Genomic DNA, 72,089 nt, shown 5'->3' on the forward strand with positions numbered 1-72,089 from the left:
TCCGTAGAAAAGTTCCCAGTGAGCCTGGCAAGGCCTCAGCATTAACCACCTGTCTGTGGATACCTTCTGGTACCGGGGATGTACAACTCCAAACTGGGGGACCATTTTCACCACCTCAGGTGCTTGGCCACAACCTCCTGATGCTCAGGACCCACAGAAGCAACCCCAGAGACTGATGCAAAGCCCAATCTGTCCCCTTAAGGAGACCAGAAGGATGTCTAAGCTCATGGGCTCTCAAAAAGGCAAGAACAGTGTCTGAGCACAGTGCCTGGGCTCACTAACCTCAAAGCAAGAAAGCCAGCGTCAGACTCCAGAACTCCAGGGTTTCCCTGTATTCCTGAGGAGTTGTCCCCATCTTCAAATATCTGAGGAGACCCACAGTCATTTCCCTGAGAGACAACCACCAGATTATTCGCACCACTCTGAGAATGAACATCCAACTTCCTGCCCAAGGCTCTTTGTGCACCTATCAGGCAACAGGATCTAACAGCCAACACCAGAGACAACCAAATGGCAAAAGGTCATCATAAAAACACAATCAACAAAAGCTAGTAAAATATGGCATCCTCAGAACCCAGTTATCCCAAGGCAAGCATCTCTGGATATCCTAACACTGAAATACAATAAAATGACTTTAAATCTATGCTTAGGAAGATGATAAATGAATAAAATTCATAAAGAAATATAGGAAGATATAGGCAAACAGATTGAGGCCTTTAGAGAGGAAATAATTAAATCACTGAAAGAAATATAGGAAAGCTCAAACAAACAGGTGAAGGAATTGAACAAATCATTTAATGAAAGGGAAGAAAATACAAACAAGCAAGTGAAGGCAATATGGTTCAAGATTGGAAGATGGAAATGGAAACATTAAAGAAAGCACAAACTGAAGAAATCCTGGAAAGGGAGAACATAGGGAAGGAAACAGGCACTACAGACGTAAGCATCACCAACAGAATACAGGAGGTACAGGAAAGACTCTCAGGTGTAGAAGACAATGGAAGAAATCAGTGAAAATGTTAAATTCAAAAAGTTCCCAACACAAAACATCCAAGAAATAAAAAACACCACGAAGAGAAGAAACCTAAGAATAATAGGAATGAAAGAAAGAAGAGATTCCTGGCTCCAAGGACCAGAAAATACTTTCAACAAAATCATTTTTGGGGAAAAAATTTCCCCATCTTAAGAAAGAGATGCTTACAAGCATATGAGAGGCTTACAAAACACGAAATAGATTAGATCAGAAAAGAAAATCCTATTGCCATGTAATCAAAACACCAAATGTACAGAACAAAGGGAAAAAAAAAACACTAAAATCTGCAAGTGATAAAGGCCAAGTAACATATAATGGCAAACCTATCAGAATCACACCTGACTTCTCAGCAGAAACCATAAAAGCTGGAAAGGCCTGGGTAGATGTCATGCAAACTCTAAGAGATCATAGATGACAGTCCAGATTACTATACCTAGCAAAATTTTCAATCACCATAGATGGAAAAAACAAGATATTCCACGACAGAACCAAATTTAAACAGTATCTATGCACAAACCAAGTCCTACAGAAGATACACTAGAAGGAAATCTCCCACCTGAGGAAGTTAACTACAACCAACCAAACCAACAAAAAAACCCCACAAGATATAACTAACTTCACACAGTAAAACCAAAAGTAGACAAGCATACAAATACACTACCATAACCAACATCAAAATAAAATGAACTAATAGTCACTGGTCATTAATATATCTCAACATCAGTGGACTCAACTCTTCAATAAAAAGACACAGATTAACAGAATGGATGTGTAAACAAGACCCATCATTCTGCTGATTACAGGAAACATACCTCAGCCACAATGATAGAGCTGGAGAAAGGTTTTCTAAGCAAATGGATCCAAGAAGCAAGCTGAAGCAGCCATTCTAATACTTAATAAAATAGACTTTTGTTTATCTTGAGGAATGGATACATTTTACCCTTGTTCATTCAAATGCTGATTTCTCCACCCCATTATCTGGTTTCAATCCAGACATTGCATCACCTTAAAGTAAGCATCACCTGTCTCAAGTTTGTGTAAACATGCCACCATTTCTTCTCTGTGTTGCTAATAAAAACAACCAGCCAATGCTAAGCAATGGAGCGAATGGGGTCAGGGGACATCCTGGTCTAGAGGGGAGGAGAAAAAAAAAGGAGTGGGAGAAGATATATGAGCGAAGAGGACCTGGAAACATCAGGAGAAATGAACATCAGGAGGACCTAAGATATGACTAAGAGGCAAGTATAATGTGGGAAATCTTAACGGGAGGAAGCTATGCAGGCTTGGAGATTAGGACAGATTAATTATTGCCCAGTATTGTGCTCAAGGTTAATGAAGTAAATGCTAGTCTCTGTGTGGTGATTTGGGTATGTAGCTGGCTTAGGAATAGCCATTGTTTAACTAAAAGATAAATCAATATTAAATATTAATCATTATTATTGGCATAATGTTCTTGTGGAATGTATATAATTTGCCCTTGTTCATTCAAATGCTAATTTCTCTACACCACTATCTGGTTTCAATCCGGACATTGCATTGTGATGCTTAAAGTAAGCATCATCTGTCTCAAGTTTGTGTAAACATGCCACCATTTTTTTCTTTATTTTTAATAAAACCACCAGTCAGTGCTGTGCAACGGAGAGAATAGAGTGGGACATTCTAGTGGGGTAGGGAGGGGGAAGGAGAAAGAAGCGAATGGGAGTGGTCAGAGAGGCAAGATTGGCAGGACAGGACTTGGAACCATGAGGAGAGATGAACTGGACCTAAGATATGACTAAAAGCAAGTATAATGGGTGAAATCTGAATGGTAGGAAATTATGTGGGCTTGGAGGTTTAGGATGGAGTAACTATTGCCCAGCGTTGTCACTACTTAACTAAATACATCCTAGTCTCTGTGTGGTGATTTGGGCATATAGCTGGTTTAGGAATAACCACCCTTTAACTAAAAGATAAATCAACAATAAACTTTAATAATCAACAACACATTATCAACAGACTTTCAACCAAAATTAATCAAAAGATATGAGAAAGGACACTTCATACTCATCAAAGAAAAATTTCACCATGACATATCAATTCTGGACATCTATGTCCCTAATACAATGGCTCTCAGATTTGTAAAAGAAACATTAATAAAGCTTAAGCCACACATTAATCCGTACACATTAATCCTGGGAGACTTCAACACCCTATTATCACAAAAGGACAGTCAAATAAACAGAAAATAAACAGATAACCAATGCCCTGACAGACATTATGAATGAAATGAAATTAACAGACATCTACAGAACTTTTCACTCAAGCACAAAAGATTATATCTTCTTCTTAGCACATCTCCAAAATAGACCATATAATCAGCAACAAAGCCAGCCTCAACAGATACAAGAAGTTTGTAATTATCCCTTGTATCATGTCAGACCACCATACAGTAAAGCTGGACCTCAACAACAACAGAAATAGTAAAAAGTCTACAAACTCATGTAAACTGAACAACTTTTTACTCAATGACAACTGGGTCAGGAAAGAAATGAAGAAAGAAATTAAAGACTTCCTAGAATTCAATGAAAATGAAGACACAAAATACCCAAACTTATGGGACACAATGAAAGTAGTGCTGAAAAGAAAGTTCATAGCACTAAATGCCTGCATAAAGAGATTGGAGACATCTCATACAAGTGACTTAATAGCATACCTGGAAGCCCTAGGAAAGAAGAAGCAGACACACCCAAGAGTAGTAGCTGGCTGGAAATAAACAAACTCAGGGCTGACAGGAGTCTTTTCTGAGACTGATACTCCAACCAAGCACCATGTATGGAGATAACCTAGAACCTCTGTACAGATGTAGCCCATGGCAGCTCAGTCTCCATGTGGCTCCCTTGTAAGGGGATCAATGGTTATCCCTGACATGGACTTGGTTGCCTGCTCCTTGGTCACTTCTCCCTGGCAGGGCGGCCTTGCCAGGCCACAGAGGAAGAAGATCAATGCAGTCCTGATGGGACTTGTTAGGCTATGGTCAGATGGTAGAGGAGGAGGTCTCCCCTTTTATGTGGATTAGGGGAGGAGAATGGGGAAAAGACAGATGGAGGGTAGTACTGGGAGGTGACAAGTGAGAGGGTGCAATTGGGATATAAATTGAATAAAGTATAAAAATTAAAAATAAATAAATCCTGGGTGGAACCTGGTTGGTATTATGGTTGCTTGGGAAACTGAGGCCAGTGCCATTGTTCTCTAAGTTGTGAACATGAGATTTTATTTTAATTACAAGAGGAAGCCAGTGAAGTCTGTGCAGGGATATGATATTAAGGTCTAAAGGCATCCTGACTGCTGGCTGGAGGATGTGCTATTGGGAAGAAGTAGAATCTCTTGTAACCCGCCAGTACTCCTGGCATTGTTTTTCAGTCTGATTATTAGAGGTGGGCCTTTGCACTTGTTCAATTTTGTATTTCTGCCCAAGCTCATTTTCTTGTCCACCTAGGGTTTGTATCAGTTCCTTGGCCCTTTTACATCACTTCGTATGCTTCTCTTAAATTCAGCTTTTTTTTCTTAGTTTCTCCACACATTTTTGGGAGGTTGACTCCTTTATGCTTTCCCAGTGGGTGCCGATATTACCTATAGAAATCCACCCACAAGCCTTCTTTAAATGGCCTTGCATCTCTTTTGGTATTGTCTCCAAGTTCTGCCTTGCTCAATTGCTCATTCAGGTCCAGAATTCTAAATGACTTCCATATCCTGTCCTCTGAACTCCATTCTCTATAGAAAGTAACTAACTAACTAACTAACTAGCTAAGTGACTAAAGACACACACACACACACACACACACACACACACACACACACAGAGTCATCATTTTCTCACCTAAACTTTTCAGTGGTTCCCTCTAACTCACAACAAAGAAGCCAGATTTCTAGGGTAGGGTTGCAGTTTAGTTGGAGTGCCTGCCCAACATGAACAAAGCCTTGAGCTGGATCCCCAGCAATGCAGAAACGTGGTAGTACCTGCAACCTCTGCACTCAGGAGTTGAAGGCAGGAGGATTAGAAACTCAAAACCATTTCCTCTTCCTGCAAATCTTTGACACTCTTTAATCTTACAGCTTTAAGTCATGTATCTCATAAGTTGCTCTTCAGTTTTTCCATACTCTCTCTTAATTCAGAAAACTTACTTACACAGCTTTTATTGGTTAATATGTTTTCTGGGGCCACCTTTGCTTCTCTGCGATCCATAACTACATGTTGCTAGTGTATGCCTGACCATTTTTACTTGCATTTCTTGAATGTGGTCTTGCCCTCCCTAAACTATGCAACTTCACTGATCATAAACTGGTCTGACTTCGCAGTGGTTTCTTTGGCTCTTTTCTGTTCTATTCTCAACCACTGTTCAATAAACGCTGATTCAGGGAAATACCACAAAATAACTTGATATCTTAGACTTGGCTTTCCCATCTTGAAAGAGATTTGGGGGACAATCCTGATGTTCTCAGAAGTGGGGCTTTATAGGTAAGGGGACACTCAGAATTAGGTTCTTCATCTAAAAATAAGTAGGTATAATAACAACCACATTCTCAATCTTGTCAAGGTTGAAGCAAGTGCTTCTGAGAGATCATTTACCCTCATCAAGCTCTGACTTCGAAAGTGGGTACCCTGAGCTGATATTTTACTGAGATGTAAAGTGAGGCTCCTGCCCTACCAATCCATCCTAGTGGAAAAAGGGAGAACCACACGCCTATCCCGGCCTTGTTTGGCTTCCGGTAGAAGCAGGAAGTGCGCCTCCTTGAAACTACAACTCCCAGTAGTCCTTGCATTGCGCCCTGATCGACTCTGGGGGGTGCGGCCGCCATTGTCCACAGCGGAGGTAAGGCCTTATTCCAGACAGAAGGGCTTCCAATGTCGCTGTTGCGGAGAGACTGGCAGGTCGTGGGAATGGTCAGTGAGAAGCGGCGCCTGCAGTCAGGGCTTGTTCAGTGCCGGGGTGCGTCGGGCTCCTTCTCTTTCCTTGTCGACTTGGTGCCCCCGTTGCCCTCGACCCTCCTGCACCCGGGTCTGGGTGCGCGGTTTCTTCATTCTCGGAAAGGCCGGCCGGACTGGGCCGAGTAGACCAGTGGAATCTTGTCTGTGTGCAGGACCGAAGCCAGACGCTCAGTGCAGCAGCCCCGAGCCAGCTAAGCCTGCCGCGCAGGGTCGGGGGGCTACGAGCCAGGTAGGGCGGGCAGCTTGCTGAAAGCAGCTCCTGGAGTGACCCGGAGGCTCTTACCCCTTCCGCATAGGGCCTTACTTGGGAAGGCCCAGGGTTCTTTAAACTTGAAGCGACAGGGAGGTGTGTGTGGTGTGCGTGTGAGTGTGCGTGGAGAGAGAGAGAGAGAGAGAGAGAGAGAGAGAGAGAGAGAGAGAGAGAGAGAGAGAGAGGAAGGGGGAGGAGGGTAGGGGAGAGGGAGTGAGAGGATTCTTGTAACTTGCTTGCCCTGTGTTTTGGTTCAAATCCTGGGGTGTCTGAGTCTCAGTGAGTGTGCCAATGCTTAGTACCCGACATCTCTCCATCACTCTGAGAAGTTACCGGTCTCACACAAAGACCTGGAATCCGTGCATTTGAGGGGTCTGACGGCACTTTTGCCTCTAGTGAGGCTGCAAGGAGGGGACCGATGGGCTTGATTCTGGAAGATCTTGCTGGTGGCTTCTGTTGTTGTTTGGCTTTAACATTTGTATAACGATCACATCTTTATCGTTCAATGTGGATTCAGTCGATTTGTTGTATAAACTGTGCAGCTGTACAACCCCCTCTACCAAGAATAACCAGGGAGTCTATTCAAATATGGAAATGCGCTTTGTAATTATTCACCAAGAACTGCATGACCAATGTTATGCTTGGCAAACATGAGTGCTGTATACTCATTTTGCTCCAGTTCTGTCATTTTTATTTTTCTTGTGCTATTTCTGTGTTGACTGTGAGGTTGGTGTTGGGTGTCTTCTTCAGTTGCTTTCCATCTTGCCTTTGAGACAAGGTCTCTTACTGAACCTGGACCCTCTAATTCCACTCTGTGGACTGGCCAGAAATTCCCAGGGATCCTCCTGTATATACATATGGGTATGTAACAGGTCCTCTTGCATGCTCATGTCCCTGATCCACTGTTTGTGTTTGAAATGTAAATGAGTTTTTTTTTTTTTTTTAAATCTTGCTTCTTAGTGGTCTTTTGTTATCTTTGTGGATGTGTTCTTTTTGTTCTCCCTGGATCTTTTGTGAGAAAGAACCAAGTATGTCTTTTTTTTTTCCACTTTGTCTCCAGGTTGGTAATTGCAGTGCTCCTGGGTAGGACCCTGGTCAACTAATCCTCAGGGATGGCAGCCATCAACGGATGGCCCTCCTGGGGTGAGTCCAAGTCTTGATTTTTCTGTACCTTCCCTACAGAAAACTTACTGTTACTGTAGGTTAGGGCTGAAAAGGTGCTACTGGCTTTGGGAGATAATAGGAGGTCTAGCTGTTTTGGTATAAAATTAGAACTAATTAGTGATTAAGGGGAATTTTATTCATAAAAGACAACATAAATCTTGTATATTTGATGGTCAGCTTCTGAAAAGGGCCTCTATGAGATACTCAAGTAATTTATACGACTCTTTAGAAGACAATCATACAGTACATACAATCAAAACATTTTTTTCTCCTGTGTTTTTCACTTTATTATTGTATAATACATAACGTTAATCTGTATTTTAAAAGCAGTGTTAATAATGATATGTTTTATCTTTAAGTTGTTATCACCATGGATATCAAAGCAGTAACCTACTTATATAAAAATAGGTGAGGTTGCACCTTATCAGACACTTATTCAAAGGGTTCTGTTTGTTTAGATTTTTGAGACAGGTTTTTCTGTGTTGCCTTGGCTGTCCTGGACTTGCTCTGTAGACTAGGCTGGCCTTGAAACTGCCTCTGCCTCTGGAGTGCCCCAATGCCAGCCTTCAGAGGGTTCTGTTTTTAGTTGCCTTGTTGTTAAATCATATTCTACAAGTGCATTTCCTATAGAGATCCTGGTTATGTTGGATTTTTTTTTTTTTATATGCCTTTGGACTCTGTATAGGGTCTCTGTCATGCTCCTTTTTTCTTGTGTTACCTGTAATCCCTGGGTTTGTGTCACAGTCATAATCTGTTGTTTCTCTGCAGGTCCCCTCATGGACCAGTCTTGGGAGATGGCAGCTGCTGGCCCCTCTGCCTCCTGGGGTGAGTGAAGAGCATGTACCATTAACTGTGTTGGCTGCCGTGGAATGTCCTCTTCCATTAGTCATCTGCCATAGTTGGGGTCAGAGCCGGTGAACAGTGGTTCTTTAAAAGAGGAGCTTGTAGTCCAACTGTCACCAGGGAGTTGGAATAAAAAGGGGTCAGAAAACTGTCTGTAGGGGTAAAGTGATGATGATGTCTTTAGGACAGATAACAGCAGAATTGATGTCTAAATATTGAGGGCTGAGACCTAGAAAGGCTGTGAAAAGCTTCACAGAGATGGTGCCTCATGGCATAGGTTGGTGAGGATTCACATGTTATTTCTCTGATTCCCATTTCCTTTATCTTTGGGGTGAAGAAGTGGCTTTCTTCCTTACCTCTGATGGTAGCAGCAGGGACAAGGATTAGCCCTTCTCATTTCCATAGGGTAAATGATGGAATTCTGGTGGGAAGAGGTGCCTTTATGACGTCTTTTTCCTTTCTTAGCCCTGTGCCCTCAGGTTGCAGCATGGTCCATACAGGGAAGCCCTGAGGAGGAGGGAAGAAGGACAGCTGTGCTTCCAACAGCTCAGGTCCAGGTGAGATGGAACTTCTGCTTTTTCTTGAATGGTTACTGTGTGGTTCCTGCCGGTTTTCTTAAGTCAGTGCACTGCAGCCTTTGCTCTCTCTACTTTATGAAACTATATTTTCAAATGGATTTTTTTTTTTCTTTTAGGAAACTGGGGAAAAGAAAAGCACATCCTTTGAGGGGAAAATGAATGTTTATAGTTTTTTTCCCTCTTAAACTGTAATATAGTGTAGTATGTTGTGAGACAGTATATGTCATATAACCTGTCTCATCCGGCAAGACATTGAGCATATGTTACTACAGCGCCCCAGTGACAGCACCACTGTAATTCTAGTGGTTTCTCCTACTTGGGGTGACAGAATGCTTTACCTTCATTCATTCCCTTCAGCAAATTGCATCCTACCCCTCCTTTTATGGATGGGCGTCTAAATCCTCTACCCCTGTTATCACTGCTATTTCAGCTAAAGCTGTGCAAGTGTTCTTGTTACTTCCTTTGTGTATATATGAAACTTGTACACAAAGCTTATGTGTCCAAAGGCTGAAACCACTGTTCACTTCATTTTAGGAGAAAATACCCATTTTCTTTTTTTAATATAATCTTTTATTATTACAATTTATTCATTTTGATTCCAGCTGTAGCCCCCTCCCAATCCTACCCTCTCTCTCTTCTCCGCCTGTGCCCCTCCCCCAGTCCACTGATAAGGGAGGTCCTCCTCCCCTTCCCTCTGATTGATTCTAGTCTATCAGGTCTCATCAGGAGTGGCTGCATTGTCTTCCTCTGTGGCCTGGTAAGGCTGCTCCCTGCCTCAGGGGGAGGTGATCAAAGAGCAGGCCAATCAGTTCCTGCCAGAGACAGTCCCTGTCCCCATTACTATGGAACATTACTTGTTTTTAAATTGCAAGGTCAAAAAAGTGCATTACATTACTTTAGTTTGAATGAATTTGATTCACATGAATGTATTTGATTCAAATTCAAAAACTATTTGATTTAGTGAAGCTGGGTAGTTTTTTTGCTATGTGTTTCTTATCTTTAACTCCCAGATTTCCAGCAACTACCTTTTCCACCTGCATTCTGGGTCCTGAACATATATATGATTATATGAATAATATATATCATACATATACATATATATGATGATATGAATTCTCTTTTTCTTAACTTTGGTATTTCACCAGCTAAAATGATTATTGATGTTTTGCCAAATGTTTGTCTTTGTTTATGGCTGGTTGCATTGGCATCTCAAAATACCATGTATTATTTTTAGAAGTAGTTCTATCCTTTATATTCTTTCTGGAGTCTTCTGGTAGGTATTGGATTTCCTGGATAAACTACTATTTGATTTTCTCTCTGAGTGTCATATTCTTGGTAGAGGTGCGAGCCCAGGAATCTATTTCTACTACCACAGAAATCTTTCTATGCACCCCTCTCACTAAACTGATTTCTGTCCTGTCTATTCTTCAAAGCCTATGTATCAGTTTTTTTTTTCTTAAAACAAACAAACAAACAGAAAAGAAAACCGCTTATCCTGGAGCATTCTATTATGTTTTGTATTCAACCTCTTCAGGCTAAGAACCATAATGAGACCTTACATTTGTTTGAAAGTTGCCTGAGTCTTCTCTCTGGATTTGTGTCCTCTTGACCACCTAGTTGCCTGTTTACCTGTGTGGTAAATGTTCCTGCCTTCTATATATTCTCACCAAGAAAACTTTGTAGGACTTCTTGATGGTCATACTGGGTCGCTGCCCCACAGCTTTCCCTCCTGATTGCTGCTTTCTGCTATTCTGCTAATGCCACTGGTTCCATGGGTTCAACTACTCAGTTGTTTCCCTAGTGCAAAGCCTACAGTCCTTCCTGTTTCTTTGCCAGACTGAAGATGTTTCAGTTCATTGGTCAGCCAGAACTGTCTACACTCTTGAACCCAGAGGGCCTGTAGGAATTATGTTCAGGTGTCTTAAATGCACTGCAGCTGGTAGCACTGCCCACAGGGTGGAGGGTCAAGCTTTCCTGAGCATGAGCCTTTGCCCCCACTGTTCTCATGCTGATTTTTCTGCTCCCTTTGCTGTATCATTTAAGCTGAGAGAACAGTTCCTTCTGTGGTCTTCCTGCAGGTGGTTCCTATCCTACTGCAGTCCTGCCTACTGTGTGGGGTTGGAAGTGTGGGACAAGGGAACTGTGTACCACTATTTGAATAGTTAGCATTGTGGCAGGAATGTGGGGAGTCCATGGTGCTTCTGGTCCATTCTTTTCATTGGATGGGCTATTTCCTTTAATTAAACATTTTGTATATAAGTGTTCTGCCAGTATATATGTGTGTGTGTATGTAACACATGTATGGCTGATGTTCTCAGGGCAGAGGAGAGCATTTGATTCCCTAGTACTAGAGTAAAAGACAGCTGTAAGCCTTCATAAGGGGGCCAAGAATTAAACCAAAATCCTTTGGAAAAGCAGCAAGGGCTCTTATTCATCGAGCCATCTCTTAAGCCCCCTAATTCAAACAAACAACAACAAAAAAGATCTTTAAGAAGAAAAATAGAACATAAACTGAGGATTACCTTTTTGTTGCTGTTGCAGCAGAGTAACAAACTTAGGTGCTGAGAGCAATTGTATTCATTTGTTTTGAACTCAGAAGTCTGAAATGGGTCTGCATATTTGGGAGTACTACCATAAGTCTCTAACCTTGGCTCTTGGGAAGTGGAGGTGGGAAAATCAAGAGTTCAAGACTAGCTGGGGTAGTGGCATATACCTTTAATCCCAGCACTTGGGAGGCAGAGACAGGCAGATCTCTGTGACTTCAAGACCAGTCTGATCCACAGAGCTAGTTCCAGAACAGCCAGGCTCTTACACAGAGAAACCCTGTCTTGAAAAACAAAACAAAACAAAAAAGTTAAAGGCTGTCATCAGGTGTGGTTCTCTTCTTTTTTAGTGGGCTGTTGGCCACCAGCCCACGAAGTTAGGAGGAGCAGAAGGCAAGATACAGGGCTCGGAAGGTGGCGAACAAATGACCTCCAGGAACCACTTCAGCGAGATAGTTCAACTTTATTTAGGGAGAACAAAGACTATATAGTCCTTGAGGAATGGGTGAGAGGCTCCCAGGATAGGTGTACATAATTGTTTAAAACTAGGCGCTTCAAGAATGCTTGGTTTGCATTAAGCAGCATGCTTCTATCATATGAACGGGAACACAGTACCTAGTTATCCTATAGGCAAAGGGAGAGGAGATCTTGCAGAGAACTGTGTTAAAGGCCATGTACCAGATATGGCTAGGGGCATCTATGCCTAAAGACACTCTCCACATGAGGTTAGACAGAGAGTAGGAGGTCCTGCTGGGGAGCGAAAGCCCTCTATCTAATGCTAAGCTCAGAATGGGAGGACTGCAACCTCAAACAGCAGGGTCCTTCCAACAATCAGGTATGTACTGAGTTCAAGGACTGAGTTTGAGGCCAGTCTGAGCAACTTAAGATCCTGTGTAAAACAAGAATAAAAACAAACCCAGCAAACCCAAGTATACTTGCCACCACCAAGTATCCAGGATCTGTGTTCCTTATGAAGGCCCCAGGAGAGTCTTTCTCCCAACCCCCATTGTGTGGCGTTTTTCTTTCCTTTCTTGAACAGTGAAGGCCATACTGGGAATTTAGTCTAGAGCACAGTAGGCAAGAACTCTACCACTAAGCAGCATCCTTACTCTTCTCTGTAAAACAAATTATTCTCACTAATGCTTCCATCATTACATCTCTGACCTTTATACTGCTTCCTTCTTCACATAGATGACCTTCTGATTACACTGGATTCACTCAGACAATTCAGACTACTATTGTCTCAGCATCTTTACCTTAGCTACATATGTAAGTCCTATCATTAAGGTAACAGATTTTGAAGGTTAGGACTAGACATCCTTCTGTTCTTGTTCTACCTTCCATATATCCTCATGTTCACCACTTTCAGCAACAACAGTTTTTAGTTTCTGCCTTTGACTTGTTCTGACGTAGCTTTTTGTTCAGGTGGAACATTTTAAAAACAAATCTCAGAACCTATAAGTATTTCTGAGTATCTGTTTTAGGACATAACCAACAGTACCTTTCTCAGTCCAGCAAAAGTTAGCTAATGGCCAGCTCACATTCCATTTTTTACTTGTCCTACTATGTCACAGTCTTATAGTTGGTAAAACCAGGACCTTACATTGCCTGTATTTTTTATCCGAAGAAAATAGATCACCTCTTGATTTAGTGTTCCTGATATCATCGAAATGTTATTTCCTCAGTCCTCTGTAGATGGGTAGTTGTACGAGAGGCCTAAGTAAATTCATTTGGCATTTTCAGCAAGAGCAGTTCTTGAGTGGCGCTTAGTCCCTCCGTGTGTGTGTGTGTGTGTGTGTGTGTGTAGAGAGAGCTTTTGGGAGTTAGTTCTTTTCCTCTACTACATAGGTGACAGGAACTCAGCTCATAGGCTTAGTAGTAAAAGTCTTTACTGAGTCATTTCACCAATCCCATTGTGTTTGTTTTGTTGCTGATTTTTTAAATAAAAATTACTTCATTGTAATGAACTCATAAAAACATCGTAGAGAATTTAAGCAAACATTTGCCCAGTCCCAAACTGTATATCCCAACAAACAGTTAGAATAGCCATCTGAGGCATTGGAGCTTTGGTAAGAGTAAAACATATCTTATTTTTGAGACAGGGTCTCTCACTGTCTGGGGCTTGCTGATAGAATAGGCTCGCTGGCCAGTTAGCTCCAGGGATCTTCCTGTCTCTGCCTCCACAGTGCTAGGGTGACTGTGTCTGCTATCATCTGCAGCTTTTTATGAAGGCGCTGGGAATTGATTGTCTCTTATCATGCTTATCGGACAAACTCTTTACCAGTTGAGTTTTCACTCCAGCCTTTATCTTGTTAGTGAGCATATGGCATTTGGTTGTTGGATTTTTCAGGTGACAGGGTGGATTATCAGGTGTGAGGTATTGTTATACTGATGCCCTTGTTATACACCTAAGTCTTCTGACAGCTATGGCTTAGTGGTTATTGGTGGTTGTTGCCAGGGGCCACTGTTACTGTCAGGGTTTATAAAATCCTCTAATAATATCATTTGTCTTGTGTTTATTAGATATTATATTCACTTTTGATCATATTTAAAAGGGGAGGAGGTGAATTTGTGGTGGTCTACAGGGTTGATAGTTGCTAGGTTGTGTGTATTGACTCTGTTAAGTTTGTTTAAGCTATTTGGGCAATGCTTCTCCTCCACCCAGTAAGAATTAGGTAATATGAGACAGACAGGGACTAGAAGCCCCAGGGTAGTAAGCATGGCTTCTCAGCTTGCTGCAAAAATTCATTGTGCTTAGATTTTTACACTTCTCTGTCAGTTTGTAGAAACAACAGGAAGTTTGAAGGAAATGGGTCTGGGAAGATCTGTAACAACAAAAATACGGAATTGACCTTGTTGCCAAGGTTGGAGAGGATTTTGAGAAGGGGGTATAGTATGTTTAGCACTTCTAGGTGCTTTGTATTGGAAAGGTGGAGGCAGAAATCCACATCCTTGCTTAACAGTCTCAAAGCAGCAAGGATTTTGGCAAGAGCTTGCTGAAAATAACATTCTCCACTGCATGTTCATTGTCCCTAGATACTTCAGTATAGAGCAGCAACAGCGATGGGCTACAGTAAAAGTGAATGTGTCAAGAGTGTGTGCAGGAGTTGAGTTTGGGGTTATAAGGCAGTGTTTGAAACAGAATCAAGATTTTGTTTTAAGTCAATCATTTTATGAAGGCAGAATAAATGCAGTTCTGTTGGGCAAAGTAAAAAAGTTAGTATATTGAAGAGTAGGTAGCTCAGATCAGAGATGACAAGTTGTTTATCAGATATGATAAACAGACATAAAGGAGGACCATGGGAAAAGCAGTATCCAGGTAAGAAGAAGCCAGAAGCTTTAAAGGGAGGGCAGAGGGTCAGAAGACCCTGATGTGCATCTGCTGCATTGTACACATACCAGTCCAACAGCTTTTTCTTAGGGTTGATTCTTTGTCAGTGATGAGCGAACCAGGGAGTCATTCTCCAGTCAGTGATTTGGACCTTGTATATAGAAAGGTTTTGGGGGCCAAGAAGTAAATAGAGACTATAGGGTTTGTGGCCTACCACCCATACACTCTGCCCTGCAAGTGTAACACCTCCTGTTCCACTCAGGATGCCCAGACAGCGGTTTTACATTGCTTTCTTAAAAGGAGTACTAAAGATAAAATCATTGTAAAAATCAGACTTAGGTTAGCATTGTCTTCATCTTCTCTAGTTTTCTAGGTTCTATTTTCCCTTTCCCCCTTTGGATTTTATATTTTTTGTTTGCTTAGAAACAGTTTCTTTCTGGGTAGCACAGGCAGGCTTCAACCTCTGATCCTTCTGCGTTGGTGTTCTGGGTTCCTGAATTATAGACCTATATCCTGCCTGTCCTGGTTTCTGTATTGATTTTTGGCACTATGTTGCTGAGGCTGATACTGAACCTGGGAGCTCAACTCATCTCTTCTTGTTTCAGTTCCAGATGAGTAACTGGGATTACGGCTGGATGCTATCCTTCCAGCCAGCTTGGATTTTTTATTTTTTAACTGAACTGTTTTTAACTACTGCTGTAACCAATTCCCTCAGCCCAGGTTGCTCTGAGCTGTCCTGCTTATCCTTGGTTCCAGCCCTTTGATGGAAATGACCAGTGACTGGAAACTTTATCCTGTGGTGAGGATGGCAGATCCCAGATCACCTTCAAGATCCCAGGCCCACATACTAGAGCAAAGATTTTTCTAACACAAGGTCTCTGGCCCACAGGTAGCCTCTTTCTACTCTGGTCCCAGGTATATTCATGTATTGAGAGGACAGGACATTGTCAAGGTGGGATTCCTTTTTGTACTGGCCATTGTTATCAGAATTGGTTTCTAATAAGAAATAAACTAGGGAACATATTAAAGATCCTCTCTGTGTCTTTTACTGACTCCATGTTTCTGTTTTTGGCTCTTGATAATTTAATTAATGCTGTGTGTGCATATTCCCTTCTAGGTTGGAGCTTTCAGGACTCTTGATGAGCACATTTTTGCTGTGGTTGGTTCTCAGTTAAACTTGATATGTATCAGCTAGAATCTTTTATTAAAAATATTTTTTGAAACAGGATCTCTCTCTCTACATAGCCAGGCTGTTCTAGAACTCACTACATAGACCATGCTGGCCTCAAACACACAGAGATCCATTTACCTCTGCCTCCTGAAAGTGCTAGGATTAAAGTAAGTCACAACACCTGAAAAATCCTGGTACTGTCTAACCCATCATTTATATCCTGTCTTCTCTCTTTGAAGGCTGTCAACCTCATTCCATCCCTAGAAAATTTGGAAAGGTTTGCCATAGGCTGAAAAGGATCATATATGCTCTTTCAGGAACCAGTGACTTTCAAAGATGTGGCTGTGGCCTTCACCCAAGAAGAATGGGGGCAGCTGGACCTTGTTCAGAGGACTCTGTACCGTGATGTGATGCTGGAGACCTATGGACACCTACTGTGTGTGGGTAAGGTGGAAACTGACAGTGTCCTCAGTTAGTCTGTGAAGGAAGTATTTATAGTTTGAAGGGCTGAGATAATCATGAACGTTGAGATTCAGGGATGAAATTCCTAATACTTAGGAAGTGTAGAAGGAGAAGGATATCTATATCTATATCTATCTATATGTATATATATTCTCCCTCAGTGAGGAGTGACATGAGAAAGAGGCAAGGGAAGATTTTTTTTTCCTTCTGGCAATTCCAAAGCGTTGTCTCCAAAGTCACATGTCTTTCCTCCATGTGTAGGGAATCAGATTGCTAAGCCTGAAGTCATCTCCCTGTTGGAACAAGGAGAAGAGCCATGGTCAGTGGAGCAAACATATCCTCAAAGCACTTGTCCAGGTGAGGTGAAGCCACAGGCATGAACTTTTCCTAAAAGCTCTCCTTTTTGAGAAATGGGCTAAGGGTAGAGGAATTATTATTATTATTATTATTATTATTATTATTATTATTATTATTATTATTATTTTAATACATTCCGAATTCCCTCTAGGGAGATTTCATCTTCTTCATGTTTTCCTTTCTGTCTACTGCATGATTCAGAGCAGAGCCTCTCATAAGGTTGCAGTTGTAAGCTGAGCCCCTCCCTCCACTTTCTGTCTGTACTGTGGTTGTTCATATTTGCTGTGTCTTCTCTAACATATATTCTCAGTTATTTACCTACTTAAAAATTTATTTTTAAATTTCTAAATTGTAGTCTATGGCTTCAAACACTTATTTACAAAAGCAACAAACAAAAATAGTGTTTGAATATAGGCTATTTTTTCACCAATCTAAAAAAGACAAAAGCTACATAAAATGTATAAGTTGAAATTTCCTATACACTCACTCTAACCCACATTGTCACATTACTATTACTTCCCAATATACACGTAATAGATTCTCTTTACTGTGAATCTTTTTCTTGTTGTTGTTATTGTCTTAGTGGTTGTGGTGAGGATTATAATTAACATCTCTATAATTATCTTATTGGATTAATACTAATTTAATCTTAATAAGTAATATAATAATATAACAATAAATATAATAAAATAACAAATATAATCTAATAATGATAAAATAAATGATAAATAAAATAATATAATAATAAACTTTGCTTTTGTATAGCTTGTCCTCTTTTACACACTAAATGCATTTTATGTTATTAGCACACATTTATAATTATGTTTTATCTTTTTAAATTTTCAGCTATTAGAATTCTTAAATTTTTGAATTATATTTGTATGGAGGTGGTAGGTTGGGAATAGGGGAAGGTCAGAAGATAATTTGCAGGAATCAGTTTTTTCTTTTCATAATATTAATGTTTCAGGTTGTCAGATTTGGTGGCAGGTATCACTGAGCTATTGTGTTAGTGATTTTTATCTCTAAAATCAGATAAAGAGATGTTATAAAGATAACAATGTAATTTGCTGAGTGTGGTGGTACATGCTTTTAATTCTGAGCACTTGGGAAGAAGAGGCAGCTGAATCACTGAGTTCGAGGCTAACCTTATCTACAAAGCAAGTTGCAGGACAACCAAAGCTATATAGAGAAACACTGTCCTAAAAAAAAAAAAACAGAAAAAAAGAAAAAAAATGTGATTTTGCTGTCTTGTTACTATGTAATTTGTTTGAGTTACTTCTTAGGGTTTTTTTGTTTGTTTGTTTTTGTTTTTTTTTTTCATGTCAGCCTAAAGGTCTTCTTTTAAAAATTTTTTATTTTTGATTGTGTATGTGTGTGTGCACTGTCACAAGTGCCCAAAATTATAAGTGGTTTTGTGCTATTATTTAAATATAGATGTTCAAACTTTAAGTCACATGGCTGTTTCACCATACTGTACTTTTTTTCTAGTCCATCTCTTATATCATTGCTCTAAAACTGTTGCTTTAGTGGTCACAGGAATTGCTTCTTCAGGGGAATCTTTATATCATGAAATTTCCTTTTGAGCTGATAAGTCTTATGTGTTTAAATCGTGACTGGACTCTGGAACAACAAATATTATAGTAGTAGTTTATTATAAATAACATCCTGGCTTGAAATCTTTTGGTGATATCTTTCTCACTCCATCCCTCACCCCCACCATTTCTAGATTGGCAAGCAGGAAGACATTATAACACATAAGTAAATTATAACTTTAATCACTAAACATTACTTTCCAAAGGCCTACATGCTTATGTATTAAGCCCTTCATTACCTCCATCCCTTCATTCATCCCTCCCTCCATTCCTCTTTTCCTTTCTTCCTAATAGTATTCATTGTGTCCTTTTGTCAGTGGTTTCCAGCGCTGCCTCATGACTTACAGAACTTGAAATTCACCACCATCATGGTTATGGTTTATTGCAGTAAAAGTATATACAGCAATATCAGTAGAGTCCAGAGGATACCAACTATAAGTTATTACTGGTATTTTCACAACAGAATTGTATATTTCTAGCAAGAAATTGTGATGACCTGTGAAGTTGTCTACTGGGAAACATGGTTGGGTTTAAGCTAGTATCTCTTGTGCTTATTGGAGATTGTCATGTAGGCATTACTACTTCTGTGACTGAGATCCCACATACTCTAGATTCCTAGAAAGAAAGCACGTCTTCACTAGAAATGACATTAATTAGAGCTTTCTCGAGAAATTGCTTTAGTTTGCTTCAAGGCCATGAGTGTGAAAAGCTGTTACAATAGTTGCAACATTTCATAGTCTTGATTCTCAGGAGTTGGCTAAGGCTGAGCCATGAGCAAGCCAGGTTGGTAATGTGTATGGCTTGAGTAGCTCAGTCCTGCATAGTTAACTTTCTCCTGTAAATCCTTCTTTTCTTGAGAAAATACTCCTCAATGGTTTTATTGCTGTCATATACTTTTTTTTTTTTTAATAGTTAGCTATATTGTTTACTTTTCACTATTTCTCAGGCTTTTTTGTCTGGACTTGAAAATGAAATATACTCTAGCATTTTTCATGGTAGGAATAATGAGTTTCACCAGTAAACCCTGACATCTTTATGCACTCACAGCTCCTCCTGTTTCCGTTTCAGAGTCGATGAGAAATGTTGAAAGCAAAGCATTGATTCCAGCACAAAGTGGTTTTGAGGAAGAACAATCCAATGAAATCACACTAGAAAGATACATATGGGATGATACTTGCCTCTCCAAGCTAGGAGTTTTGGGATGTGAAAACCAATTAGAAATGTATCACATGAACCGGAGTACAGGTATGAGGCAAATGGTTTTCATGCAAAAACAAGTACTTTCTCAACGTGGTTCTGAATTCTGTGAAGTTGGCACAGCGTACAGCCAAAGCTTAAACTTGATTCCATCTCAGAGAGTTTCTCAATTAGAACATTTCTATAAACCTGATTCACATCTTGAAAGTTGGAGCTGTAATTCAGCTATAATGTATGCAGATAAGGTTACTTGTGAAAATAATGATTATGACAAAACCTTCTGCCAGGCTATTCAGCCTGTTTATCCTGCAAAAATGAAAACTGGAGATAACCTGTTCAAATGTACTGATGCTGTGAAGTCTTTCAATCATATTATACATTTTGGTGACCATAAAGCAGTACATACAGGAGAAAAACTCTATGAATATAAGGAATGCCATCAAATCTTTAACCAGGGACCATCACTCAATGAACACCCAAGACTTCAAATTGGAGGAAACCAGTATGACTATAAAGAATATGAGAATATCTTTTATTTCTCATCTTTTATGGAACATCAAAAAGTCAGTACTGTAGAAAAAGCATATAAATACAATGAATGGGAGAAAGTCTTTGGGTATGACTCATTACTTGCTCAACATACAAGCACATATACTACAGAGAAACCCTATGAATATAACAAATGTGGAGCATCTTTTATCTGGAGCTCTTACCTTATTCAGAATAAGAAAACTCATACTGGAGAGAAACCCTATGAATGTGATAAATGTGGAAAAGTTTTTAGGAATCGTTCAGCCCTTACTAAACATGAACGGACTCACGCTGGAATAAAACCCTATGAATGTAACAAATGTGGGAAAGCCTTCAGTTGGAATTCTCATCTTATTGTACACACAAGAATCCATACAGGAGAAAAACCTTATGTATGTAATGAATGTGGGAAGTCTTTCAACTGGAACTCCCATCTTATTGGACATCAGAGAACTCATACTGGAGAGAAACCTTTTGAATGTACTGAATGTGGAAAATCTTTTAGCTGGAGTTCCCATCTTATTGCCCACATGCGAATGCATACTGGAGAGAAACCCTTTAAATGTGATGAATGTGAAAAAGCTTTTAGGGATTATTCAGCTCTTAGTAAACATGAAAGAACTCACTCTGGAGCAAAACCATATAAATGTACTGAGTGTGGAAAGTCCTTCAGTTGGAGTTCCCATCTCATTGCTCACCAGAGAACTCACACAGGAGAGAAACCTTATAATTGTCAAGAATGTGGTAAAGCTTTCAGAGAACGCTCAGCCCTTACTAAACATGAAATTATTCATTCTGGGATTAAGCCCTATGAATGTAATAAATGTGGAAAATCCTGTAGCCAGATGGCTCATCTTGTTAGGCACCAAAGGACTCATACTGGAGAAAAACCTTATGAATGCAATAAATGTGGAAAATCCTTCAGTCAGAGCTGTCACCTTGTTGCTCATCGGAGAATTCACACTGGAGAGAAACCCTATAAATGTAATCAATGTGAAAGATCCTTTAATTGTAGCTCTCACCTTATTGCACACAGGAGAACTCATACTGGAGAGAAACCATACAGGTGTAATGAGTGTGGGAAGGCATTTAATGAGAGTTCTTCCCTTATTGTACACTTAAGAAACCATACTGGAGAGAAACCCTACAAATGTAAACATTGTGAAAAAGCTTTTTGTAAGAATTCGTCCCTGATTATCCATCAGAGAATGCATAGTGGGGAGAAACGCTTTATATGCAGTCAGTGTGGAAGAGCCTTTAGTGGTCACTCGGCTTTACTTCAACATCAGAGAAATCATAGTGAAGAGAAACTGTAACTGAATTGGTCAAAGACTTTTTTTATTGTATGTTTGACAACACATTGCGGTGGGGGAGATCTTATAAATATAACTAAGGGATGTTTTTCACTAAGAATTTAGTAAGACTATATTATACAACAAGAACTCTTTTTGTTGTTGTTGTTGTTTTTAGAAGAAACCTAAGTGACGTGAATGAAAAGACAAGGGGAAGCCTTTGGGCTGTTAGGTAGCCTGCATTCAGTGTTAGGAAATTATAGAAAGAAGCTCTAAGCTTCTCACTTGGTATACAAGGAATCCATGTTTGAGGAACATGATTGAATGAATAAGGTATTCTAGCAAGAGCTCTAATTTGTAGATCAAAATGTAGAAATTTGTGCATTGTTCAGAGGGAAGTCTTGTGCCAAGAATAGTGTTTTTACTGGAAAGTTACTATTTGGAATATTAGATGGAAAGTTTCATGTTAACATTTTGTGTGTAATCATAGAAACAGATTTTGCTATTACAAGGGGAGGGTCTAGGCGCTTTTTAAGAGAATATGGAATAGTAAATCTGAATTTAAGAAAAAACTAGCGTAGTATTGAGTAGGGTATTTACTGTTGATCAAGGATAATCTCTTTGGAAAAAAATTCGTAAAGGAGATCACTAATTATAGAAGATTGAAAGGCTCTTTCCTAGAAATATGAGACTGAGTTTTGAAACAGAAAATGGTACTTAATAATGTAGTATCAGTGTCCATTGCTACTTATCACTGAATTATTGGGCAGTTTGTTTATAACTTTTTAGGCAATCACTATAAATTGTAATTGTGGAGAGTCTGGCAGAGTACATAGCAGAAGTAACAACAAGAAGGACACAGTTGTATATAAACATCTGCTGTAACCTTTAAAAAAGTATGTTTGGATAAAGACTTCTTAGATCCATGGAGAAACTAACCCATTTAATTTAAGTTTATTATTATTATTTTAATATTTGTTTTACAAATACAAAAGAACTTACCATGTTCTAGGCTTCATTTGTAATGCTTTTTTTTTTAATTTCTTTAACTGTATGAAGTAAGCTACCCTAGTTTTACAGCCCCCATTTTACAAATGGATAAACAGAAGCAGAGATATTGAGTAACTTACCCAAGTGACACATGTAGTAAGATATGCAGTTGAGATTATTTGGCTCCAGAGTTTGTGTTTTTAACCACTGAGTTTTCTTTCTTTTGTTGAGTGTTTTTATAGTAAATATTTGATAATAAAATTCAAGAAAATTCTAACTAATGTAAAAAGAAGTTATTTGGTTTCTGTCTCCTGATGAAATTTTGCTAACATGTAAACCAAGATCTCTTTGGAAAATGAACAACTCTGAGTAGGACATGGAAACCATTTTTCTGAGTCCTGAGTTCCATAGAAGTCCACTGCTCACAGCTTTGAGGGTTATAGAAAGCAAGGCAGTACAGACTTGAGCAAGTGTAAGGACTGTCCCATGTGGGTTCAGAAATGCCCCTGATAAAGCAGAGGCAAAGGTTCTTTGACATGTTGGAAATTAGTACCCTCTGAATTCATTGTTAGCCTTCTTCTTATCTTCTTTACATAAAAGGATTGCTTGCTAGGAGGGAGGATTTGGGGAGAGAGTACTGCCAGAGTTGGTCACCTGCACTTAGGAAGGTTTTTTTTTTTTGTTTGTTTTTTTTGGTTTTTTTTAGAAGAAATGTGAAAAAGGAATGTAAGGACTCAGGCAAGGGTCATTTGTAGATACTGGGTAGAAATTTGGGATACATAAAGTCCATCTAGCTCTCTAGGATTCAGGACTCCCCCATCGTGAGAAGTGGTATCATTAAGATGTGGTGTTCACTTCTGACTCTTACAGCTTCATGCAACTTGGGATGTAACATTTAGTGCCTTTGCAGGGTCTGACAGTCACTTAATAAATGTTATAGGAGAACTTGATGGCTTTTTATTGTGATTTTTGCAAAGACTCTTGGATAAAATACTAGTATGGCCTCTGTAAGAGACTAAAAAACTATATTTAGAATCATATTGCCAAAACGATATGGACCTTGCATTTTATCCCAGAAAAGCCCCATTGCTTAGATTTATAGACTCCTGAGGAATTCCATACATTGTGTGCAGTATTCCATACTCTGGTATCTTATTTTATAACCTTATTAACAAGCAATAGTATCTCTTAAAAATGTTTCTAAAAAGGCTTTCATGGAGTCAGAAGAAAGTTTCAGGGCCAAGAGTGTAGACAGGACAGAAGGCATGCTTAGCTTGTGCAGTGCAAGGCCTAAATTTTAATCTTAAAATTCTCAGGCTACTGTTCTACCTCCTCGAAGGATTCCCTACCGCTTCTGCCTTACATGGCAGCAAACAGTTAAGACTGTTGGTAGTATGCTCTGCACTGCCAGGATCCCTTTTATTATTCTGATTCCAGTGTATATATGGTTCGATCATTGCCCCTTTGACCCCATTTTCTACTCATTCCAACGTAAACCTTCCTAGTCCACTTCCATTATGTGAATTGCTGCTTGTTTTCTACCTGTAGATTTCAACTGTGACTGTTGTGTCCTCTCCAAGGAGACTGTGTTCTTTTCAACTTTCTCCCTTCTAAACTGTTGCTGTCTGTCCCTTTTCTCTAAAACACAGGTTTGACACAGGATACCCATTGTTTTAGCTACAGTTCCACATTTTGGGCTCATCTACAAATTTCATTGTGTTCTTTTTCTGACTCTGCATCTGAAACTATCACAATTATTTCTGATTCTAACACACTTTGATACATGTTGTGTCCTGACATTGAAAGTCCTGGGGCTGCCACTGACGTTTATGCTTGTTTCCCCCACAGCCCGTTCCTTCTTGTCCCAAGAACTCTTTACTAGCTGTTGAAGCATCCTTTCCTGTTCTATTGACTGTTGTGTTTAGTTTCCCATTGCTGTGACAAAATATCCAAGGAAAAGGAAGAAATATGGCTGATGGTTTTAGTCCATGGTCACTTGAGACTCAAGGTGTCATTTGACAAAAAGCTGAACATTTGACTCTTATTGGATGCTAAGCAAAAATGAGGTGAGCCTAAGGAGAAGAAAGAGAAAGTTAGGGACAGAATGAGATGAAAGTCCTTGAAGCAAAAGAGAATGATTAACAAATGGGCTGGGAGGGTTGAGTTTTGTCCCAGGCTTTGGGAACTTGACACTTTTTGGACACAGCTCACACTGGGGACGATTCCTTGTGGAGTTTCAGTCTCCCAGCCTCACCTTTGCATCCTTCCCTACTGAACTCCATCGGTGACTGCTTTCCCTCCAGTCACTCTAGCTAGACTGAGAAGTATTTTTACCAGAAATGCTTCACAAGGAAGATGTAATTTTTTCTCACTGTGGAGGGACAGATAAGTTTTGTTGCTCTCATCCACTCAGCTGAGCCAGATCACCTACTAGGTGTAGACATTGTGAGACATGGAATATAGTTGTCATTAAACATCACTCTCACCATTTAAAACTTGGTGAAGGTAATATTCAATGTAAAAAAAAAAGTTGACTGATGGGCTAATACTAGGCTCAACAGGTAAAGGTGCTTGCCACTGAGCCTGATGAGCTAAGTTCAGTATCTGGGATCAGTATGATAGAAGAAGAGAGTTGACTTGCACAAGTTGTCTTCTGACCTCCAAATATGTGCAGATACATACAAATTAAAAAAAAAGAAAGTGATGAATTCTCTGAAGGGAAATAAGATGAGCAGTGTAGATTAATGATACAGCACTAGGGACAGGAAAGAAGAGCTCACATGGAGAAAGATGAGATTCTGTAGGATGTCTGGGTAGGGTAGAAAGGAGGGGTTGGCAGAACTGGTGAAGTAGTAGCTTGCTACACATGACATTAATGGGGGCAGAAATTTAGAAAAGGGAGTGTTTCATGTCTTTGAGATTAAGAATCATGTGAAAGCAATGATAATAACTTTGAGGTTGACCCCTTAACAGGCTTAAGTTGTCCTCAAAACAAAGGGGCTCTGAAGAGAACACTTAAGCCTCAGTATATAAAGATGTGTTCCTCATCATCCAATGATGAATGTCCCACAACACTTGATGATTGTAAATTTCTTCAAGATGATTATAGACAGTAAACCAACTGTAGAGAGCAATGACTCAAAGTTGCATCATGAACCACAGCAATCAAACCACAATGGAAAAAAAGACACATGAAAAGTGACAATGATTTGACTAACAGTTAACTCCGGGAGAAAGGATGGTGGTCAGAGGCAATGGAATCATGTTTAAAAGTCCTGAAAGTAGCTAAACCTGGTATCACAGGCCTGTAATCTCAGCCATTTGGGTTCCCAAGTCAGGAGGATTACAAGTTTCAGGACTAGATATGCTACTGAGTTAGTTCATGGGCAGTGTGACAGTAAGACTGTCTCAAGAAATCCAAGAAGGGAGACATACAGAGATGACTCAGTCAGTAAAGTGCTTGCTGCACAAGCATGAAGATGTGAGTTCTGATACCAGAACCTAAGTGCAAATCCGGGTGCAACAATTTGTGGATATAATCCAAGAACTTGGAATGGAGATAGGAGGTTCCCTATGGTCTGCTGGCCGGCCAGTGTACTCAAATTTGCAATTTCTAGGCTCAGTGAGAGACCCTTGTATTATGTAATAAGATGGAGGCTGAAGGGGATACTGTAGTTACTCCCCAGGCCTGCTGCCTTTTTGCAATGTACTCAACAAACTTTTTTTTTCTATTAAAACCAAAGTTGTGAGTGTAGTGGATTCTATATTCATGTGCATAATACATGTACTCAGACTTACACACACATATATACACAAACATACACACTAAACAAAAAACGAGAGGGCTGGGGACTCATTGACCATATGTTAGCTTGTATGAGGCCCTTGGGTTCAATTCCCAGTGTAAGTACTTCCAAAAGAACCCCTCCCCCCCGTGCAAGTGCTGAAAGTAAATATCATTAATGATTTGTTAGTGATACATGTAATTTGAGAATAATGTTTTAAAAGATTCATTTATTTTACCTTTGTATGTGCATTACATTTGTGTCAGAAGGTTCCATATACTCTGGTACTCAGGATCTGGAATTATGGGTGGTTGTAAGCCACCACAAGGAAGCTGGGCACCAAACCTCAGGAAGAACAGCAAATGTTCTTAATTTCTGAGCCATCACTACAGTCTCAACTAATCATTCTTTAGTCACTGGGAATGTCCTTAAGAGTTTTCAGATATGCTATAATTCTACTCTTCCAGAAGGTTGAGGCAGGAGAATCTCAAATGGAAAATTCTGCCTTGAAAAGAATATCTTTTTGGAAATGAAGATGAAATATCCAGGTGAACCACCATGAATATGGCACCAAAATAAACTGAGATGATTCTTTAGGAAAAAAAGGAATATCCTTCAAAACATGAAAATGCAGGAGGCAGTGAAGGGTGAATATACTTTCACTCTGAGTGACCTGACACTTGATGGGGCTGCTCCTTTCTACTTCTCATTTGAACCCCAGCTCCTCGGTTATTTACCAAACCTCTCTGATATTTCTGCCAGTTCCCATTCAACTCATTGCCATGCTTAAAAATTGCTTCATAGCAGAAGCCACCATATAACATACCCTTTATTTTTGGTTCTTTATTGTTGTTTCTCTTCCCCAATACCATGCCAGGGTGTGAACTTTGTAGTTGGGAACTTGTTAGCCATACACCCCTTTGGCCTGCATAATAGCTATCACGATGTATTTGGTGGCATACCATAGCATAAGTATATATTTTTTTCTTTTGTGGTTCTAGATCAAACTCAGGACCTCTATATTGGCAAATGTTCTACCACTGAGCTTCAGCCCCAATTTTGCAGAGTTCTTGACTAGGCTTGTGCAGCCTGAACTCATTACGTCAAGACCCATGAGTTCTCCCCTTCTGCTCCTTTTATTGCCTTGAGGTCCTGCCCTGACCTCCCTTGTAAGTGCTTATTGCTGAAGACATTGCACACTTAGAACACAAGACCTGAAGGATTCAAGCTGTATCTAACCCAAAAGCTGTCTTTCCTGATGTCTAGTCTTCCATAGTTTCAGAAAGTCTTATGCAGGCTGCAAGGGAAGGAGACTATAGTCCTGACTGGCTGTGACACCTATGAACCATAACCGTGATTAACATGGCAAGATATCCATTAAGGTGTAATAGAAGCACTTACATGTTGGTAGCAACCAACAGATGTTTAATTGAACTTAAGGGCCACTCAAGAGCAAGGAAAACATGTCAGGTACTAGACTCTTAACCTGTGGCCAGTGTGGCTAGTGAGTAGATATACTACTCCCATTTTGCTAGGTCAGCATAATTCCTAACTACATTCTAAATATTAACCTTACACTCACAGATAATTGTACTTGTAACTTCTCATCAAAGAAGTTTTTTTTTTTTTGGTTTTTTTTTTACAGCAAAAAGAGATCATGACACTGCAGAGATCAACAGATGGTGGATAGTCTAGCCTTAATGAACGCATCTACACCACAATTCCTGCATCTGTTGTTCAGGAAACATCACAGAAATGGAAGCAGAGAACTTGTAAGAGGCAGAATACCAGGGATTTTGCTGTGAGGCCATCTCTCTTAGAGAGATAAACAAGACCTGAAATAGACATGCCAGCATAGAAGAGAGAAAATCTCACAGGATCCTATCCAGATATAAAAAACTATAGGTAATTGATGACTGTTGCAAGAAGGAGAACTAACCAGAGATAACTCAGACCTGGCTGGGATCAGTGAGAAAAAAACAAAACAAAACAGACAGATATAGGGACACACAGAAAAGCTGGAATTAGGTGGTTTGGGTTCTTCCCTGGAGAAATAGCAGCACCCTGGGAACTAACTGTGCTTATGTAGCATTGAACTGAGAGGTGGAGTTATTGCATACAGCTGAGGTATGGGAGGCAGGGCTAACATATACAGGTAAGGTGGCAGGGTTATATTACATGTATGGTTCAAGGTGACAGATACATCTGATTTTGGTCGGAGTAATCTCTGTGAGGGACCAATCTTCAGATCATAAATATCAGGGTTAAGAAAGCTTTGGTGGACATTTTCTGCATACACTGTCAATATTTGCTGTGTCCCTGAGTCTCACCTGCCTGTGTTTGTGTGTTGGTGATCTTGCCTGTTTGTCAATAGGTCTAAAGTTCTGAGGTCCTTGAAACAGCCATGCTATGTCTACATCATACATTTATTCAGGACTTCAGTAACTCAAGGCTTTCTCCTCTCCCTACAGTTATCTAATACAATGGGGTCAGCTCTGCAGTATGACACAAAAATAGACTCAGCAGGTTGTGCCTGTATCTCTATCTCTCAGCAGGTTGTGCCTGTATCTCATCTCTCTCTCTCTCTCTCCCATCTGTATATTTATCTCTATCTATCATCAGCATCTGTCTACCTATCATCTATCTAATCATCATCATTATCATCTATATGTATGTCAACATATCTGTACATAAATATATAACAATAATAAGAAATTAGGTTATCAATTTGAGGTGGAAGAACATGGGAAGAGCTGGAGGGAAGAAAGGAAAGAGGGAAATGATGTAATTTTATTTTAGTCTAAAAATGGATTAAAATCATTTTATAGCCTGATCCCAGCCCCCTCCCTCTTCTCCCAGTCCCACCCTCACATTTCCCTCCCCTTCCTCTATTTCCCCTTAAATAAATAAAAAAAACCTTTTTTTGAACTATACAATTTAAAATAAAAGTACAAAAAACTTCAGAAATCATAGAAATGAATTAATAAGTTTGAAACAAAATGTATTAAAATAAGCTTAAAAAGGGTGGCAGAATAATTATGATAAAGGTATATATTTGTGTGTTTATGTATGTTTTATATATATATATATATATACATATATATATATATATTTAAAAATAAGAAATTGTGAAAGAATTAAAATAAGATTTAGAATCCAGAGAAAGAAAAACAAAACAAACTGATCATGGACTACATTATAATGCTTCTGCTTTCTGTGTAGCCTTCTTGGTTTTATTGTTGTGATTTTTTGAGGGACAAGTTTTCATGTAACCCAGGCTGGCCTTGAACTCTCTAACTTGTTATATAGCTAAAGATGACCTCAAACTGCTGTACCCACTAAGTGCTGGAATTACACATGTATGTCTGCAGTTAGCTTCTGTCACTTTCTTCTGATGTATCACACTGAATCAAGATTCCTGCCTGCCTTCTGCCTAATCTGCCCTTTCCCTAAAGGCTGGAACTGGTCTCATTCTTGTCTGTCTCATGCTAGGACATCTTACTTATTTCAGTCTCCTTGACTGCCCCAGTTCTGAGAAGGAATTTCAGGGCAGTAGGGTAAACTGACCTCACACTGTGGGCTCTAAATCAGAACCCAAACATTCCACTGCTCCAGATGCTGGGCAGTCAGATCAGTATTTCTTTCTTTTGTTTGAAAAAGAACTTATAATTTTAGAGTGATGGATAAGGTTCAGAGCTTTTCTATGTTTTTATTTTGGTTTTTATTGGAATACCTACTTCCTGTCTGTTTGCCTTATGCAGCTGAGTTAACAACAAGCTCACCAGGTAACTTCATCATGGCCTTTCTTACTTGAGGGGGAATAAAGACTTTGTCCAGGGAAGTAAAAAGAAGTTAATTACATTTCACTTCTACAAGTTTTCTTTTCAAGGAAGCACCCAGTTACAAACACCAAAAGCTCCTATGGAACAACCCAGAAACAACCTTGCAATACCTGGACCAGAACACTCAGGACTTCCAAGTAAGTCATTGCTTAGCTTGTGAGGTGAGGATCAGACCCAGATGCGTGGTGGTGGTTGTGTGTGTGTGTGTTGTATATGTGGTATATTGTTTGTGTGTGGTGTGTATGTGTATATATATGGTATGCATATGTGGTGTAGTGTGTGCAGTGTGTGTGGTATGTTGTGCGTGCGTGGTACATATGTGGTGTATTTTGTGTGTGGTATCCATGTGTATGTGTGATGTTTGTATGTGTGGTATATATGTGAAAGTGTTTGGTATATGTGTGTGGTGTGTATGTATGTGTTTGTGGTGTGTGTGTTATGTATGTGTGTGTGTTTGTGGTATGCATGTGGTGAATATATGGTATGTGTGTGTTATGTATGGGTGTGGTGTATATGTGTGTTGTGTGTATGTGTAAATATGTCTTGAGTATTTATTAGTAGTGAAGTTCACAGATGAGTTAGACAAACATTTGATAGGAACTTATTTTGTGGGATCCATAGACATTCCCAAGGCTAATACTATGTGGGGCTCTGGAGGGTCCCAGCATGTGTACCATCATGGTCTAGACAGCACCTTAGTGCACATTAGATAAAGCTATTCCCTTTGAATAGCTGGGTTTGTGATGGTGACCTAGGTCCTCACTTAGGGGTTAGCAGAGAGGTTGTATGCCACAGAGAGCACAGGCAGAGTGCTCCACCTTTTTTTTGGGGGGGTGAGGCAGAATCTGAAACCAGGCCATGCACTCCTGGTTCTGACTTTCCAGAACTTCTTTACTTTTGGCTTTTCTGCTTGGAGCTTTCCCCAAACTGCTTGTTGCAGAGTCCTCTTTAAACAAAAGGCCACCTTTCTGCCTTGCTGTTCTTCCCATGTTAGATGTTTCTTCTGGGTCTTTTCACATCTGTTAAACGCCTGTCAGGAGTAGATTCTTCCCTCAGCATTCTTGTTTTATATTTTTTAATGTATAATTCTCAGTTTTTGAGAATTTCCTACATGAGTACTGTATTTACATCATTTCCATCCTCCTCCTCTCCAATTCTTCCCACATCTCGCTAGCACTCCCTATAAAATTCACTTCTTTTTAAATTATTGTTTACATACATACACACATGCACATACCCTACTGAGTCCATTAGTGCTACACATATGCACAGTTGTCTAAGGTTGACCACTTGGGATTGGATAGCCAATAATAAGGGGGTTGGTCCTTGGAGAATTCAGATTCTACCTATCTCCACAGCCATCGATTGCCTGCAGTTCTTCAGGATTATGGGCTGGGATTTATGAAATTTCTCCATTCCAGGTTGGTATGTCAACTGACATTGTCGTTTTGCAAGATTTGTTTAGGTGACCATATTGTTGAGACTTTGTGGATATAGCTTCCCTCTCATGTCTAGAAGATGCCATATCCTAGCAACATCTTGGTTTTTTGGCTCTTACTATTTTTCTGCCTCATCTTCTCAGATGTTCTCTGAGTCTTATATGTAGTTGTTGCATTGTATATATACCAGTTCATATTGGATGGCCCATAGTCACTTAATCTTTGTAGTTTGACTTGTTGTAGATCTCTGTAATAGCCCTCATCTGCTTCAGAAAGAAGCTTTCATAGATGAGGAATGAGATATATACTTGGACTCAGCTCTCTTATTTTACAATGTGCCTGGGATTTGGTTGAATCAGGTATGTGGGGGATGCAGATATGGAAATGAAACAATGGGAAAAAAACCACAATGCTCATCACAAAGAGCATAACATATCTTATTCTATAGCCAAATATGAGTATCTGTATCCTGAGAACAGAGATTCAGGTTACCTCAAATTTTATGGTCCAGTGTGGTAACAGTCTAATGAACTTTTTACAGTCATAGAACAAAGATAATCAGGACACTTTTCAAATACATTAATGGAAATATCACTAGATGGATAAATCTCAGCTACAGTCTTCAGATGTTATCTGATGGCATCCTTTGCATTTTGGTTCATGGAAACTAAGGATATGTCTGTTTGTATATTTCAAAGATCTACCTAATGGTAAAAAAGATGTCAGTTTACACCAGAGGAGGGCAATAAATAGCTATTGAAAGGGTAAAGATGGTCTAAGATAATTTGACTCTGGATTTACAGCATTCCAACTTCTCTACACCATGAAAGTTATCAGGCAATAAGCCTTTGTCATTATGGCTTCTTTCCTGTGATTCTTGTTTCGATTGATGAAGAAAGAAAATGTTATACTCACAAACAGCAAATGAGAAGAGACACTTAGTGAAGTATGGCATACAGACAGGGAGAGGTAGTGAGGGTGTGGGAGCCTTTGTTTTTATTTTCACAAATAAAGCTAAGGCAAGGTAAGAGGCCTTACTGTTGAGTAGTTTGAATAATTCAGTTGGCTCAAGGGTTGTTCCTAGTTGTGCTCTGGAGCGATGAGGGTAGCTGAAAAGCAGTCTGCAATCCAAGTGCTTGCAAAGGAGGTCACTAAAGGTGGGTGTTTGCTCACTGAATTTGGGTTGGCTCATTTGCACGTGAAAGATGAATTCTGCTATGTTTAGGAGTTAACTGTCCTGGTCTGGTAGTAAGTATATACAGTCATGAAGGACCTCAGATATCAAAGTATCAAAATACAGAAAATAATACAAGTGTATTGATCAGTCTAAAACATACCATTAATCTAAAATCATAGCTATGATTAGGTCATTTGCTTGTTCATATCACCACCAAAACATGAAGCTTGGTTAGGGTCAGCCTGTGAGAAAGCTTGTGTTCTCATCTGTACTTTATACTATCCTGTTTCTTCAGTTAGTGCTACTGGTTTGCTGAGCCATGAGGTTTAACTCTCAGCTGTAGGTTCCATAGCTAGAGGAAGGAAGTAGTTGTCTAATGGAATTGCTTGGAGTCATCATTGTTCTCCTGGAACTCTTGGCTGATGTTTATATGGGAAGAAGTGTGACTCATTCGTAATAAGAGAAACGTGTTGAAACATCATAGTGATTGCATTTTTCATCTGTGAGGTTGAAAGTGGGCAGGATGTTTCAGAACTGTACTTGTGTGCTCCTGAGGTTTGGGCCTCAGGTGATGAACCACTAAGCTATGTCCTCAGCCCTATTGTTACTATTTTAAGATAGTGCCAGTGAGTTGGGGTACAGATGGAGACATTGTTCTCCGATCTCCCTCTGGTGTTCTAGAATTTTAGGGACTCTGAGTTCACATCAATATGTATACTTTGGTGCTGTGAACATTTCAGGAATATCCAGGTTATGAAAAAATTGATATTTTATTAAGGGTATTTTAATATAGATTCAGGAGAAAGAGATGAGCTCAGGGGAAAGTAAGGCATTCCCAAGTGTTGGTAAAGATTCCTCAAGGAAGAGTTGTTGCTCACTGATTTTTACAATAGTCAGATGTAGGGTTTTGGTAGCATTGGGAATGACTCTGTAATCACTGGGGGATCCCGAGGGAGGCCTGACAGATTGAACTTGAGGTCACTGGATCCATTATTTGTTCCACTTCTTAATGCATCCATTTGAATCTCTCTCTGCTTTTCATCATGGCTTGTCTCTTTATCATACATTTTCATGGCATATTAGATGGTCAAGAATAACTTCTTGGAGCTGGGGTGGAGCTTCTGCCCTACAGCCCTGTTACAAAACCACCTGTTTCTCATTCCCTATTTGTAGCAAACTTCACCTCAGATTTTCTAAACTCATCATCTCGAGCTCTTTCCTCCTGTTTCTTTCAAACCTGTAGTCAATGCCTTCCAGTCAATGCCTGCTAATGTGTCTTTACCCATGCCTCTCAGGCCTTCCCACATGCCCAGGCTAGTGGCTAGTTTTCAGCTTTTATTAACACTAGACTATTGGTAGCCCATGTTCTTTTCTCCCCGTCAGTGTTTCATTGTAAACTGTTGAAGGCATACCGAAAGTTTGGGAGGCCTGTAGAGTGGATCCCACATGCCAAATATACGTAGTTAGCATTATCTTTATACTCATCTTGTCATAGGCTTGACTGACTGTTTATGCTGAGATCTGAACATCAGGGCATTCTTCAGTTCTCTCAGAAAAACTCTCCTTTCTGTGCCAGTGGAGCAACAGGAAATGAGAAAAGACCAAGTGTAGCCGCAAAGGCTCGAAGGGTAGTAACCACCTCAAGTGGTCAGGATTTATAGGTGGCTGTCCATTATACATACTTTACCAACTGCTTTTGTTTAATCTGTACAAAATAATTACTTTTTATTTTTAAATTTCAGGCACAACACAGAAAAAGGATACGCTTGATCCTACAGAGACCACTCATGTATTCATAGCACATTTTGCAGCCCCCAGTTACAACTCTTGGAGTTCAGGTATCTGGGATTACACTATAAATTGTCCTGTAGTTTTCTTTCATTATAGCAGCTTACAACTTGAGACTATTAAAGCAACATTGTGATCATAAGCCAAGGTGACACGGTAGGTGGCAGATGACAGGAATTAGTAGCAATGGTTAGTACATCTATGTGTAAGAAGTCAGTTTATTTACAGATTATAGGTTGCTATGGGTCAGTAAATCTGTAGATGATGGGTGTGGCTATAGTGACTAGTACATTCATAGTGTAAAAATGAGGGCTTATCAGTTCATGTCAGAGGCAGTCCCTGTTCCCATTACTATGGAACCCATTAGGAGACTGAACTGTTAATTGGTCTTCATCTGTGCAGGGGTTCTGTGTTATCCCCATGCATCCTACTTGGTTTGGGTATCAGTCTCAGGGAAGACCCCTGTGCTCAGATTTTTTGGTTCTGTTGCTCTCCTTGTGGGGCTTCAATCCTCTCCAGATCTTACTATTCCCACTTCTTTCATAAGATTCCCTGCAAACTGCCCAAAGGTTGGCCATAAGTCTCAACATCTGCTTGGATAGTCTGCAGGGCAGAGCCTTTCAGAGGCTCTCTGTGGCAGGCTCCTGACTTGTTCCCTGTTTCTCCTTCTTCTGAAGTCCATCCTTTTTTATCACCTCCCCCTGAGGGGAGAGCAGCCTTACTAGGCCACAGAGAAAGACAATGCAGCCACTCTTGATGAGACCTAACAGACTAGGATCAGAAGGAAGGAAAAGAAGACTTCCCCTATCAGTGGACTTGGAGAGGGGCATGCGTGGAGAAGAAGAAGGAAGGGAGGAACTGGGAGGGGAGTGGGGAGGGAACTACAGGGGGATACAAAGTAAACAAAGTGTAATTAATAAAAAAAAAAAGGACAGAACCCAAAACAAAACAACAACAACAACAAAAAGAATGAGGGCTTAGATAGGAGGTGACCAAAAGCAGGAAGTCTGGGGTTTGGGGAAGTAAAAAAATATTAAAATTATTGCATTATTAATGAAATAAAATATGTCTATGTATCTCTGTTTATGGTACCTGTGGATGAATGGACATCAGAGGACAGCTTTCATGACTTGGTCTTAAACTCAGGTTGTTAGGTTTATGGCAAGTGCTTTTACCTGTTGAGCCATTGCTCATATGAACAGCCATTTGTGAACACAAATTGCGCTGTTCAGTTTCACGCTAATATATTCTTTTCAGCCAGGATCTCATTATGTAGCCTGAGGTAGCTCTGAACTCACAGAGATCACTTTGTCTCTGCCTACTTAGTGCTGAAATTACAAGTGTGTGCTAGAATTCCTGGCAGCACTTTTACCCCTTTGAAAACTGATGTTAATTTGAAGATGATTAATAATAATAATACAAAGAAGAAGACAAAGACAAAGATGAAGAAGGAGGAGAAGAGGAGAAAGAAATAAAAGAAAGAAAAATATGTTCATTCCTTGGCTTCCTTCCCTCTCTTCTCCAGTTTCTAATATTGAATCCTGGCTAGGTCCAGGTAGCAGGGCAGACCTTCAAATGAAGCCAGCAATATTGAGGTGCATTTGCTCAGAATAGGTATGATAGAAAGTATCAGTTTCTTGAAGAGTCCTCTTGTCTTTTTTTCACCATGTGTATTAATTTTCTCTTGCTGTGATACAATACCACAAAATCTCTGAGACCTAAAGCTCTAAAGGAAAAGTCTATAATGACAGAGGAAGCAAGACGGTGACATCCAGAGCAGGAGACAGAGAGTAAGAGAGACTTTGATTGCATATGTGATATAGAGAGCTAGCCTTAGAATTTTTAAAAAATTAATTTTAATGAAAAATGTATACAATATATTTTTATCATAGTCTTTTTTTCTTCCCAACTCCTCCCAGGTCCTCCCAACCTCTCTAATTCATATTCTTTCTTTTTCCAAAAAACCCAAGTTCTCAAAACTAAAACTGAAAATCAAAACTAACAGCAAAAACAACAGTAAAATGAGATAAGACAAAAAATTCTCAAGCAAAACAAGAAACACCTAACAACCCAATGGAATCTGTCTTGTTTGGGCTTGCTTCTCCTGTGTGTGGGGCTTGCTTTGGATCATGGTTTATGTACACTGTGACACTCTATTGGACGGAATTTTCCCTCTCCCAGCAGGTATCAATTGCAAATAACTTCTTGGAGAGGGGTGAGACTTTGTCCCTACTTCCTCTTCTGATTTCCTAGATTTTGTCTGATTTAAACTTGAGCAGGTCTTGTGCAACCTGTCACAACTTCCTATGAGTTCATATGTATATCAACTCTATTGTATCTGGAAGAGTCTTGTTTGCATGGAGTCATTCATCACCTCTGGCTCTTACAATATTTTCTGTCTCTTCTGCATCATCAGAATCACCCAGCTACAATAACTACAATACTACTTCTAACAGTGACCTACCTGCAAAAAAATTTGCTGCAATAATGGCACAAACACTATAGGAGTAACCAGCTAACACAGACATACAGACAGACAGACAGACACATATATGTATATATATTGGATTTATGTCCCACTCTATGAGATAGAGCCCATGCCTGACACTGCTAACAAGGTCAAGGACCTGAGCCTTGATAGGTGATGTGCCCTAGAAGAAAACTTACTACTCTTACTACTCTTATTCTGTTAAAAGAACAGCAATAAAATGTCATATTGCTATACCCACAGATCAGAGCATCACTCAACCCTCATCAGAGAAGCTGCTTGTAATAGATGAGAATTAACATGGAGACCCACAACTGGACAATGTACAGAGGAGAGTGAGAGACTTTGGAGCACTCAGCCCTAAATGGGTGTCTCTAACCTTAGTACTTTTCAAAATTAGGGATGCCATTTGTAAAAGTATTGCCAGTTTAGTGTTTGGTTCATTTTTTTGTAACAAACTTCTTTCTATTTTTAGCAATAATTCCACGCAGACCTGGTCTTGTTCATGTAATTTCACTCTCAAGTATAGCTTTGCTCATTGCCCTGATATGTGGACTCATGATCTCCTATTCCATATAGTAAGTATACGACAAATAACATCGTCTATTCTTAATAAGGTAGCAAATACACAAGGAAATTATTTTGTGTCAAAAGATGGTGATAATAATAATGGGGATGGTATTTCTTTTAATTACTAAATTATTATGGTCATTATACATTTTCCAAAATGAATGAAAGTTTCAGAAGCTCAGTGTTGAGCTTAAGTGTATACCAACACTTCTGGCTTATTATGTGGGTCCTTGGTATTTAACTCAGGTCCTCAGGCTCAATCACTTTGCTGACTGACTGATTTCTAGAATTTAGATATTGAGATAAAGCTCTTTTTTTAAAAAAAAATATTAAAATTTTTTTGTTCTTTGAAAATTTCATACAACATACTTTGATCACATTGGGTGGAGATTTTTAAAAAAGACAGGGTCATTTTGAAATTATTATGCTAAGGTGGCATCATGTTATTTGGACCAGATTTTCTGGCTCTGATTCAAGCTAGGAGTCTATGACATTTTCAGAAACAGCCAAAGTACAAATTTCTTTAAAATTTGATGGCAACCTGAGCATGGCAAGTGAATATATATATATAATGAAACTTAACTAATAAGAAGGATTTTGTTATTTTTAAAAAAGGGTCTCACAATTTAGCCCTGCTAACCCAGAACTTAATATTATTCTGCCAGTGCCTTGAGCTGGGAGTATAGTTATACACCAAGATGCAGAATACTGATTGTTTTGAGATATTTGGTTTTATTATGGACTTTTTGTATTCATATCAGCTATTGAAAATGTTTAATTAAAGTAGTTATCTTTATTCCTGTGTGTTTTTGAACACTCTTAAAATTTGCTTCTGGTACCAGTGCCTCACTTTTTATGAATCGATATCTTTACTACATTTAATGAATATTTTTTTTCATATCCCAGCAGGTATCTAGGACAGAGGTTCACAACTTGTGGGTTGTGATCCCCTTGGGATCACCCCTTCACAGAGGTTGCATATCAGATATCTTGCATATCAGATGCTTACATTATGATTCATAACAGGAGCAAAATTATAGTTATGAAGTATCAGTGAAAATAATCTTATGGTTAGGGGTCATCATAACATAAGAAACTGTATTAAAGGTTCACAGAATTATGAAGGTTGAGAACCACTGGTCTAGGATGTTCATTCCCTCTGCTTTTCCCTCTATCACTGCTCTTTAAAATATAATTAAGCTTATCATCAAATTATTCTTCATTACCCAAGTCACAGAGAACTCGGTATATAAGTATGTTAGGAAAACCAAAACACATTTCCACATCAAACAAAGAGCTTATTCAGAAATACACTTTTAGAACTGGACAGACAGTGACAAGAGGCACTACCTCAAGTGCAAATACTAAGGGCATGTTTAAAAATTCACTGATCAGGAAGAATGATATATTTTTTCAAGTGCAGAAACTTTTATTTTTATTAAGTTCTAGTTCATAAACACAGTCAAATATGATTACTTTTTATAAGATACAGGGAAGGATTCATAGGCACCTGGTCTAGGACAATCCCCTTCCACACACACACAACTGTGAGAATAAAAGATAACTTTCTAAACTTATCTTATCGTAGGCAAAGTTTTTTAGACACATAAAATAGATGCATCTGTGGGATTAGGATAACTTGTTACCATATCTGTCTTCTCAGTTCTCTAATTTCATGGTAACACAAACTTTCTTTTTTTCATAATAATCTTTATTATTTTTAAATATTTTAAATAATATTATTCATTTTTTATCCCAGCTGTAGCCCCCTCCCTCATTCCCTCCCAATACCACCCCTTCCCTCTTCTCCTCCCTGCCCCTCTCCAAGTCCACTGATAGGGGAGGTCCTCCTCCTCTTCCATCTGACCCTAGCTTATTAGGTCTCTTCAGGACTGGCTGCATTGTCCTTCTCTGTGGAAGAATAATATTTCAATGTAGTGTTATAAAATATCAATACCCAAATAACCACAGGTTATCAAATAACAAGAGCTTTCTGTGTGTGAATGCTAATGTGGTTGTATGTGGCTGGAGGTCAAAGTCTACTCTTGGTGTAATTCCTCAGGTGTCATCCACCTTGTTTTTTGAGACAGGATCTTTCTTTCTCTGGGATCTAGATCTCACAAATTAGATTAGATAGATGACAATGAGCTGCACGAATCTGCCTGTCTCTGCCTTCCCAGGTTTCGGTTACAAATGTGAACCATCACACCTGATTTTTCATTTGGGTTTGGGGATTGAACTCAGGTCCTCAGGCTTGTTTTCTGACCAACCTGTCCACTCAGCCTCAAATAAGAAAGGGTATTAGAGGCTCTGTAATATTCTACATCCATTTAAAATCTTGGCATTTTGTTCATTGAGGCTTTCTTGACATTTGGTATCATATTGCATAGATAATAGGTTTTGTTGTAAACTCCTTGAATGTTGTATCTAGCCTATATATGTCATCCATACCTAGTTATTTAGTTTTGAGGTTTGAGGCTATAAGAGTATTTGGTGACATGAATTGGCTGGGCCAACCTTACATAAATGTATTTTTCTGTCTTTGTTCTCCACCTACCAACAAGTATAAGCAATTCCTGTTGAGTCAAAAAATTTTCATGTCCTTGGATAGAGTGATGAATTGGGGGTTAAGGGGGCTGAAGTTCAGTTCCCAGCATCCAAGTTGGGTAGCTTACAACTGCTTGTAACCACAGATCCAGGGAATCTGATGTTTTCCTGCCTGGTCACTACAGGCACCTGACTGCCCACTCCATATGTAAAAATACAACTTTAAAAACTGCAGTATAAAGACAGAATGATTGACTATAAAACCTGCCTTTACATTTACCTCTATCCTTCTCCAGTCGACTGGTAAAAGCTGAGGAAAAACAGCAGCTTGCGATGTTGTATGAAAATGTCGAGATTCCACTTTTAGATGAGAAAGAGGCTTCTGAAGATGAAGGTCAGGATGAATCTTCTCAGCTACATTCCGAGAACGAGGAGCTGGAGAAATTCATTGGCTCAGGTGCTTTGTCTTGTCAGATGCGAGGTTGTGAGTGGTGAGATTAGAATCTGAGTTAGGAAAAAATGGGTGTTCATGTACTGATCTCATCAAGTTCCAGGGATTATCAGTGGGAGCTGTCTAGTTGCTTGATTTCCAATGTGGGCAATTTCAAGAATCTAAGGCAAAGATCAGGAGACAAACTTTGTTTTGAATGAAACTTTCCCTTGAAAGTTTCTTATTTTAATACCAATACTTATTAAAATACTTATTATTGGTATATTATTTCTGCATTTAGAACATCTATAAGCAGACACTTCAGTTGCCTCAGACTGGTGTGGAAATGGGTTCCATCCATACAACAGCGATATTCCTCCCAACGGAAGAACTGTATCTGAGATACAAGAATATGAGAGATGCCTTCATGTATTTTTTATTTATAAGCTTGATTTGTAAAAGCTTTCAGGTTCTTACTCATATGTTCTAAAAGAACATGTAAAGTTCTGTGTCTGGTCCAAATACACCGACATCCTCTGCTTAGTTCTTGCTATTGATCTTCATGTTTTTGATCTTGTTCTTTTTCTTCCTGTTCTTGATCTTGTTCTTCTTGTACTTGTTCTTGATGTTCTTATTCTTGTTTTCCTTCATGTTCTTTTTGTTTTTCTTGTTCATTTTCTTCTAATTCTTGTTCTTGATCTTCTGTTCTTGTTCTGTTATTGTTGCTCTCCTTCTCCTCCTTCCCCTTTTTTCTTCTCCTCCTCCTCCATGTTTTCTCTGTGTAACATTGGCTGTCCTAGAACTCGGTCTGTAGATCAGGCTGGCCTCAAACTCAGAGATCCGCCTGCCTCTGCCTCCTGAGTACTGGGATTAAAGGTGTGTGCCACCACTGCCTGGCTATTAAACAATCCTAAATGTGTCCAACATGAAAGAGACAGAGACTAAGAGCAGAGTTGATGGTTGATGCCCATTGAACTTGACAGTCTTCATAATCCATAAGAAATATTTTCCAATTTATTACACTGGATTATTATTGTATATTTGAAAGGCTTGCACATAGAATGCAATAATTTTAAAATTCAAATTTCAACTGAGAGTGGTGTTTCACATTAAGAATCACAGCAATTGAGAAGTGGTAACAGGGAGGATGGTGAATTCAAGGCCCGCCTGGGGTGCATAGCAAGATATTGTTTCAAAAACACAGATAAACAAACACAAACCAAAATAAAATTTAAAAACCTCACTATTTTATAAGTAACATTTATTTTCTGAAAATGCCTTATTTCCTATAAATTTCCTCTGACCCCTTGTCTTCATTTCCACTCTTCACTTACTCCAATCTCAGTAATATGATTTTTATATTTCAGTTATTAGAACAAAAAGACGGGAAAAAATTATGAAGAAGAAAATGAAGGAAGAGAAAAATCTACTGAAGGAAAATACATCAGAGAGTTCCAATTATACTGAAAAAGTGGAGAGTCATGACAAAATGGAGAAGTATGAAAAAGCAGAGAATCTGTGAAAACAAAAGAAAGGTGTAGCATGTGCTAGGCAATGTGGAGACCAAATTGCAGAGATAAAAAGATGACTGAGAATATGAACAGAACCTACTTCTAGAGAATCTTGTTTAAGAATATTCTAGAGAAAGAAATGTGAGAAGTATATAGCAGAAAATAAATTCATATGATACAGAAACTCTTGCTTCTTAGCTGTAATAGTACATGCATAATTATAACTTAAGTGGAATATAAAAAAACAGCCCAAGTTCCTTGATAATGAAAGACAAATTGTCAGGATTTTGTTCTCTCGCTCAAGACCACAAATATATATTTGTCCTTTTGGGGGAAGCTTCCAGACTGTGGTAGCAAAATATTTTCATTAAACAAAACTTTCTAAGTAATGTTTCTATCAGATCCATTCTACACACAAAGACACACTGAAGATACCAGAGTAAATATAGGAATAGATTACTAGACAGCCATTTTTGTTGGTTCTTAGTTCTGATAAGGGAACTTGGCCAGCAGGGGAGGAGATATATAGCCAGTTAACATATGCAATAAACTGTGAGTAGCTAAGAGCTGCGGGAAGACAGAGAAGGCAAGCTTCATATAGGTCCAATCTTTCAACCTTACAACATAATGTTGTCATGTACAAAGTTCATGCTGGAGACTCAAGAAACAAAACAAAATACCATGCAAAAAATCTTAGTGTTTAAGTACATTGACAGTTTTGTGTTGAGTCACATTCATTGCCACCCTGAGTTCAATTGCACTCCTAGAAAGATAAGCACTAAGTTATTATATGACCCAGCATGTCTACTCCTAGGTATACATGTCCATAAAAACTTTCCCATGTTTATAACAGCGTTATACAGCCAGGCATGAGGGCATATGCCTGTAGTCTGAGAACCTGGGAAGTAGTCACAATAAAACTATGAATTTGAAGTCAGCTTGTAATATACAGTGAACTCTTGTCTCATTAACTGATAAACAGATGAGCAAACAAATTTATCCATACAGTGGAATATTTCTCAGCAATTAAAGGGGTGAAGTACTGATGTATACTCCACATGTGTGTTCATAATGAAAACATTCTACTGAGTGTAAAAAACTAGAACCTTATCCTGTGGTTTGTTTATATAAAACACTCATAAAAGGCAAAGCTTGAAATAACAGGGAGCTACAGATGATCGGTGGAAAGGCTCTCTGGTTGTAAGTTCTAACCAATTTAGCCAATCAGTGTGAAAATTTGAAGAGTTTCAGAAGAAGCATGGCTTCTCACATGCTCCCAATTTGGAGTCAATCACTATACTTTGCTATATACAAATGTAGTTCTTGAAGAGCAGCTGTTCTGTTGTCAAATTGCTTTGGGCCCAGACTATGTCAGTAGACAAAAATATCCAGCTGATAGTTATTCTAATAGAACAAGCTGTGTGCCCTGTTCTTCCTGTGTTGTATTCTATGGCTATATTTTTAAACTCATGGGGTTCATCCATTACATCTTCATAGGCAAATTTTGTTAGGTAAGACCATCCTGACTCAGAACCTAAATCCCTGATTCTGTATACTGTTCTATGAACTCAGTTCTTGAGTTTGTCAGTTCTACATTTTCCAATGAGATATTCTCTCCTACAGAATTCATCAGGCACTTAACTAGCATTTCCTTTCAGGTTGTTGGCATGGAACAGATGTGGAGGAAACCAGTTTTCATCAGCACCAAAAGCTGTGCATTTGAGAAATCACTTCAGAAGCAATGCAAACAAAGACTCATTGCTGAAAAGCTGAAGAATCCAGGTGTCTGAGACACCATCTTCTAGCAGAGTGGCTGGGAAGCACTTCCTCCTCAACTCAACTTTTCTGGCAATAGGCTACTCACACACAGGAGAAGTCCAAAAACACATCTGAGAGTTCACTGGCCTTTTCCACTATGAAAGAGTCATTACACCTTGGGATTCTATGAAAGCTTTCAGCTCCCAAAAAGTTGTTGTCTTCAGCAAGGAAAGATATTACAAGTGCAATATATATATAAGAAATACTTCAACACAAGCTGTGGCTCCCATGGTCATTCAAAAGTTCATACTTCAAAAACACCATATGAATAAGGAGAATGCATCACATCTTCTAGTCAAAGGTCGAACCTCATTATCCACAAAGAAGTTCATGTGAGAGTAAGACCTCATCAATGTGGTGAACGTGGAAAATTATTTAATAGAAAGAGAATATAAATATCTTTAGAGAGAAAATTCACACTTGTGAAAGGTCTTAGGTTAATATAATGCTCTGTGGAATGTGTACAATTTACCCTTGTTCATTCAAATGCTGATTTCTCTACCCCACTATCTGGTTTCAATCCAGACATTACATTGTGATGCTTATCCTAAGCATCACCTGTGTCAAGTTTGTATTGTTAATAAAACAACCAGCCACAATGCTAAGCAATGGAGAGAATAGGGTAGGACATCCTGGTCCTGAGGAGAGGAAAAGGAAGCGAGTGGGAACAGAGATCAGCAGGAGAGGACTTGGAACCAAAAGGGGAGATGAACCGGACCTAAGATATGACTAAAAGCAAGTATAGTGGGTGAAATCTGAATGGTAGGAAAGCATGCAGGCTTGGAGGTTTAGGATGGAGTAACTATTGCCCAGCATTGTGCTCTAGGTTAATTAAATAAATACTAGTCTCTCTGTGGTGATATGGATATACAGCTGGTTTAGGAATAACCATTGATTAACTAAAAGATAAATCAATGATAAATATTAATATTCAACAACAAATGGCATACCAACATGTGGCAGAATTTATAGTAATCTAGCAAGAACTTACATAGAAAGTAAAACTATAGAGCAGTTTTTCAGTTCTGTTCCTTAAAAACAAAGCAACTGTACTTCCTGATCAGACAGACTCGATCAGAAAGACTCCTTGCAAAGCAGCAAGGCCTCCAGCAGGCTGCAAAAAAACCAAAAATTGTTAGATACTAACCCCAGAGAGGCATATTCTTTAGGTAGAGACAAAAAAATGCCTCTTTAACAAGGAAGCTTCTCAGAGGCAGACTTTTCTAGCCAAGACAGAAAGAGAAATACCTTTGAGAAGGAGTTCTTGCCAGTCTGAGGAGCAAACATTTGTGGACCCGATAACTTCTGAGAGGAAGGGGTCAGGATCCAGTGAGGGAGGCAGAAAAAAAAATACCTCTCCCTGGAAGCAGGAGCCAGAGAGAGACAGAAAAGCTTCAAGCATCTGAACTGGCAAGGTCTGAGAGGGAAGCTGGGTCTAAGAAAATAAAGCCCTCAAGGAGCGGTTTTGAGATTAAAAAAGATAATTTCCAAAAATAGAGGCCATCATGGAAAGACAGGAATCCACATTCAAATAGATGAGGGAAATGGTGCAAGACATGAAAACAGAACTAGAATCAATAAAGAAAACACAAATAGAGAAAACCCTGGAGCTGGCGAAGTTAGGGAAAAGATCAGGAAACAAAATTAGGCATCATCAACAGAATACAAGAGATGGAAGAGAGAATCTCAGGTGCTGAAGATACACGTACAGAAATTGATACATTCCTCAAAGAAAAAGTAAAATCAGAAAAGTTCCAAATGCAAAACATCCAAGAAATCAAGGATGCCATGAAAAGACAAAAATCTAAGAATAAAAGGAATAGATGAAAAAGAAGATTCCAGGCTCCAAGGTCCAGAAAATATTTTTCAAGAAAATCATAGAAAAAAAATTTTCCCAACTTAAAGAAAGATATATCCATTAACATACAAGAGGCCTACAGAATACCAAATAGACTAGACCAGAAAAGAAACTCCTCACATCACATAATAGTCAAAACATGAAATTTACAGAACAAACAAAAAAATATTAAAAGCAGCAAGGGAAAAAGGTCAAGTAACATATAAAGGCAGACCTATCAGAATCACACCTGACTTCTCAACAGAAACTATGAAAGCCAGAAGGGCCTGGGCAGATGTCATGCAGACTCTAAGAGACTACAGATGTCCACACAGACTACTATACCCAGCACAGCTTTCAATCAACATAGATGAAGAAAAAAAATTTCATAAAACTAAACTTAAACAATATCAACACAGCAATCCAGCCCTACAGAAGATACTAGAAGGAAAACTCCAATCCAATGAAAACAACTACATGCAAGAAAACACAGGATATAGATAACTTCACAAAAAATTAAAAGAAAACAAGCATTGGAACAATATTACCACCATTTTCACAATAAAAGGAACTAACATTCATTGGTCATTATTATTATCAACATCAATGGACCCAACTCTCCAATTTAAAGACACAGACTAACAGAATGGTTAGGATCCAACATTATGCTGCATCCAAGAGACACACCTCTACAACAAAGGTAAACACTACCTCAGAGGAAAGGGCTGAAAAAATGTTTTTCAAGCAAATGTACCCAGAAAACAATCTGGGTAGCTATCCTAATATCTAATAAAATAGACTTTCAACCAAAATTAATCAAAAAAGATGAGGAGGGGAACCTCATTCTCATCAAAGAAAATTCATCAGGAAGCCATCACAATCCTGAACATGCTACAAAAACAAGAGCACCTACATTTGTAAATGAAACATTATTAAAGCTTAAATCACACATCAATCCCAACACCTTTATAGTGGGAGACTCACCAAAGGACAGATCATCTAGACAGAAGTGAAATACAGAAAAACAGACACTTACAGAGGTCCTAAATCAAATGGACCTAATACATGTCTAGAGAACTTTTCAGCCAAAATCAAAAGAGTATATCTTCTTTTCAGCACCTCATGGAACCTTCTCAAAAATTGACCATGTAGTTGGGTGCAAGCAAGCCTCAACAGATACAAGAAGATTGAAACAATCCCTTGTATCCTATCAGACCACCATAACCTAAAACTAGACCTCAACAACAGAAATAACAAAAAGCCTACATACACACAACTCTCTACTCAATGATAGCTTGGTCAGGAAAGAAATTAGAGTCTTCCTAAAATTCAATGACAATGAAGGCACAACTTACCTAAACTTATGGAACACAATAAAAACAGTGCTAAGAGGAAAGTTCATAGCACTAAGTGCCTCCAGAAAGAAGTTTGAGACATCTCACACAAGCAACTTAATGATACACCTAAAAGCCCTAGAAGCCGACACACCCAAAAGAAGTAGATGATTGGAAATAATCAAACTCAGAACTGAAATCAATGAATTAGAAACAAAGAAATCAATCCAAAGAATCAATGCGACCAAGAGCTAGTTCTTTGAGAAAATCAACAAGATAGACAAATCCTCAGTCAAACTAACTAAAAGGCAGAGAGAAACTATCCAAATCAGCAAAATCAGAAACAAAAATGGGGGCATAATGACAGACACCAAGGAAATCCAAACAATCATTAGGTCTTACTACAAAAGCCTATATAAAACAAAATTGAAAATCCAAATGAAATGAACAATTTTCTTGATAGATTCTATTTATCAAAATTAAATCAAGATCAGGTAAATAGATTATACAGTCCTATATCTCCCAAGTAGAAGCAGTCAACAAAAGTCTCCCTTCCAAAAAAGCCCAGAGCTAGATGGTTTCAGCACAGAAATCTATCAGACCTTCAAAGAAGAGCTAACTCCAATTCTCTTCAAACTATTCCACAAACTAGAAACAGAAGGAACATTACCAAACTCATTCTATGAAGTTACAGTCATCTTGATACCTAAACCACACAAAGACCCAAGGACAACAACAACAAAAGAACTTTAGACCTATCTCTTATGAACACTGATGCAAAAATACTCAATAAAATACTTGCAAACAGAATCCAAGAACACACAAAAGATATCATGCACATGACCAAGTAGGCTTCATCTACTCACAGGCATGCAGTGGTGGTTCAATATGCAGAAATCTGTCAATGTAATCCAGCATATAAACAAACTAAAGGAGAAAAACCCCCATGATCATCTCCTTAGATGTCAAAAAAGCATTTGACAAAATCCAACAACCATGCATGTGTAAAGTCTTGGAGAGATCAGGGATACAAGGGATACCTAAACATAGTAAAGACAATATACAGCAAGTCTATAGCCAACAACAAACACAATGGAGAGAAACTTAAATCATTCACATTGAAATCAGGGACAAGGCAAGGTTCTCCACTCTCTCTGTATCTCTTCAACATAGTACTTGAAGTCCTAGCTGAGCAATAAGACAACTAAAGGTGATAAAGAGGATTGAGTTCAAAAAGGAAGAAGTCAAAGTATCAATATTTGTAGATGATATGATAGTATACATGAGTGACTTGAAAAATTCAGCCAGAGAACTCTTTCAGCTGATAAAATACCTTCAGCAAAGTGGCTGGATACAAAATTAACAAAAAAACCAGTAGCCCTCCTGTATACCAAAGATAAAAGTGCTGAGAAAGATATTAGGGAAACAACACCCTTCACAATAGCCACTAATAACATAAAGTATCTTGGTATGACTCTGACCAAGCAAGTGAAAGACCAGTTTGAAAAAATCTTCAAGCCTCTGAAAAAAGAAATTGAAGAAGATATCGGAGGATGGAAAAACCTTGTGAGCTCATGGATCGGTAGGATTAACATAGTGAAAATGGCTGTCCTGCCAAAAGCAATCTACAGATTCCCATGTAATTCCCATCAAAATACCAACACAATTCTTTACAGACCTTGAAAGAAAAATTCTCAATTTCATATGGAAAAACAAGAAAACCTAGAATTGCCAAAACCATCCTGTACAACAGATCATCTTCATCCCTGATCTCAAGCTGTACTACAGAGCAGTAGTAATAAAAACTGCATGGTACTTGCATAGAAACAAACTATTGGATCAATGGAATCAAACAGAAGATCCAGAAATAAACCCACACACCTATAGAGATTTGATTTTTTTTTTTTTTTACAAAGAAGCCAAAACCATATAGTGGAAAAAAAGACAGCATCTTCAACAAATGGTGTTGGTCTAGTTGGATGTCTATATGTAGAAAAATGCAAATAGATCCACATTTTCACCCTGTAGAAAACTAAAGTCTAAGTGGATCAAAGACCTCAACCTAAAACCAGAAACACTAAATCTGTTAGAAGAAAAAGTAGGGAAGAGCCTTGAACTCATTGGCACATGAGACAATTTCCTGAATAGGACACCAACAGCACAGGTTTTAAGATCAACAATCAAAAATTGGGACCTCATGAAACTGGAAAGCTTTAATATAGCAAAGGACACTGTCAGAACAAAACAACAGCCTACAGACTGGGAAATGATCTTAACCAACCCTATATCTGACATTGGGCTAATATCCAGAATATATAAAGAACTCAAGAAGTTAAAAAGCAACAAATCAAGTACTCCAATTAAAAAATGGGTTACAGAGCTAAACAGAGAATTCTCTGTAGAGGAATATCGAATAGCAGAGAAATATTTAAAGAAATGCTCAACATCCTTAGTCATCAGGGAAATGCAAATCAAAAAGACCCTGAGATTTCACCTCACACCCATCAGAATGGCTAACATCAAAAGCTTAAGTGACAATACATGCTGGAGAGAATGTGGAGAAAGGGAAACCCTCCTTCATTGCTGGTGGGAATATAAATTTGTACAACCTCTTTCTGCTCCATACAGGAAACACACCTCAGCAATAAACATCTGTTGATTACCTCAGAGTAAAGGGCTGGGAAAAGGTTTTCCGACTGTACAGGCCCAAGAATCAAGCTGGAGTTGCCATTCTAGTATCTTATAAAATAGACTTTAAATGAAAACGAATGAAAAGAAATGGAAAGGGACACTCCATACTCATCAAAGGGAAAATCTAGCATGATGACATCTCAATTCTGAACATCTCTGCCCCAAATACAAGGGCAACCTCTTTCATAAAAAATTACTAAAGCTGAAATCATACATTGAATCCCACAAACTAATAATGGGAGACTTCAAAACCTCACTCTCCTCAATGGACAGATCATCAAAACAGAAACTAAATGGGAAAAGAAAGAAACTAACAGAAGTCATGATTTAAATGGACCTAACAGATATCTATAAAATATTTCCCCAAAACACAAGAGAATATAGCTTCTTCTTATGATCGCATGGAATCTTCTTCAAAATTGACAATATACTCGGTCACAACACAAGCTTCACCAGGTATAGGGAGATTGAAATAACCCCCTGAATCTTATCAGACAACCATAGATTACAGGTGGAACTCAACTACAATAGCAACAAAAGAAAGCATATAGAATCATGGAAACTGAACAACTCCCCATTTAACAACCACTGGGTTAGGGAAAAAATAAATTAAACATTTTTCATTATTCAATGAAAATGAAGGCACAACATACCCAACTTATGGGACACAATGGAAGCAGTGTTAAGAGGAAAGTTCATAGCACTAAGTGCCTTCATAAAGAAATTGGAGAGATCCCATACTTGTAACTTATCAGCACACCTGAAAGCTCTAGAACAGAAGAAAGCAGACATGCCAAGCAGGAGTAGACAACAGGAAATAATGAGACTAATGGCTGAAATCAATAGATTTGAAACAAAGAGAGTAATACAAAGAATCAAGGAAACCAAGGACTGTTTTTTTTTGTTTGTTTGTTTGTTTGAGAAAAATCAACAAGATAGACAAATCCTTAGCCAAAGTAATTAAAAAACAGAGTGAAAGTATATAAATTAACAAAATCAGAAACAAAAAGGGAGACCTAACAACAGACATTGAGGAAATTTTTAAAAATCATCAGGTCTTACTTCATAGGTCTATACTCCATGAAACTGGAAAATCTAAAGAAAATGGACAAATTTCTGGATAGATTTCACCTACCAAAGCTAAATCAAGATCAGGTAAATAGTTCAAACAGTCCTATAGCCCCTAGTCATCAAAATCTCCCAACCAACAAAAAATCCCAAGTGCATATCGTTTAGCCCAGAATTTTACCAGACATTCACAGAAGACCTAGTACCAATACTCCCCAAACATTTTCTCAATAAAAACAGAAGGAACAGTGACAAATTCATTCTATAAAGCCAGTATCCTTGATACCTAAAACATACAACAACTCAACAAAGAAAGAAAATTTCAGACAAAATTCACCCATGCACATTTATGCAAAAACAAAAACAAAAACAACAACAACAACAAAAACCTCAGTAAAATACTTGCAAACCGAATTGAGGAAGACATCAAATACCTCATCCACCATGACCAAGAAGGCTTCATCCCAGACATGCAGGGGTGGTTCAATATGTGGAAATCCATTAATTTAATCCATCATATAAACAAACTGAAAGAAAAAAAATCAAATTATTATTTCCTTAGTTGCTGAAAAATCATTTGATAAAATGCAATACCCATTCATGTTTAAAGTCTTGGAGGCTCAGGTATTCAAAGGCACATACCTAAATATAGTAAAGGCAATATACAGCAAGCCATAGTTGACATCAAATGAATAGAGATAAACTTAAAAGCAATTCTACTAAAACAGTAAACAATACAAAGCTGCCCACCCTCACCATTTCTTTTTAATACAGGAATTAAAATCCTAGCTAGAGCAATAAGACAACTAAAGGAGATCAGGGGGATACAAATTGGAAAGAAAGAAGTCAAAGTTTTACTATTCACAGATGATATGATAGTATAGTTAAGTGACCCCAAATCCTATTAGGTGACTCCTATAGCTGATAAACACCTTCAGCAAAGTGGCTGGATACAAAATTAATTAAAAAAAATCAGTAGTCCTCCTATATAAAATACACAAATGGGCTGAGAAAGAAATTGGCGTGGGGGGAGATGGTTCAGTGGTTAAGAGCACAGTCTGCTCTTCCAAAAGACCCAGGTTCAATTCCCAGCACTCACAAGGCAGCTCACAACTGTCTATAATTCAAGTTCCAGGGATTCTGACAACTTCATACCAATGCACAGAGAATAAAATTGAATAAATTATTAAAAAATATAAAAATTATAAAATTATAAATATAAATTATAAATATAAAATATATATTATATATAAATATAAATTATAAATATAAATTATTAAAAAATAAAAATAAAAAATATAAAAAATACAAAATCATGAAGTGTTTTGGTGTAACTCTACCCAACAAGTATAAGACTTGTATGAAAAAAAACTTCAAGTCTCTGAAGAAAGAAATTGAATAAGACATCAGAAGTTGGAAAGGATCTCATGCATATTCTTCAGTAGGATTAACAGTGAAACTGGCCATCTTACCAAAAGCTGTCTACAGATTCAATGCAATTCCCATCAAAACACCAACACAATTCTTTACAGACCTTGAAAGAACAAATCTCAATTTTATGTGGAAAACCAAAACCAAACCAAACCAAAACAAAACAAAACAAAAAACCAGAATAGTTAAAACAATCCTGTACAATAAAAGACATTCTGGAGGTATCCCTGATCTCAAGCTACAGCAATAAAAGCTAGATGATAAGCTAGAGCAACAGCAATAAAAACTGGATGGTAGTGGCAAGGAAACAATCTAGTTGATCAATGGAATCAAATCAAAGACCCGGAAATAAACCCATACACCTATGGACACTTTATTTTTCACAAAGGAAAAAAAGACAGTATCTTCAACATATGGTGCATGGTATATATTCACTTATAAGCGGATATTAGCTATACAATACAGGATAATTATTTTATAAACTACAAACATAAAGAAGCTAAGTAACAAGGAGGACTCTAGGGAGGATGCTGAATTCTCACTCAGAAGCGCAAATAGAATAGACACTGGAAGTGGTTGGAAAAAGGTTACAGGATGGGAGCCTACCATAGATATCCTGTGAAAGACTCCACCCAGCAGGAGATTGAAGGAGGTACTGAGACTCACAGTCAAACCTTGGAAGAGTGTAGGGAATATTATGGAAGGGTGGGGAAATAGGAAGACCTGGAGGGTACAGAAGCTCTACAAGGACACCAACAGAGCCAGCAACTCTGGGTGGGATGTGCAGAGACTAATGCACCAACCAAGGACCATGCATGTAGAGAACCTAGACACTCTGCTGAGATGTAGCTGATAGGCAGCTCAGTCTCCATGTGGGTTTCTTAGTAAGGGGACCAGTGGTTGTATTAAGAAGACAAGGGGTTGTCTCTGACACGGACTCTGTTGTTCTCTCTTAACCTTTTCCCCATGGTGAAGAGGCGTTGGCTCATGTCATTTGTTCTTCAGAATGGCTCCAACTCTAAGTTACAAGTTTAAGTTCACTTTTTGTTACAGATCTTAGGGATTTTTAACCATATCCAATAATTTTTAAGCCAAAAATCTATAACAAGGGTGTCCCAGTCACTTTCCCAGGCTGATCCGTGGGCACAAGGGTACCTGAGACTGGGAGTCCCAGTCGCGGGGGGACCCCACAGGGAAGCAGGGTTGCGGGTCTGATCCAGGTCACCCAATCTTTCGCCGGAAGGTCTCTGCCGCCATCACAGCCGAGCTCCTGCCGCGCGCAGAGAGCTTTGCGCTCAGCTCAGTGGTACAGACAAGCTGCGCGCCCCAGTACAACAGGGACTGGGAACCCCTGTCTGGAGAGGACCCTATAGAGAAGGAAGAAACCATGCTGCTGGGGTCACCTAGGGATAGTCTAGCAGACTGCAGATCGCAACAGGTGAGTACGGCCAGCCATCACAGATCTGGGCCCAAACAGGGAGCACAGAGTGATTGGAAACTCAGCTCCTGCAGACTAGCAGGTGGGCGCACGCTCCGCCAGCTCAGAGGCCTGCTTCGTACCAACTACTCCTTACAGACAGAACTGAGAGCCCCAAGACACCAGAGCAGTACTCACCCACCACAAATTACCTCTTGGGTTCTGGGGCACAGAGCCCCAACCTCAGATGTACAAAAGACCAGGAACCCTGAGATCAACCCCCAGATACTGCTCCAAGGGGCAACCAGTTATCCCTAACAAAACCGACCAAACCACGGAACACACAGGTTACAGCAGCTGATCACTAAATATACAAAAAACCCAGAAGGAGGGCAGCTGTCTCCAGGACTTCTCCCGGTGAGAGAAGAGCCCTCTTGACTAATCAGGACCACAGTTACCACCCAGGTCTGTATGCCTGAGGTGAGCTGTAGCAACTCCTGAAAAACACCAGACATCCAGGGACTATACCCAAAAAGCTGGGAAGGCTTCCTTGAGGAAAAACCATCTCCCTGCCAAAGGGATTCCCTCCACTACAACAGTCCAGGAACAACCAGAAACTAACTTCAAACAACTAAGACAGCCCAATGGGTAGAGGACAGCGTAAAAGTTTAACCAACAAAAGCCAGAGCACTATGGCATCTCCAGAACCCAGTTATCCAGGGGCAAATAGCCCTAGACACCCCAGCATAAATGAAATTCAAGGAGACGACCTAACATCTATGCTCAAGAAGATGATAACAGAGGAAACAAATAAAATACGAAAAGAATTAGAAGAAGCTGCAGCCAAACGGTATGTGGCCTTTAAAGAGGAAATGCTTAAATCACTGAATGAAATAAAAGAAACAGTGGATTGTTCAAACAAACAGCTGAAGGAATTGATGGAAAAACATGAAAATACAGTCAGACAGGGGAAGGAAACCAACAAAATAGCTCAAGACCTGAAGATAGAATTGGAAAAATTAAAAAAAAAACACAAATGGAAGAAATTGTGGAGAGAAAGAACTTAGGGAAGAAAGCAGGAACTACAGAGGTTAGCATAACCAATAGGCTACAAGAAATGGAAGAAAGAATCTCAGGTGTGGAAGATAAAATAGAAGAAATAGATGTATCTGTCAAAGAAAATGTTAAATCTAAAAAATTCCTGACACAGACCGTCCAAGAAATTCAAGACAACATAAAAAGACAAAACCTAAGAATAATAGGAATAGAGGAAAAAGAAGATTCCCTGCACCAAGGCCCAGAAAATATTTTCAACAAAATCATTGAAGACAATTTCCCCAACTTAAAGGAGAGGCCAATAAGAATACATGAGGCCTATAGAACACCCAATTAATTAGACCAGAAAAGAAAATCCTCCCACCACATAATAATCAAAACTGTAAGTATACAGAACAAAGAAAAATACTAAAAGCTGCAAGAGAAAAAGGCCAAGTAACATATAATGGCAAACCCATTAGAATCACACCTGACTTTTCAACAGAGACTATGAAAGCCAGAAGGGCCTGGACGGATATCATGCAGACCCTAAGAGAACACAGATGTCAGCCCAGGCTACTATACCCTGCAAAACTCTCAGTCCTCATAGACGGAGAAAACAAGATATTCAATGACAAAAACAAATTTCAACAATACCTACTAACAAATACAGCATTACAGAAGACACTGGAAGGGAAAATACAACCCAAGAAAGCTAGCTACATTCAAGAAAACACAGGAAATAAATAACCCCACTACAATAAAACAAAAAGCAACCAAGCACACAACCGTATGACCACAGCCAACATCAAATTTAAAGGATCTAACAGCCACTGGTCATTAATCTCTCTCAATATCAATGGACTTAATTCTCCAATAAAAAGACACAGACTAACAGAATGGATGCATAAACAAAACTCAGCAATCTGTTGTATACAAGAAACACACCTAAGTCACAAAGATAGACATTACTTGAGGGTAAAGGGATGGAAGATGGCTTTCTAAGCAAATGGACGCAAGAAGCAAGCAGGAGTAGCCATTCTAATATCTGATAAAATAGACTTTCAACCAAAATTAATCAAAAGAGATGGGGAAGGACACTTCATACTCATCAAGGGAAAATTCCACCAAGAAGACATCACAATCCTGAACATCTATGCCCCAAATACAAGGGCACCCACATTTGTGAAAGAAACATTGATAAAACTTAAACCACACATAGATCCCCACACATTAATAGTGGGAGACTTCAACACCCAACTCTCAACAAAGGACAGATCAACAAAACAGAAATTAAACAAAGAAACAATATCTATGACAGAGGTCATGAATCAAATGGACCTAACAGACATTTACAGAACCTTACACCCAAACACAAAAGAATTTACCTTCTTCTCAGCACCTCATGGAACCTTCTCCAAAATAGACCACATAGTTGGTCACAAAGCAAGCCTCAACAAATACAGGAAGATTGAAATAATCCCTTGTATCCTGTCTGATCACCATGGAATAAAGCTGGACCTCAGTAACAACAGAAATAGCAAAAAGTCTACACATACATGGAAACTGAACAACTTGCTACCAAAAGACAGCTGGGTCAGGGAAGAAATAAAGAAATTAACATCTTCCTAGAACTCAATGAAAATGAAAACACAACATACCCAAACTTGTGGGACACAATGAAAGCAGTGCTAAGAGGAAAGTTCATAGCATTAAGTGCCTTCAAGAAGAAATTTGAGACAGCGCATTCAAGCAACTTAATGGCTCACTTAAAAACCCTAGAAAAAGAAGAAGCAGACACACCAAGAAGGAGCAGACAGTTGGAAATAATCAAACTCAGGGCTGAAATCAATCAATTAGAAACAAAACAATTCAAAGAATCAATGAAACCAAGAACTGGTTCTTTGAGAAAATCAACAAGATCGACAAACACTTAGCCAAGCTAACTAAAAGGCAGCGAGACACCATCCAAATCAACAAAATCAGAAATGAAAAAGGATACATAACTACAGACACTGAGGAAATCCAAACAATCATTAGGATTTACTTCAAAAGTCTATATGGAACAAAATTTGAAAATTTAAATGAAATGGACAATTTTCTTGATCGATTCCATTTACTAAAGCTAAATCAGGACCAGGTAAATCAATTAAATAGTCCTATATCCCCCAAGGAAATAGAAGCAGTCATCGAAAGTCTCCCATCCGAAAAAAGCCCAGGACCTGATGGTTTCAGCGCAGAATTCTACCAGACATTCAAAAAAGAGCTAACTCCAATTCTCTTCAAACTATTCCACAAAATAGAAACAGAAGCAACATTACCAAACTCATTCTATGAAGCCACAGTCACCTTGGTACCTAAACCTCACAAAGACCCAACCAAAAAAGAGAACTTCAGGCCAATCTCCCTTATGAACATTGATGCAAAAATACTCAACAAAATACTCGCATCAAAGATATCATCCACCATGACCAAGTAGGCTTCATCCCAGATATGCAGGGGTGGTTCAATATACAGAAATCCATCAATGTGATCCACCATATTAAAAAATTGAAAGAAAAAAACCACATGATAATCTCTCTAGATGCTGAAAAAGCCTTTGACAAAATCCAACATCCATTCATGTTTAAAGTATTGGAGAGATCAGGGATACAAGGCACATATCTAAACATAGTAAAGGCAATATATACAGCAAACCTATAGTCAATCCCCATCCAGAAAGGCAAAGAGGATGGACATCAGAAGAAGAAGAAAACAGGAAACAACCTAGGAACCTACCACAGAGGGCCTTTGAAAGCCTCTGCCTTACAGACTATCAAAGCAGATGCTGAGCCTGATGGGCAACTGTTGGGCAGAATGAATGGAATTTTATGTAAGAACTGGGAAATAGTAAGAGCTGGAGAGGACAGGGTCTCCACAAAGAGAGCAACAGAACAAGAAAATTTGAACACAGGGAACTTCCCAGAGACTCATACTCCAACCAAGGACTATTCATAGAGATAACCCAGAACCCCTGCACAGATGTAGCCCAGGGCAGTTTAGAGTCCAATTGGGTTACATAGTAATGTGAAGAGGGACTGCCTCTGACATGAACTGATTGGCCTGCTCTTTAGTCACCTCCTCCTGAGGAGGAGCAGCCTTACCAGGTCATAGTATAGGACAATGCAGTCACTTTTGATGTGAACTGATGGACTAAGATCAGAAAGGAGAGGAGAACCTCCCCTATCAGTGGACTTGGGGAGTGGCATGCATGCAAAGGGAGGAGGGAGGGTGGGATTGGGAGGGGAGGAGGGAGGGGCTTATGGGGAGATGCAGAATGAATAAAGTGTAATTGATTAAAAATTTAAAAAAAGGGAAAAATAATTTAAGAACCTTAAAGGACTTTCAAAAGTGGAGGAAAACATGGAGTTAGTCAATTTACATGGAGCACGTCTCGCCCCTGGGGGCAATGGTCTCCTGAACCTACTCAGACCTCAGACACCACCACTGCTAGTTCTAGAACTGATGCAGGATGTTCCAACGAGGGGGTTAAGGCTTCTCATAATATTTCCTATAAGCCCACACCTGTTTGTTTATATCCCCCATTTTTATTCATTATTAGCCAGATAGAGCCAAGTAATTGTGGTAATGATACTTGCTTTTTTGCCCAATGCTGCAATGATAGTAAATTTACTAGCTGGTTACTCACATGCCTCGCTGGGTGCCTGTGCCCGTTGATGCCCCTCACGCTATGACTCTCTTCAGACAGAAAAGGGATCTTGGAATTACAGCCACCATTGTTACTGCCATCTCATTGGTGGCTGTTGGAGCTACCACTGCGGCATTAGCCAGGAGTCATACTGTGCAGACTGCTCAGACCCTGAATAACCTTTTAGCCAATATAGCTCATGCCTTAGATGTACAAAAAGGAATTAATGGTCAACTAAAAGGAGGCTTGATGGTGTTCAATCAGAGGATTGACCTCGTGCAGGAGCAAATTGATACCCTATGGCAAATCGCTCAACTTGGCTGTCAATGAAAGTATGCTGGACTTTGAGTCACTAGCATACAACATGAGAATTTTCCCTGTGCTGCAAATCTGTCTAAACAATTGTCTAGCTATATTTTAGGTAATTGGACTAGAGAATTCGATGCTACGATGGAGCAGCTGAGAGTGGTCATTGTCACGGTAAATTCTACCAGAGTGGATGCAGGACTAGCCACAGGATTATCAACATGGATTGCTGCAGCCATGAATCATCTGAAGGAATGGGCGGGCATGGGAGCGTTAGCAGGCCTTCTGGTGTTGGTCTCCTTGGTTTGCCTGTGGTATATATGCAAGATTAGAGTCTCACAACAGCGTAATGCAGCCATGACCATTCAGGCCTTTACAGCCATTGAAGCAGGACAGTCTCCCCAAGCATGGTTGGCTACCATAAAAAGCTAAAATGTTACGCTCAGGATGTGAGGCTAAGCACAGCACTCAGGGTCAGCCGCTTTCGACCCAGAGAAGAACATGTCTGATTGCATGCGGGTTGATGCCCCAGGTCCCGCCTCTGAGAAAAAGGTATCAGACAGGTCTGATGCTCTTTGGGTGGATGACACCTAAATGAACATTGGTACAAAGTCCCAATTTATTTCTAATATCAGAGATCAGACCTCTACTCTTGCCTGATGCATCTAAAACAAAAAGGGGGAACTGTAGAGAGCTGCGTAATGCCACGCCTTAAAGATGGAGCTGGTTTCCGCCTTCCACCTTCCCGATGGTGAGTGCTCTCTGTCACGAACAACTCCACATTTGGCTAAGGCTGAGGATCTGGCTTGCTTCCATGTATGTGGACCTATCTGCATTGCCCACGTGGCATGCTGGGGTTGGCTACCCAGACGCTATTTAAGCTGTGGGCTGGCTTTCCCCAGGGTCAGATGATTGTTCAAGGTTCCTGAATAAACTGCATTGAAAAAAAAAAAAAGATACAATCTGGGGACTGTTTTTTTTTTTTACACCCCCCACCCACTGGATGGGTTCCAGAAGCTCAAACTCAAGTCATCTTGCACATTTACTTGATGAACCATCTTGCTGTCTCTGGTAAAATAGATAGATAGATAGATAGATAGATAGATAGATAGATAGATAGATAGATAACACACAGTGAATTATGAGCTCTTATCAAACCACCAGTGTCTGATTTTCCAAGTCTGAAAAAAATAGGAGTCTGATTTGTCAGGTTATCAAAATCTGAGCGTTTTTGAAGATGTGACAGATGGGATCCTTGTCTATAGTTCTTTTGTTGTTGCTGTTGTGGTTTTGGTTTTTAGAGACCCAGAATGTGGTTCCTCGGCCTCAGGGTAATTGTGCAAACCTTCTCCTGGCACTACAAGGAGTGTAGTGCCTTCCTGTCTTAGTACAGAGGCCCTCGCATCGTGGGGTTGGCTAGAGGGATAATGCTGCCTTGAGCTCTGCAGGTGGTCATGCCAGACTGCACAATAAAATAGAAGATACAATCCAATCATGCTTGGATTGTAGAAAAACAATAATAACATGTAAGTATAAGTTTGTCCCATGAAACACACATTGCTAATTAAAAGAAACCATACTTTAATAGAAATTTTGGGCCAAACTCGAATTTTTGTTATTTTCCCTGTATCAGTGTTTTGCCTGAATGTATGATTATTCACCATGTATGCATCTTCTGCCCATGAAGAGGGAGTCCCATTGCTGGAAATGCAGTTTAAGATGCTTGTGAGCCCTGATGTGGATGCTGAGAATCAAATACATACCCTCTATAAGCAAAGCCAGTGCTCTTAACCTCTCAGCCATCTCTCCAGTGCCTGGAATCAAATTTAACTGAAGCTTACCTTGCACCCCTACAAGTTGGAAAACAAAAAGGTTTTGACACATTATCCAAACACCAAGTTTCTATACTAGACTTGATAGTGCACAGAAGTCAGGAACCTGAGGTAAAAGGATCAAGCATTCTAGGGCAGCCTGGCTTACACAAAGAGATGCTGAGTCACACCACACACACATACAAACATACACACAGACACACACAACAAACAACTGCAAAAACAATAAAGTTTTGTTTGGGGTGTGTCACTCTATACAGGAAAAGAAAGAGGTTTCTACTAATGTAAATATGGCTGAATTTGCGGGGATGGAGAGATGCCTTGATAGCTAAAAGTATTTGCTGCCAAATCATGAGTAGAGAAGCTCAGATCCAAGTGCATATGTAACAAGCTGAGCACCCACTTCATGGCTGCAAACTTAGCTCCATGAGAGCTTACTAGCTTCTTGCCTAGTCAAAACCCTTGGGGTCTAGATTAAGAAAAAGATCCTGCTTCAAAAGGGAGGTAGAGAGTGATGAAGGAGGCCACTTGATGCCTTCTTCTGGCCTGCACATGTATGAAAAGGATCATATATTTGCACATGCACACATGTGCATGCACACACACATACTTATGGAGTCACAGACACATGATTAACTATCTCTGAATTTCAGGGGAAAAAAGATACAAACCTTCCTTAGAGCCAGGGATGGTAAAACACACCTGTAATGTATCACTTGGGAGGCCGAGACAGGAGAATGTTGCTGCAATTTCAAGGCCAGCTTGATCTACAAGTTCTAAGACCTTAGGGTAAGACTCAATGTCTTAAAAAACAAAATTACATAGCTTACAGAAACCACCAGTTCAGAAACACTTCAGTGAAAATCTACACACGTGGTTATAGATAAGTCCCTGGATATAGTTCTTACCTATACATATATATGGTCTCAGCTTTACAGGAAAGGGGAAAGTCCTTCAAGCAAAAGGAAATGTAACAATATGAAACATTCAAAGAGATTGGAATTTACTCACGTTAATAAACCTCAAAGTAAAAAACAAATGGATTTTTGAAAATCTTCTTATAGTAGTTACATTAATGCAAAGCATAAGTGAATCTGTATTTTTCTAATTTTTACCTTTGAGAAAGAGTCTCAACCAAACAAGGCTGGCCTTGGCCTCACTATGTAGCTGAGGAGAGCACTGCACATTCGATCCTCCTGTCACTACCCCCAGGCTGCTGTAGAACAGGAACACTAGAGAGCATGCCCAGGGCCCTGAGTGTGCAAGGCTAGTGCTTTAGAAACTGAGCCACATGCCAGCCTCGCAGTGACTGTTACGGTTTGAACCTGAGGTGTGTCCAGAAGGTTCACATGTTGGGAACTTGGTTCCCAACAGATGGGTTTCTGGGAAATGATTGTTGGATCCTGAGAGCTCTGACATCATCAAAGGGTTAATCCTTAAATACATTCACAGGGACGGCATTTTATAGATCCCGCTGAAAGTAGGTGAGAGCTGCTTGAGGCATCAGACCGCTGCAGCTGTGTCCTGGTAAACGGTACTGAGTCTCCCACCCCTTGTGTATCTGATTCCTGACTGCTGATGTCTGTCCCACCTTACACTTCTGCCCTAGGACCAGAAACAGTGACGAAGGTGTGAAACTTCAGAAACTGAGCCAAAATAAATCTTTTCTCTTTTTACTTGTTTCCCTCAGATATGTTGTCACAAAAAGGAAAGGCTAATTATATTTCACTGATTATTTAAATGGTTCTACAGAGTTTCCATTGGATCCAGCAATTCTATCTACATACATAAGATAGCCAAAGTACAGAAGCATAAAAAGTCTATATGCAAATATGTGTAGAAAGAGCATGCATGTGCTTCCAAAGAGGAAACAGCTAGGGCCGTGATTGCTCATTGGTGTGACCATATACCTGACAAAAAGCAATGTGGGTGAGGAAGGGTTGAGTTAGGCTCACAGTGTGAGAAAGTGCAATCCATGTGGTCATGTACACATGACTGCAGATGGCTCCATGGTAGCAGATGTGCACCTGAGAATCCAAACCTCCATATCTTGGTAGAACAGAAAACAGAAGTGGGACCATGTAACGAACCTTGAGGCCTACCCTCCTCCTGAAGGTTTCATAACATTCTAAAACAGGCCCACAACTAGGGTGTGGTGAGGTTAAGTCTCTTAATGCATCAGTATATTTCACAGTCAAAGTTATGTGAACTTATTAATGCATAAGGAAAAAAAGCACAGTCCTTGAATTAAAAAAAATTAAAATTGCAAACCTCTTAAGGCACAGGAGTGGCCAGAACCTGCCATGAAGACCTTCAACTGTCAGGTTCCACCCACAGAACACTCTAACTGCCCAAATTGCTGCATCCAGCCCCCCACCAAACAGAGTGAAAAGTACAAACATGAAATCCCAGCAATTGTGAGCTTGCCCCAAGCACAGGACCGAAAAGTCCACCAATCCCCACACTGGAAAGCTCCTACCTGGAAGGCTCCAAACTCAAGAAACACTACTAAAGTCCTGTCTTCTGCCCAGTTCCCTGCTGCTTCTCACACAAGCAGAGGCAGCTGCCCTCTTGGCTTCTTCACACCCAGTAATTCTCCATTGTGATGTTTGTTGTACAGTGTGACTTCATGTTGTTCCTTGACTCACAACTGCCAGGATACCTTTCCCCTAAGAGCTGTAACATTACACAATAATTGTTGATAAGGAATAAAATGCTGGTACATGTGACAACATGGATGAACCTAGAAGGCATGCTCAGTGAAAGCAGCCAGTCCTGATATCTACATATAGTGTGAGTTTATTCATTAAAAATTTACAGAAAAGGGCAAATCCACAGAGACAAAAAGTAAATAAGAAGTTGCCTCAGGGCAGGAATGATGGGATGTGGTAGCCAGTGTGCTTAGGAGGGGTGTCTCTTTTCAGGAAGATGAAAATGTTAACAAATCAACTGTGGTAATAATGCTAAGATGAAAGTCACTGAATTGCTCACCTAACATGGATAAATCATCCTCAAGTCACCTGTTCAAATTATGAACTGAAGAGATGATTGTCAGATATGTCAACCTTTATGGAAATAACATGGATGGTTGTGGTTCAGTGAACATCAGTGTAGTAGAAGGGATCAAGTGGCATGAGCCCAATTGCATAAGCTCAAATCTCAGCTTTAAGTTCTGCAAGCAGACAAGCTTATGGATAAGTTCTTTTTTCTGTTTATGGAAAGATAGCTCTTCATGTCAAGTTTTTTTTTTCCAAACCTGAGTTTAATTCCCAGAACCAATAGAATAGAAGAAAACAGAAACTGACTCTCGACTTCATAAGGTCAGAGGACATGCCACTACTGTTGAATACACACACACACACACACACACACACACACACACACATATTCTATAATAATAAAAAAATAGTAGCAGTAGAAAGAGGAGAAGGAGGAGGAGAAGAAATAAATAAGGAGATAGAGAGAGGGCTAAGTGCTTAACACTATTTGATGCTCTTTCAGAATTAACACCCTCATAGCAGCTAAAAACCATCTGTAACTGCATTTCCAGGGATTCCAATGTCCTCTTCTGATTTCCATAAGCAACTGGAACTCATGTGGGAAAATATGCATTCATATAAAGTGAATTTGAGTAAATCTTTAAAAATATTTTTAATTTTAAAATTTTCCTCAGTTTCCTTGTTAATGCATGGGGATGACAGTTCTCTCTAATATAGGAAAGAGAGTACCATGTTGTATATGGAGACCATTCAGGAAAACTGGCACAACAGTAGAGCTCACTGCTGTGACCTCACCATCAATTTCACTACCATCATTAAGGCATTACACTACACTCAGGAAAGAATAAGGCTAAAAATTAAAATTTAAAAAAAATAAGACTTTGAGCTTACACAATGGAATACTACTCAGCAATTAAAAACAGGAAATCATGAATTTTGCAGGCAATTGGTGGGATCTAGACAAAATCATCCTGAGTGAGGTATCCCAAAAGCAGATACACATGGTATATCCTCACTTATATAGACCTATAAGATAGGATAAACATATTAAAATATGTACACCTAAAGAAGATAAGCAAGAAAGAGGTCCATGGGTAAGATGATCAATTCTCATCTAGAAAGACAAAGGGGATGACATTGGAAATAGGAGAAAACACGTAACAGGACAGTAGTCTACCACAGAAGGCACCTGAAAGACTCTACCTAGCAGTGTATCAAAGCAGATGCTGACACCCATAACCAAACCTTCGGCAGAGTGTAGGGAATCATATGAAGGAAGGAGGAATTAATATATCCTAGAGGGGACAGGGAGCCCCACAAGGTCCAAATATATCAGAGCACAAGGGTCTTCGCTGAGACTGTTTATCCAACCAAGGATCATGCATGGATATAACCTACAACCCCTGCTCAGACATAGCCCATGGTAGATCAGTATCCAAGTGGGTTCCCTAGTAAGGGGGACAGGAATTGTTTCTGACATGAACTCATGAGCTTCCCTGCCCCCCCCCCCCCCCAGGGACAAGCAACCTTGCTAGGCCACAGATAAGGACATTGCAACCATCCTGAAGATACCTGATAAGCTAGGGCCAGACAGAAGGAGAGGAGGATACTCCCTCGAAAGGGGGCAGGGAAGAGATGAGGGGGGGATGATTGGGAGGGAAAGAGGGAGAGGGCTACAGCCAGCTGGAATACAAGTGAATGTATAAAATTATTTAAAAATAAAAAAATATTAAAAAAAAACTTTGAACAACTCACCTGGGGAAACTTGTACAGCCCCAGAAGTCTGGCCATGGAGACAGACAGCAATGACCGCGTGTCCCCAACCAAGGCCACCTGAGGAGAGCCATGCTGACATGTGTAGTTGGGGATAGGCTCCTCCTGCCCCGTGAGAAAGCCCACCATCTCATGGAGTGCTCCATGCACTGAGTCCCCAGAGTTTCGAATGGAGAAGCCCAGTGTCAAATTGGGCAACAAGTGAGCACTCCTATTAATTTCCTCAATGGCAAAAACAAAACTCTGGGCCACCCGGTAGCCCCACATGGAAACGCTGAGGGGAAAAGAAGTCCACATTTATCACTCATTATGGGGTAAATGCAACAACAAGAAACACTTTGACTCGAGTGATACCAGGAAAAACATGCGTCTCCACAGATACTAGTGCAGAGATGTTCATAGGAGCACAGCTCAGAATAGTCAAGGGGAAGCCAGAGGGAATGTGCAGAAGTTAATCAAAGAGGAGAGTTTCCAAAGACAGGAGCAACATTCAAAGAGCTAGTGCATAAGCTGGGTTCAGTGGCACACATGCTTCCTCTCAGCACTCAGGAGACAGAGGCAGGTGGATCTCTGTGAATCAGAGACCAGAGCATGGTCTACACAGCTTGGCCCAGGCAGCCAGAGCTACACGGAGAGACTATAACTCTGTAGTGTATAAACAGTACAGTTGGATACAGTTATTAGAGGCTAACATCTGTTTCAGAAGTGCCCAAAGTTATGGGAAAGGGATTTTAAATGGTCTTCAGACATGACTGAGACACTGCAGACATGATCTCACAATAGCTCGGTTGCCTGCACTGGGCCTGCACAAGCCTGAGCCTGTTAACAGCCAATCATGAGTGGAGCAATTCCTCGTGGGCCCCTACTCCTCCCTGCTGAAACATTGGCAACTGATGGATTTGGGGGAAAGACTGTCATTGTCTTCTGTCATACACCCAAATGGCAAACCCACAAAACTCCAATGGGCAGTTCCAAACCAGCAGCCACACAGATGCCCTGGTTTAATCAGTGGGTACAAAACAAAAAGGCATGACTATGGGAAATAAGCCTGTTGGAAGGTAGAGGAAATGACAAGTATGGGAGGAAAATAAGAGAGGTTGTGGGAATGAGAATGAACTAAATGCACTATATAAACATATGATGTCATCGAAGAAACTATCTAATAAAATTTTAAAACATAGACATAAAAGCAACATCAAAATTACACAACAGATCACATTCATACAATTAATTATATATTTATTTGCATATTTATGCAACAATGGGAATTAAAGAATAAAAGGCCATGGATTTTTTAAAGTGAGGTACAGAGAGGAGAGAAGAATACACACACACACACACACACACACACACACACACACACGTATGTATATATGTATGTATGTATTTATGTATGTATATCCTCTCTCAACAGTGTCTCTCTGTGAAGAACTGTCTGGCCTGGAACTCACAGAAGCCCACTTGCCTCTGCTTCTTGAGTGCTAGGATTAATGGCAAGTGGCACCATATCCAAATGATGTTATATTTTAATTAAATTTTTAACATTAATGCTGAGACTAGACTTGTTCTGTTTTGAGGCTGAGTCTCTATGTCAACCAGTCTGACCACCTTGAACTTCTTTTGTGTGTGTATGTGTCTACACATCCATGTATAAGACAATTGCCAGCTTCAAGTATCTTCTTCAACCGTGCTGGGTGTGTGTGTGTGTGTGTGTGTGTGTGTGTGTGTGCGCGTACTGTAGTGTAGTGCTGTGTAGTGTAAAAGGGTGTATTCCCCTGTGGTGGGGTAAAGGCTTTTTCAATTACTTCCCCACCTTTTAAAAAACATTATCCTGCATGCATGTGTGTATATGATTTGTCTGTAGACCCAAACATGGTATAAAACATGGAGGTCAGGAAACAACTTTGTGAGTCAGTTCTCTCCTTCCACCTTTTGGTAGGTTCCAGGCAGGGATCAAGTTCAGGTCATCGATCAGGCTTGCATGTCCAGCACTTTACCCCATGAGCCATCTCACTGGCCCCTCTCTACCCTACTTTTTGAGACAGGTCATCTCACTGAACCTGGCTTTGTCCTTTCAGCTTGGCTAATGGCTAGCAAACATTAGGAATCTGCCTGTCTCACTCTTCCTAACCAGGGTTACAGATGTTCAACATGCTAAGCTTTCATATGGGTGCTGGAAATCCAAAGCCAGGTCTTCATGCTTGCACAGCAGACACTTCAGCAACTCAGGCATTTCCCAGCCCCTAAGAACTTAACTCCAAATTCTTTTGTCTCTACTTCCCATGTTAGACTCTAAATGTTCACATCACCAAATAATAAATGTGCAAATTCTGCATCTGTTGCTGAGCTTAATTAATCATTATATAATGTATATGTTTTCCAAATATTACATTGTACCTAACACATACATACAATTATTACTCGTTGGCTTAAAAATACTTGATAGCCAATATGGTGGCACACACTTGTGATTCCAGCACTCAGGTGGGGGTAGGAAGAAAGTGACTTCTAGGCTAACTTCATCTACACAGCCAGATACTGCCTGGAAAAAAAAAGAAAAGGCAAGACTGTGTGTTGACTTATGCCTGTAATCCCATGTTTTGGGCTAGCCTGAACTACACAAGGAGTTCCAGGATTATCTGAGTACAAAGTGAGATATGGTCGTCACACTCAGACGCAAAAGAAAATATTTAAAGTGCTGTTAAATGTGAAAATGCAGAAATAAAAGTATCATGCATTTCTGGTTGAACACATGATAGTAGTTACTTTAGTAAACACTCCTAACAACTGTTTTTGACTCAAGTCTCCTTATGTAACCCAATCTTGCTTGAAACTAACAGTTCTCCTTCCTCAGCTTCTTCAGTCCTAGGAGTACAGTCCATACTCAGCCACTGCAATGACAGCAACAATAACAATAGCAAAAAGCTAAATTTAAACACTTAAAAATAATAACCAAAAGGCTGTGCTGGGAACTACTATGTGCAACTGTATGTTAGAAAAGTTGGAACAAACAAAGAAAAACAAAAAAACAAAGGGAAGTTGTGGATATGGCTCTGTTCATGGAGTCTTATGCTCATAAACTTAGTGTGGTAGTACACACCTACAATTCCATGATCCAGGGGGTGAAGTCAGGAGGATCAGGAAATCAAGGTCATCTCTGACTAACTAGTAAATTGGAGACAACACAAGACTCATAAAAAATACCAATAAAAAGGAATAAAGTAGAGAGGAACCATGGGGGTTGGTGACTGATGAAAAACCAATTACACATTTAGTCACTCCACAAACACACCTACCTAGACACTAGTTTGAGAAGCAAGGATATACAAAAGAATAAAGAATCTACCTGAGCTGTGGAGCACAACACTATAGCCAGTACATGAACAGCCTGTATTTCATTCTGGTAAAATAAAAAAGAAAGAGGGAGAGAGATTATGTAAAAGAAGAGAAACAGAACCACTGCATTTAAAAACAGAACGAAGGTGGCCATCTAGCTGGGATTCTGAGAACCAACCCTTATCCAAGTCTGAAACTAACAGACTAACAGTTTCAGACTTTGCACAGCCTTGTAAAGCTGCTTCTGGCTTTCAGGAAATCCTACCCCACATCCAGCACTTACCTTGAAGCCTGCAGCCCTGCTGGTGGGGCACTGAAATCAGACAGAGTACCCTTAGAGAAGCGCAAGATGGAGAAGCTGCCCCCGACCATTACATCTCCAGGACGGTCAAAGCAAGGACTATGCCTTGGCAACATCCAGGCTCTAGGTCCAGGAAGGGCAAACATTGAGTGACAGCCAAGGAAAGCAGGAAGGAGGGTACACAGCCACATGCCTGCTGGGGTCCAGACATGCAATGACAGGACAGCTCCATATGAGGCAATGACTAGCAAATGAAGGGGGCTTTTATCTGGGAAATTGTCCTTGTTCAAGGACCTGAGGCTAAGACCACACTAGGAACCCTAAGCCCACAGGCTGTGGGAAAACTATTGATTGTGAGGTAGTGGAGGTGAATGGCCACAAAATCCCAAAGCCATTAGAAGTCATTTCCCCTTCTCCTGAGGTTTCCTAGCCTCTACATCCAAGGTCACAGATCTGGGCATCATCTGTGAACTCTAGGAAAGGTGACAACAGGCACGAGTGTCTCCTGAGGGGCTTGCAAGGGAAGGAGCAGCTGTGCTCAGGGAGCTCAAGGCACTGTTTTGTAGAGAGGCACCAGGTGGGTACAAGAAACAAACCATCCAGTAGCTGAAGTGAAATACTTTTAGCATGCAATTCAACTACCATAGCCCGTGCATTGTCCCTGTATATTTCACTGTAATAAAGCTGGAGATGATGTAATAAAGCTTAAACGAGTTCACCAGAGTAGACTCTAATCCCAACAGGACTGCTACTCTAATGACAAGGGAGAGTTTGAGCTCCTTGAGGCTGCACATGTCTTAATCTCCGCACTTGAGAGGGACATGCAAGTGGATTTCCATCAGTTCAAGGTCAGCCTGGTCAAAATAATGAGTTCCAAGCCAGACAGGGCTGCACTGTAAGACCTTGCCTCAAAGCCAAACATTAAATAAAAAGAACACACGCACACACACACACACACACACAGACACAGTGGTTGAAATAAGTGCACACAGTGAAAGGAGGGCTCTGCCAGGGCAAGAGTGAGGCCTCAGGCAAAAACCAGCCCTTATAACAACTTGGCTTTCATTTCCAGCTTTCAGCAGTGTAATGGAGTAAGTTCTGTAGCTCAAAGAGCCAGGAATGTGGTGGGCTGTTACCATTCCACATCTGGGATGAACTCCACTGATAAAGAGAAAGAAGGAACTCTCACAAGAACCATCATGCTCTTCCACTTAGAAGAAGTTTAAAAAAAAAATTGAAATTTTTCAGTGTCAATGGAAAAAAAGGTTGTTCTCACAAGAACAAGAGAAACTCGTGGAAGTAGCTTTGCCAGTTTTTTTTTTCTTTCCATCCATTTTTAGATTTTTGTGGGTTTTTTTTGGGGGGGAAGGGTTGTTTGTTGTTGATACAGGGTTTCTATGTGTAGTTACAGCTGTCCTTGAATTCACTGTAAACCAGGTTGGTCTAGAAATCAAAGAGATCACATTGCCTCTACTTCTTAATGCTGAGATTTAAGGAGACAATCACCACTGCCCATCGATGACATGTTTCTTGATCAGGGGACAAAGGCTGTGCAATTATGGTTCATTCACTTGTCTGTCTCAAGAAAGCACTTCCTAAGGACAATTATAAGAGCAGCATTCTCAATGGTGTTCCTAGCTGAAGCCCACAGTAAAGCAGAGCCTGCGCAGCATCTCAGGAGATGGGTGTAGTGGTTTGAATGAGAATGACCCTATAGGCCCATACATTTGAATTATTGGTTCCTAGTTGGTGGACTGATGAGGATGGTCTGGGAGGTGTATCCTTGCTAGAGGAGGTGTGTCACTAGGGTGTCATCTGAGAGTTCAAGATCACATTCAAGAACCACTCTCTACATTGCTGCCTGCCTGCTGCCTATGGGCCAGAATGTAAGCTCTCAGCTACTGGGGCACCATGCCTGCCTGTCTACCCTCCTGCATGCCTCCTGCCATGATGATCATGAACTCAGCCTCTGAAACTCTAAGTAAGCCCCCAGTTCAATGCTTTTCTTTTAGAAACTACCTTGCTCATGCTGTCTCTTCATAGCAGTAGAACAGTAACTAAGATGATGGAGAAAGACATGAGGCTCACAGTGCCCTGTGGGCCTCTCAGATTCCAGCCCCACATGCCCTTACCTCATCGGTCTGTGAAGTGACCTTCAGGGCAGGGACTGCAATCAAAACAGCAGTGGGGGACTCCCAGATGTGGAACCTGGCTGAACCTGGCTGAACTCTGCAGATGGAAATGGGCACTTAGTAACAGTGAGCCTAGTGTCACCAGTGGCTCTGCAGAGATGCAGATGCTTGACTTGACCCTCAGAAGCAAAACAGAACAGTTTCCTCTCAGCCCACTACATGACATGATATTCAGAAAAAAAAAAAAGTCTGTCCCAAGAGATGCCAGACTGGAGACATACCATTGTATGTAACAGAGGAAATACTACATCTAACTTACTTGGCTAAAGGCTCAAAACCTTAGCTAAACAGTGTGATGTGTTGTCTTTCCAACCTTTCTGTGACTCCTACCTCAGCAATTGAAGGTTTGGGGGCTAGGGAGATGGCCCAGATATCAGGAGTGCAGGCCACTTGGCAAGAGAAGATGGATTCAATTCACAGCACCCATATAGCACCTCACACTGTAACTCTAGTTCCAGGGGTTACATGGCTAACTGTGGCCATGGCAGGCACAAGGTACACACATAGAACACAAATACATACTCAGGCATGACGTCCAGGTGTGCTAAATAAAAGCTAAAAAGACTGCATGTATTGTCAGACAGTACAGAAGCACATTCCCTTCTGTCAAGTCAGCCTGCTTGTCTCAGTTACTTAGAAAAGCAGGATTTTTTCTTTTTCCTTCTTTTTATCTCTTTTTCTTTTCTGATAAAGCCCATAGCCTGGGAATACTTTCCTTGTTACTCTCAGCTTTCTCTTTCTTTCTCTGAAGTTCCCTGAGACTACTTACTGGATTCCATGTCCAACTTAGACTACAGGGCTCTCATTCTTCCTCTTTCCCACCACCCTCGTCTAGAAAGCTGTTGATATTTAGTTTGACTCCCCTGTTAGTTTTGCTTAAACTTTAATAATAATGTATACTCACGCTTCAATAAAGAAAAATTGTAGGTATTGACTCCCTCAAAACACACACACATACTTTCACAGTGGTTTTCATGGTTTTCAGTGGTTTTTCTCATTCATGTTGCTCTACAAAGGATGACTCAACTCAGTGTCTTTTAACATAGCTCCATATCCAGGCAAGGATTATGAAGATGCAAGTGTGGGATGCTGAGATCTCTGCTACAACTGAGGAGACAAGAAAACATCCCAAATCAAGCTCATTGAAAAGTACT

The 72,089-nt window shown here is 39.7% G+C and overlaps 2 protein-coding genes across 6 annotated transcripts; both read left to right on the forward strand.

Moving 5' to 3' along the window:
* Positions 1-5,834: 5,834 nt before the first annotated feature.
* Positions 5,835-22,577, forward strand: Znf606 (zinc finger protein 606). 5 transcript variants are annotated; one of them, XM_021664717.2, is made up of 7 exons: positions 5,835-5,883; positions 7,310-7,392; positions 8,182-8,238; positions 8,722-8,813; positions 16,197-16,323; positions 16,603-16,698; positions 19,359-22,577. In XM_021664717.2, the coding sequence occupies exons 2-7, from the start codon at positions 7,362-7,364 to the stop codon at positions 21,332-21,334; spliced, it is 2,379 nt and encodes a 792-aa protein (XP_021520392.1). In that variant the 5' UTR covers positions 5,835-5,883; positions 7,310-7,361; the 3' UTR covers positions 21,335-22,577. The 5 variants fall into 5 exon arrangements, with proteins under 5 accessions (XP_021520392.1, XP_021520393.1, XP_060240962.1 ...); XM_021664718.2 differs by lacking the exon at positions 5,835-5,883 and adding an exon at positions 5,890-6,228; XM_060384979.1 differs by lacking the exon at positions 5,835-5,883 and adding an exon at positions 5,890-5,954.
* Positions 22,578-29,374: 6,797 nt separating this feature from the next.
* Positions 29,375-42,266, forward strand: C6H19orf18 (chromosome 6 C19orf18 homolog). The gene is made up of 6 exons (XM_021664719.2): positions 29,375-29,870; positions 29,975-30,064; positions 34,286-34,381; positions 37,295-37,397; positions 40,233-40,393; positions 41,734-42,266. Exons 1-6 carry the CDS (start codon positions 29,765-29,767, stop codon positions 41,886-41,888), a joined length of 711 nt encoding a protein of 236 aa, XP_021520394.1. The 5' UTR covers positions 29,375-29,764; the 3' UTR covers positions 41,889-42,266.
* Positions 42,267-72,089: the final 29,823 nt, after the last annotated feature.

Source organism: Meriones unguiculatus, chromosome 6 (assembly GCF_030254825.1).
Source record: "Meriones unguiculatus strain TT.TT164.6M chromosome 6, Bangor_MerUng_6.1, whole genome shotgun sequence".
In the NCBI taxonomy this organism is placed as follows: Eukaryota; Metazoa; Chordata; class Mammalia; order Rodentia; family Muridae; genus Meriones; species Meriones unguiculatus.

Bases quoted from the DNA above. Each gene is read 5' to 3' on its own strand.
- Znf606 (XM_021664717.2), top strand. From the start codon at position 7,362: ATGGCAGCCATCAACGGATGGCCCTCCTGGG. The intron at 8,814-16,196 runs GTGAGATGGAAC...ATGCTCTTTCAG, and splicing joins TTCCAACAGCTCAGGTCCAG to GAACCAGTGACTTTCAAAGA. The intron at 16,324-16,602 runs GTAAGGTGGAAA...CTCCATGTGTAG, and splicing joins TGGACACCTACTGTGTGTGG to GGAATCAGATTGCTAAGCCT.
- C6H19orf18 (XM_021664719.2), top strand. From the start codon at position 29,765: ATGGATAAGGTTCAGAGCTTTTCTATGTTTTTATTTTGGTTTTTATTG. The intron at 29,871-29,974 runs GTAACTTCATCA...TTTCTTTTCAAG, and splicing joins GTTAACAACAAGCTCACCAG to GAAGCACCCAGTTACAAACA. The intron at 37,398-40,232 runs GTAAGTATACGA...ATCCTTCTCCAG, and splicing joins ATGATCTCCTATTCCATATA to TCGACTGGTAAAAGCTGAGG.